The sequence below is a fragment of the Castanea sativa genome, chromosome 2 (genome assembly GCF_040712315.1).
Source record: "Castanea sativa cultivar Marrone di Chiusa Pesio chromosome 2, ASM4071231v1".
Lineage (NCBI taxonomy): Eukaryota > Viridiplantae > Streptophyta > Magnoliopsida > Fagales > Fagaceae > Castanea > Castanea sativa.
In genome coordinates this window covers 11,717,066-11,788,451 of record NC_134014.1, presented here as the reverse complement: position 1 = coordinate 11,788,451, position 71,386 = coordinate 11,717,066, and the positions used below count along the sequence as shown (strand labels likewise).

At 35.5% G+C, this 71,386-nt stretch overlaps 8 protein-coding genes across 8 annotated transcripts; 6 read left to right on the top strand and 2 right to left on the bottom strand.

The window, feature by feature from the left end:
- The first annotated feature begins 3,950 nt into the window (after nt 1-3,950).
- On the top strand, nt 3,951-5,022 carry LOC142624537 (major allergen Pru ar 1-like). Its single transcript, XM_075798132.1, has 2 exons — nt 3,951-4,254; nt 4,496-5,022. Exons 1-2 carry the CDS (start codon nt 4,071-4,073, stop codon nt 4,792-4,794), a joined length of 483 nt encoding a protein of 160 aa, XP_075654247.1. The 5' UTR covers nt 3,951-4,070; the 3' UTR covers nt 4,795-5,022.
- A 14,840-nt stretch (nt 5,023-19,862) lies between these two features.
- Nucleotides 19,863-20,853, top strand: LOC142624892 (uncharacterized). The gene is made up of 2 exons (XM_075798623.1): nt 19,863-19,943; nt 20,365-20,853. Exons 1-2 carry the CDS (start codon nt 19,863-19,865, stop codon nt 20,851-20,853), a joined length of 570 nt encoding a protein of 189 aa, XP_075654738.1.
- Nucleotides 20,854-32,480: 11,627 nt separating this feature from the next.
- Nucleotides 32,481-35,117, top strand: LOC142625796 (uncharacterized). Its single transcript, XM_075799519.1, has 3 exons — nt 32,481-32,623; nt 33,791-33,885; nt 34,753-35,117. The coding sequence occupies exons 2-3, from the start codon at nt 33,795-33,797 to the stop codon at nt 34,875-34,877; spliced, it is 216 nt and encodes a 71-aa protein (XP_075655634.1). The 5' UTR covers nt 32,481-32,623; nt 33,791-33,794; the 3' UTR covers nt 34,878-35,117.
- A 1,262-nt stretch (nt 35,118-36,379) lies between these two features.
- Nucleotides 36,380-37,509, bottom strand: LOC142624536 (major allergen Pru ar 1-like). The gene is made up of 2 exons (XM_075798131.1): nt 37,142-37,509; nt 36,380-36,899 (listed from the first exon to the last, which is right to left on the bottom strand). Exons 1-2 carry the CDS (start codon nt 37,323-37,325, stop codon nt 36,601-36,603), a joined length of 483 nt encoding a protein of 160 aa, XP_075654246.1. The 5' UTR covers nt 37,326-37,509; the 3' UTR covers nt 36,380-36,600.
- Nucleotides 37,510-42,392: 4,883 nt separating this feature from the next.
- Nucleotides 42,393-43,303, top strand: LOC142624538 (major allergen Pru ar 1-like). The gene is made up of 2 exons (XM_075798133.1): nt 42,393-42,667; nt 42,892-43,303. The coding sequence occupies exons 1-2, from the start codon at nt 42,484-42,486 to the stop codon at nt 43,188-43,190; spliced, it is 483 nt and encodes a 160-aa protein (XP_075654248.1). The 5' UTR covers nt 42,393-42,483; the 3' UTR covers nt 43,191-43,303.
- Nucleotides 43,304-52,493: 9,190 nt separating this feature from the next.
- On the bottom strand, nt 52,494-53,631 carry LOC142624535 (major allergen Pru ar 1-like). Its single transcript, XM_075798130.1, has 2 exons — nt 53,257-53,631; nt 52,494-53,016 (listed from the first exon to the last, which is right to left on the bottom strand). Exons 1-2 carry the CDS (start codon nt 53,438-53,440, stop codon nt 52,718-52,720), a joined length of 483 nt encoding a protein of 160 aa, XP_075654245.1. The 5' UTR covers nt 53,441-53,631; the 3' UTR covers nt 52,494-52,717.
- A 3,680-nt stretch (nt 53,632-57,311) lies between these two features.
- LOC142624534 (major allergen Pru ar 1-like) lies at nt 57,312-58,370 on the top strand. Its single transcript, XM_075798129.1, has 2 exons — nt 57,312-57,596; nt 57,860-58,370. Exons 1-2 carry the CDS (start codon nt 57,413-57,415, stop codon nt 58,156-58,158), a joined length of 483 nt encoding a protein of 160 aa, XP_075654244.1. The 5' UTR covers nt 57,312-57,412; the 3' UTR covers nt 58,159-58,370.
- Nucleotides 58,371-64,114: 5,744 nt separating this feature from the next.
- LOC142623266 (major allergen Pru ar 1-like) lies at nt 64,115-65,131 on the top strand. Its single transcript, XM_075796656.1, has 2 exons — nt 64,115-64,376; nt 64,577-65,131. The coding sequence occupies exons 1-2, from the start codon at nt 64,193-64,195 to the stop codon at nt 64,873-64,875; spliced, it is 483 nt and encodes a 160-aa protein (XP_075652771.1). The 5' UTR covers nt 64,115-64,192; the 3' UTR covers nt 64,876-65,131.
- Nucleotides 65,132-71,386: the final 6,255 nt, after the last annotated feature.

Here is a 71,386-nt window from a genome sequence, read left to right as displayed (position 1 = left end):
CTTGTTAAGGTGAAAAGTTTTTTTTTTTTGGCTTTTGTTTTATTTATATATATTTTTTAAAATCAAATGACAAATAACAATGCTTTGTGATTGAAGCAACAATATTTTTACATAGGTCCCTAAATCATGAAAACACTTTTGTAATGACATCAATAATAATGAGTCATGCCAAAAATTATGAAATATTTTGTGTCACTAGATATATGGTAAAAATTTTCTAGACAAATATAATTAAATATGTTATATGTTTATTGTGGGTTTAAATTAACTCAATTGGTAAGCTTTTTTGTCGTCATATAAAATCTATGAAAAGAGTATACTTTTTTAATCTAAAAAAAAGGTTACATGTTTTATTAATTTAAAATAAGTATCCTGCAAATATTCCGAAAGAAAAAAGTAATCCACAATTGAATTTTACTTCTCTCTGAAAATGACAAATTGATATAGTTTAACGTGAAAGCATAGTTTTCCTACTCACAATTAAAATATGCCTATGAAGAGAAAATAGAAGGTTTTATTTTATAGATAAATAAAAGATTTCTTTATACTTGGATATTTTAAGGCATTTAATGCAATTGGTTTCATTATTATATTGTCAACCAACACCTAACATAACGGCTAAAATTTTAGGAGGGTTTGGTATATGATTTTAAATAATAATTTTTAATTTTTAAAAAATATTATATATATATTTTTTATTTTTTTATTTATATATATTTTAAAATTTTTAAAAATTATTATTTAAATACACATATTAAATGGCCCAAGTTTTGATAAGGATAGCTAATGCTACATACGCCAGCCATTGTTGAAAGAAAGTCAAAGCTTCAAGTCGATCGTGGCAGTGCCCCACTTTGAAAAACCTCAATGCTGTGCATTCTACTCAAAGACTCAAACTTAAACTACAAGCCTATTAACTACCGTCAGTGTAGGTTAGTTAAGGGTTTAACCTCGTGTTAGGTTCATCATAATTCAGTATTTGTAGTTTTGTACTACACGTCTACACCTATATACTAAAGATACAGTCACTTTTCCTCCATGACGTAAGTCCCTCTTATGCTACTATTCAACATTCATGTACTCCTCAAATATGGATTTTCTTCCAAGTATTATAACAAATCTTGCAAGTTTTTTTGCGGTGATTACTGATATGTCAATTTATGTATCTGGCCAAATGTATTTCAATGATCTTACCTCGTGGCTTGTGCCATCTCTCTATCTAAAGTAACACTAAATGAATGATTTGTAATTTGATCATTAATCTGCAAATTATATGCCAGAAGGCAGAAAGAACTGATGAAGTTCTAAAAATCTAAATACTACTTAGGTTCCTTCACCTTTCTTTTTTTTTTAGACCAATTTGCAAATGTGCTTTCTTTGAGTAAATTACTAATGCTTTTCTTAGAAAATTATCATCCTTGTCACAATGAGGATATCCAAAAAAGAAAAAAAAGAAATTAAGAGAATTTTTTATCTTGAAGGGACACTTGCAGGGGCGGTGCTACATTGAAGTCAGGGGGTTCAAATGAACCCCCTGACCCGAAAAAAGAAATACATATATAATATTTTTGTAAAAATAAAATTGTTTTGAGCCCCCTAAAATAAAAATTTGTACTCCCTGAAAGCCCAGTTGAATTCAACTTTAAACTCTGTACATGCAAGTTAGATTTGAGCTTATTTATAAGAGAGAAATAAGTTATCTAACACATTTATATGAGAAAGCTCGAAAAGATGCAAGCTTTGACATGACACTCAAACAAGAAATAAAGAAACTGATGGTAGGACATGAAAAAGACGTGTAGACAAAAAGAAGAAGCTGATTATTAAAACAACACCAAATATACGTGAAAAACCCTAAGAAAGGGATAAAAAACCACGATTTGAGCAAGAACATAACATTCTTGCTTAGTTCAGCTTATATTATGTATTAGAAATAGATTAATTTACAATGAAGTTGCTTTTCCTTCCTACCAACTCTCCACTTTCATCTCAAAATATCTATTTGAGTTCTTGCCCTGGAAGTTCAACTCTGTTAGGTTCTAAAGATTTAGATTAAATGTTTAGAATCATGGTTGTAATGTGTTGGCAAACCGAGAGCAAAACTAGTCTAGTCTAAGTGTTTAGATTGTGCTTAGATAAGCATGTTTCAAGATTGCAAAGTCCAACTGATTGCAGAAAAGAGAATTCAAGTTTTGCCATTCTCGACTGATTGAGAAATAGACCCGACCGATCGAAAATCACAGATAAGGTTTGGGAGACAAGTTTTGGTCATCAAGAGGGAAATCAAGAATACTGTGATTGGTACAGGTGTCTCTAAGGTGACTCATTATGCATTCAACCAATAAAGGATGTCGTCATAGCCTTCAACTCTGAAAAGTCACTATGTCCCTTTTGGGTGATTGCTTAAGTACTGTGTCAGGTGTAAATCTCACTTTTTTTCCAAGACAGTCACGCCTTTAACACTGACCAAGACAAAATCTCTTGGCCATCACATACTCTCCCTTACATCACAGTTGCTCCACGTGTAGAGTCTAGATTCAACTATTCATGCATTCTCTTGTATCTTAGTGATGTCATGTAAAAACTCCAAAAAAGAAAAAAAAAGTCCAACAAAAAATTTTTGGTCTTTAATCTTAGAAAAAAAGCCCATAAATCAAATTTAAAAAATCATAAATAAAAAAAAGGGCCAAACCAAACTTTAAGAGAGAAATTTAGTCCTCTCCCTCTATCCCTCTTCACTCTCCAAATCTAAAGGAAAAAGGTAGTCATTTCACTCACAAACAATCTGCCACCATCTAACCTAGATCTGCCACCGCATCGTCGACACTTGAACTATCCTTGATTTGCCGCCACCACCGCTTGATCTGGTATTTTCATCTCTCGTTCTCTCTTTCTTTCATTGTGAGAGTGTGTTTAAAGTGTTTTGATAGACTTCTTTGTGTGTTTTTAGTATTTTGATAGACTTCTTGAGTTCTTTCACTGAATCACGGTATGTGTGTGTGGGGTTATAGTATTTTAATATATTATTTTTAAGTATTGAGTCTTTGACTAGTTGACCGTTTCCTTCTACGGGTCTATACTGTTAAGTTTTTGTTGTATTTGATATATAGCATTGAGTTATGAGTTTTGTCTTTTGCACTCTTGAGACTTTGATTGAAGTGAGTGGGAGTGGTTGTTGCAACGTGGGTGGGTTAGTTCCTTAAAAATAAAAGACAATAAAAATATGAAACATTTATTTAATGAATTGTAAACTTATAGATTAAAGAAATGCAAACTAATAAACAATTATTGTAAACATTTAATTGTTGGGATAGAAACTAACAAATTAAATTAAAGAGTTGAAAGAAAATATAAAAGAATTTATAAAAAAGTTTGGTGAATTCAATAAAAAATTTGTAAAAGAGTAAAAAAATAAACTAATAAATTAAAGTATTCTATAACAACGTTTTGTAAGTGATATTTTAAGGAGCCAATAGTGATGTTTTTAAGTATCTATAACATCGTTTTGTAACTCGAGCTCCAGTTGAGTTATAGGTAAAAAAAAAAAAAAAAAACTTGCATGTAACTCGATTTTATGGAAGTTGAGTTACAAAACGCCGTTATAGGTCTTTAAAACGTCACTATAGGCTCCTTACAAAGTTACTATAGAGCTCTAGAATTTTTTTTTTTGAAACTAAATTTAAAAAAAATCGAGTTTAAAAAGAGAGAAATTTCCTTAATTAATTTGGAAAAGGAAGCATTTGGCGAAATTGACATTTGCCCATTTTCGCCTATTATTGTGTTAGAAAAAAAATGTTAAATGAACTGATAGTATATACACCTCTCTCTCTCTCTCTCTCTCTCTCTCTCTCTCTCTCTATATATATATATATATTTTTTTTTTTAATAAAAATTTTATATAATTTATGTTTCTTAACTGGACACTTGCACGTACTTGTAAACATTCATTTAGGCTATAAATACCACGCTTTAGTACTCACTTCTTGCCATCTCAAAAACTCCCAAGTTCACTCAACTCTCCTTTCAATCCTCGTTGCATCACTTTCCAGTTTCAAACTCTACAGGCCATCATGGGTGTTTTCACTTACGAGAATGAGATCACCTCTGCTATCCCACCAGGGAGGCTATTCAAGGCTTTTGTCCTTGATGCTGACAATCTCATCCCAAAGCTTGCACCCCATGCCATTAAGAGTGCTGAAATCATTGAAGGAAATGGAGGCCCCGGAACCATCAAGAAGATCACCTTTGGCGAAGGTAATTTGCTTCTATTCTCATCTCCAACACATCATTTGTTTAGCAAATTAAAAAGTACTTGTATTTGTAATTTAGGAGTGGAAAAATGCAATTACTATCGTCTTTCATTCTTAAAAATAAAAAATCTATTCTTAAGAGTTTTGTGATTTAATGACATTGTTTGATTATCTTATAAATGGTAACCTAGATTTGAATCATAGAAGAGGTAAGTAACAAGCGTTTTTTCTATATTTTTTGTCAGGCAGCCAATTCAAGTATGTGAAGCATAGAATTGATGAGATTGACCAAGCAAACTTCACATATTGTTACAGTGTGATTGAGGGTGACGTTGTGAATGAATTACTCGAAAAAATCTCATACGAGATCAAGATTGTGGCAAGCCCTGATGGAGGATCCATCTTGAAGAACACCAGCAAATACCACACAAAGGGGGAGCAGGAGATCAAGGAAGAGAAAGTTATGGCTGGAAAAGAAAAGGCTGCAGGACTTTTCAAGGCTGTTGAGGCCTACCTCTTGGCACACCCAGATGCCTACAACTAAACCTTGTGTGTGTGTTTTATTTTTGCATTTGTGACTATAAGGAGTTAATGTTGTGGGTATCATTTAGTTTTATGGCTTGCCTAGACTGCCACAGGTTTGCTAATAAAGGACTTTTCTAGCTTGGGATCATCTTCTGCTTTCTTGAGATTTGGAAGAGTGAAACGTGGATGTTGTATTACTTTTGTAAACATACAAATAATGAAAAATCAGTTGGAAATCTTACTATTACTTGCAATTTGCAAATGATGGGTGCGTTCATTTCTTCTTTTTGGGTAAACTCTTTGTACAAATATTAGTATTGTCGATTGTTAGTAACGATGGGGCATCAAGAATTATTAAAACACTCTATAATAAGCTTACATGTCATGTCTCGTCCGATTTGGGCAAAGTTTATATCTCGTTTAACGCCAAAATTATCAATATGCATGAATGTAAAAGGTAATAATAGGAATAGAAATATTTTCACAACTTATTACAATCACGAACCAGAATTTGAACCTGCGGGGCAAGCATAACCAAGAAAAAGTTTTGCAAGTGTTGATTTTAGCCGACCAAAAAATGCATACACATCATAATATCATATTTGTGGATGTATTCTAATATTAACTTTTAGGAATTTATCCTAAGTAACGATTCAAATTATTTCTTGACTTGTAAAATCAGAATCTTTAACCTATATAAAAATTAATGTTTTTTTTATAAAATTTTTCTTTTTGATATTTATTTCTTTACTTTAGAATTTTAAATTTTTAAAAAAAACCCACAAGCCACAACAATATTATTATTAGTAATTTATTAACACAATAAAGTTACAACAAAATTAATGGATATAAGGTAGTATACTACTACATTCATTTTAAGATGACTTTATGAATATAAGGTAGTATATACTATATAATCAGACCAAAAAGAAAAAGAAAAAAAAAAAAAATTAAGTGCACGTGGCTTTGTGTTGGCCACAAGAACCGCAATGAATTGTGGCCATCTTTGCCACAATCTCCAAGGTGCCTTTGTCAATCATCATTTTGCAAAATAGAGAGAAGGCATGCACTGAAGTCTGAAGGTTGTGAAGTTAGAAAAAAATGTAGAAGAAGAAGAAAGCAACAAAGATGCAACCGGCTAGAGAAGAAGATGGTGGTGGTGGTGTTGCACTAAAGGATTGTTTTGCTAAGGATTTGTCATTGTACTTATCTTGTTGGTATTTTTTTTTTCTATACTGGATTTGTGATTGTCTAAAGGTTTTTCGAATTATCCAAGTTTATGAATTGTTTTGTTAGTTTGTTTAATGGATTTTCTTGATATTTTTGGGACAACGCAGCAAAGGGATGGTTTGATTAAAACAATTTGGGAAATTTCATGGGTCAATTTGTAAAAATATTTGGGGAGGGGGGCAAGTATATACAATTTAGGGTCAAAAGTTAGAATTTTTGTATATCCTATACATACTACTAGTTAATTTTTCAAAATTTGAGCCCCCCCTGGCCGAAGTGTAGTTCTCTCTTTGATTACAATGGAAAGTTAAAATTAAAATAACATCGCTTTTACGTATATTCGTCACTAATATTATTTTTTTCATGCATCAATTGCAACATATTATGTTCTCATGTTACCAATTGAGAAAAAAAAAGTAAAAAATTTGTTTCCTTATTGGACTATAAACGATCAACCATCATTTAGAGATCCTACGAAATGCTCAATAAATAATTACAAACTATTGATGTGATCTTTGTCATGGGAATGAACTTATTTTTTTGAGAGGCGTCAAGGGAGCGAACCTTTAAATATAGCTTTGTGAAGACAATCAAATTTACTTGTAACAGAAAGGTAACAATATTACATTTTGTAAAGTCTCTTGTCTTTTTTTTTTTTTTAGAAAGTCTCTTGTCAACTAGTAACAATATTACAAAAAAAAAAAAAAAAAAAAAATCCAAATGAGAGTAAATTCCTATGTAAGATAAAATTTAGAGTGCAGCGGAAACAAAATAAACATAAACATATCTCCAGTTATAGTTGTTTAAGTGTTTGGAGAAAAGAAGACTCACTATATGATGATAGTCTATATAAAAGGTGTCTTCTAGTCTTTGACCTTTACCTTACATATTTCCTTTTGATGGTAACAAACTATATATATAGGCTAGACTAAGGACCCTTTTAAATTAAGATTTGTTTCATAACTTCGTTCCATCAAGGAGTTTAAAACTTGTAACTTCAAGGTGTTTATTAACCAAAGGGGTTATACTAATTGAGAGTTACTTAGAAATTGTTATTCACCATAACGTCTTTCACAAGTAAAATCCTTAAGACATGAGTTTTCATTTATCATTTAAATGTGGGCCACATAAAATTTTCTTAAAATCTTACATTCTCCCACTTGGTCCACTTGACATTTGAACTACTTGATAATTGATACTAACTTTAACATGGCCATGATATTACTCATGTCAATTAGTTGTGAAATACTCCCACTCAAATAAAAAATCCAATACATGAATCATGACAGTAATACCCTCAATTATAATGAGTACTTTATTCCATGTATTATAATGTATGGTAATCCTTACATGAGTACTTTATGAGCCATTAATTCTTTATGAATGGACTACCTATTAGCCATTCGGGTCCTCTTTTATACATCCCCACGGATATATCATCCTTATATATCTCCATAGATATATCTAACTTAATTCATATACTTTATGTGCATAAAATAAAAATCAAATATTTTCTTCTCCAAAACTAACCAAATATGTGTCCAAAATATTGAATAATTAGAGAGAAATTAAACACCAAATGAGCTAACAAATTCTATATGTCTAAAAAACTTTTATACTGCTTTGCCGGCAAACCTTTAGTCATGAAATTTAACATATATTAGCTCAATAATTTTAACTCAATGGACACTTTTAGTTCCTTAAAATTCTCTCTTAGACTGAGTCACTTTCTGTCGATATGTTTATTTCGGCTTTCATAATCATTGTCCTTAGAGAAAAAAATTATAGCCGAGTTATCTCTAAAATCTTTAAGGGTTTGTTCGTTTGGGGTGAAAATAGGGAGGATGAAAAATAGAGAGAGGAAAATGGGGTAGAAAATATTATTTTTTACTGTTTGGTTGGGGAAGGAAAATAGGAAGGAGAGAAAACCCGGGAGAAAGTTTTTTCTTCAGGCCCACATTTTTTTTCCTCCTAAATCGGGAGGAAAATCTAGGGAGAAAAGTGATATAGTAGCACTTTTACAAAAATGCCCTCTTCCCACCTATTTTTTTTCAACGTTCTTCTTTTTTTTTTTCTTTTTTTTTTTCAATGTGACTTGGGATGTTTTTTTTCAACATTCTCTTCTCTCCTTTTTTTTTTCAACGTGACCTGGGATTTTTTTTCAACGTTCTCTCTCTCTCTCTCTTTTTCAACGTGACCTGATCTATAATAATATAAATTTATATATATGATGTGATAAATTTTATATTATGTAATGAGTACAAATAAATTTATTTCTTACATATTATGTAACAAGGGTATAATAGTTAATTTATATAAATTATATTTTCCATCATTCCCTTTTTCTCTCCAACCAAACAAAAGAGCTTTCTACCCCCCCCCCCACTTTTCCACTTCTCTAATTGAACGAATCCTAAAGGTCTCATCATAAAATAGACAATCTTAAGACCTATCCATAATGACTGTCTTATAGCTTCATAACATATAGGATATCTTACACGACAAAATCAAATCACTACTTACAAGTAGTATGTCATTCATATTTAGGCATAAAAACAATACATTTACTCCCATTGATCTTAAGGTATATACACCGAATAACAATGTGACTAGTAAAACCAATGGCACAACAAAGTTGGTGAACCTTTATATACTATTAATGGGATGCCTATATGCCTAACTTTCGCAAAGTATAACTTTTATCGGGAGTCAAACCTTAATGGATCTTGTAAACTAACATAAATAGCTTTCACAAAACCTTTACCTTAAAGGAATAAATTCCCAAGTTTTTACTCTTGAGAAATTAGATCACTCCCACCCTCCTACTTAATTTCTCATTTTAACATATTTTATTCAATAAGATGGGTAATTCATTCACATGAGTACCAAAACATAGATCCACAAACCCAAAGAAAATAAACTTTAATGCTATGAAACTTAAACTTTAATTCTAAACTAACCAATGTCAATTTAGTAGTAAATTCACCTTCCTATGGGCAGAGGTGCATCATGCAGGAATTTACTATAAAACTTTATTCATAAAACTAGTAAATATAAACACTAAGAATCAAATTTTACATACCTATGGGCCTAGGAAAAATCTCATCTTAATGCTACATTCACCATTTTATTCCAATTAAATCAAAAAAATAATAACCTTCCTATGGGGCCAAGTCATTATCTTCATGAATTAATTGCCACTTAGATGCCTTTATTCCTAATGAAGTCTCATAAAAATTATTGATGTGATTATCATCATGGCTTAGGATGCTATGGCTACTCCAATGTCATTTTGATATTCACTACTTCAAATAGCATCATAGAGATCAACTGATCCTAATATTGATCATGACAGTATGCACGTAAAAATGACATGAAATAATATTTCTATACATGATAAGTGCAAAGAAACCTGAAATGCACTTAAATAAATGACTCACTTGAATGATTCAAATCTCATACGTAACAATAAACTTTATGAAATAATTGCAAACTTACATGCAACACATTTATCCCCATAATTTATTGTAAAACCTTATGGTTTCCAAAATATAAGGATCATTTGTGTTATCATGCCAAATATATATGAATCCAAAAAAATAGTCTCTAAAGCAATTTACAATTGAAAATTGTACAAATTATGGAGGCATGTTTGTCATATGAGCCACCAGAATATGACAAATTATTTTTCAAATAATTAAGATTTTATATCCAAGAAACAAACTTAAATACTTGGATAAGCACTTGATGAATATCAAAATCAAAATCAAATTTATGAACACTTTTAGTGTCTTGGCATGTATTTTAGTTGAATTACCCACTGGTACACATTAACATTTTGTAAAATACAATACATGGACAATTTACGATTAGAGAAACAATGTCCTTGAGTCGCACATGTAATGAAAAAACAAATTGATACATCATATCTACCTTTAAACCTATGTAGATCTATATAGATAATAATCTTGTGGATTTCAAATTGATTCTTCCAATCTCAAAACTCAATGGTAATTCGTTACACAAATACCAATAAAGATGCAAAACAAAATTTGTTCTCTAGGATTTAAAGTATACATGCTCTATATTTGCATTCAGCACAACTTGAATTTCATCCCAAAATTAAATTAGTGCATACAAACTTTACCATAGATGGCACAAATTGTAAAGTTTTTAAACCCCTTAAATACAACCAGATTAACCCAGTTATTTAGCCAAGTAATTAACTTAGGTAAATTATGCAGATTTAGGTTAACACATATAAATCATATCATTGTAAAGTGCGAAAAATAAAGAACACAACAATATGATTACCGAGGAAAATCAAACCGGTAAAAAACCTGGGGAGGATTTAACCTAGCTATCCTCAAGGTAAAACTGAATCCACTATGAAAGAATTGAAGTTTACACAATAGCGACTTAGACCACTAACATCATATTGCTACCTCGAGTAGGAAACTTACTACCATGATCATGTGACAACTCCGAGTCCACGGACTACTTCTTTCTTGGATTTCCAGCAGGCACAAGCACTCCCGCTTGTATATCTTTAGGCTCTTGAATCCGCAACTAAATCGATCACCAAGCTCTTGACATCAATTTAGATCTTGATAACACTAAGTGTATGTGAAGGCAAACACCTTTAGATCTCACAAAAGATTCACACACACAGCATAAAGAGCATCCACAAAATGTGGCTAGAGTTTTTCCTTTTATACCTAGGACAAAACATAAAACCTACACGTAAAACGGGCTTGGACTGTGTTGGAAAATTCTGCAGAAAAACAATCTGCACGAGTTTCAATCGATCGAGTCTAATTTTTGATCGATTGAGCCAGACAGATTTACACCGTAAATCCTGCAGTGCACTCGATTCCAACTTTACACTTCAACATACTTTGAGCAAGTCTAAAATAAGACTAAACGTTTTGATCATGGTTTGCCAACATTACAAAATGAAGTTCTAATACATTTATACCCAAAGTCTTAGAACCCAACAAACTTCCCCTTTAGCAATCCGTGACAAAACACAAACTTAAACAAAATGTTCAAAGTTACAAACAAAACAGCGCTTTACAAAATCATAGCCCAACACAACAAATTCAACCTAATTACTATCCATCAGTTGCAAGCGTAGACAGCAGCACAACTGAATTAACCTGTATATCCTATAACACTTAACAAACACATAAACACATGTGTGGAAAATACAAGTAACACAAATATAACTTCTTGATTTCACATAACACACAATAAAGACATATATCATGAATAACCTCATAAATATAAATCAATAAACAATGTGAAACAACAAGAAACATATATAATCAAAGTATCTCTCCTTTATCATGGATAATCCATACACAAAACATCATGAACCAAAAAATGTAAATACAGAATGAAGCACCTAGATACAATCTAAAAACTCCATAGCTCCAAAGCATCAAAAACCCCCCCAACATCAAAAACTCCTCTCTACAACATATGTACTTCCTCTTTTTGTGACGAATTACCAAAGAGCACTCACTCATCATCAAAAAAAGGTGGCGGTCTAATACTCTTCAAATCCCACTCGCAAAGCACGAAGCTCATCAAGAATGTCCACCAAAAGCTGACCATGAGTCGCTTGAACAGTCATGACAGTCTCCAACATATGACGAATGTCTAAATCATCCGAAGTAGAAGGTGGACGAACATCAGCAGCAGCAGCAGTCGGATCGACAGACGCCTCAGCAGAAGTATCACTTGTAGAGGAGGGAGGAGGAGGTGCGACACCAGAAGACTCAACTCTAGGACGTTTAGAGCTTGCTCTCAACTGAGCAGCCCTTTGCCTAAGAAAGGTGGCACCTATAGAAGCAACTATATGGACAGGCTCAGACGCGGGAAATTTTTCTAAACCCAAATGCAAAAGAATCTGATGAATAAAAACAGGGAAGAAAAGAGCATGAGAAATAGTACTACTCCGATGAACCTCAATCAAAGAACGAATGAAAAGATGAGGAAAACTTATAGGAACATCGGTAACAAGGGCATACAAAAATGCACATCTCTCGATAGGAATGGTGTGCAAATGAGAGATAGGCCATAAAGAATGACAAAAAATCCTAAAGAAAAGATAATGAATCTCAGACAACTCAGTAGACGTGATCCGAGGATCAGAACCCCACTAGATAGAAGTACCAATGATGTATAACATAATGTCATCAAGAGGTGGAGACTCATCATATGGATAAACAGGATGCTGGACCAGTGACACCCCAAGAGCAGCAGCCACTACCGAAGGAGTAATGGTGTACTCGTCATCCCGTATCCAACTTCTCACAAGAGTGTTGGAATCATAGGAGTGGACAGAGAGATTCGAGTAGAACTCTCTGATCAAGGTAGCCGGAGGGGAATGAGAAATATCCAGCAACGGTAACTAACCCCTACGCTCAAAGTGTCTCCTAATCTCAGGATCAAGCTTATCTAAAACAACCTTTCTCCTAGCCCATATGTTCCTAAACAGGTTCAAGGTCTCATATGTTTCCTGGTTTTTCTCACTCAAAAATCTATCACTCTCAAAAGAAGGTACAGAAGAAGAGGAGACTTTCCTATTGGCTCTAGTCTTCCTCGGCATGGTGCTATGGATAGGACAAGACACACAGAAAGAACCAAGAGAAAAAGAAAAACCAAGGGCAGACTACAAGTTAACACAAAACAATATAAAAAAATAATAATCTATATGATGCATGAACAGTATAATCAGATGATGCATGATCTAATGCAATGATAATAAGTTCAACTTAACTTTAAAAACACAAAATTGGCTTGAGCATAGAGTTTATATCAAAAATCCCAAAATTTTGAAAAACCACTTGTACAATTTTCAATAAATTGACCAATTGATCATTAAAAAAGATAGATAATACATTATAATGATCAAATTAATCAATCCAACAAACCGATTTCATCAATTTAAACCAAATTGAACAAAATCCCCAAATCGGGTAATTTCAAGCCCTAGAGTTTTCAATTTTTCAACATTCATCAAATTGATCAAATTAATTCACCAAGAACAGTTGTAAATCATCCCACAACAAAAACCCACTGATCAATATCACAAGAAAAAGCTTGAATCAACACAAATCCCAAAATCCCTTAGGTTCGAATGTCTCCTCAAAATGCAAAAAAAAAAAAAAAAAAAAAGCAGGAAAGATGAAAATAAAAGAAAAAGAAGGGGCAAAATGGTCTTACCGGTCTTAGATGACAAAAACCTTGCAAAAATTTCGAGGGAAAACGACAAAAATCTTGCTTGGACCCTTAGACAGATCGAATAGAGAGAGAAAGAGTTTTGAAATTTTGAAATAGTAAATGAACACATGAGAAAACTCAGATTTGAAAAAACTCTCTATATGACTTTTGATTGATCAAAAAACAAATTCGATTGATTGAAAATGCCATCGATTGATCGAACATCAATCAAGCATTGATCGAAACACACAGAACCGAACTAAAATTTTAATCGCAATTTCAATTGGTCGAGAAACAGGTTTGATCGATTGAAATTTTGGAAAAACCAATTTTTTTAAAAAACAAAGTAATTTTATGCAGAGATTCCTCAAAGCATATTAATTTATGAATAAAATGCATGAGTATGAGATGAAATGCTTTTCAAAAACACATGTTTTGAACCTAGTTTTCAAAAAATTAAGATTTTCAATCAATTCACCTTAAATTCTCAAACTTCAAATATGTTTTGCATAAAATTCAAGGAATTTTTCAAACTTGGTTGGCCAAACCAAAAACACACAATAACATGTACACAGTTTACCAAAGAGTAACTTGTGTAGTGTGTGCAACTAGCAAGAGCTTGAGGTACATGTGAGGTGATATGTGAATAGAACTCAAGCACAATTTCTATAAAAAGTCCATCACATACATTTAAAAGAGACTATGCCTTAAAGAGTTACATCATATAACTCTCACATCTCCTAGAATAAAAGTTTGCAATTATGTAAGTTTCTTGAGTTGCCTCATAATGTACACACCAATTTTATTTGATTGATTTAATTATAGTCCAATAATGTACACACTAATTTTAACATTTAAACCGAGGCTACACCTTATGTTCTTTTTGTGCATGTGCTACACTTTTTCGAGCACACAATCTTACGATATGCACTAAGGTGTTTATGATTGGCTAGTAAACAGTGGTGAGATGGTTATTTATGCCTTTCTCATTCAGATTTAGTCCGACAATCAAAGGCATGTGACTCCAAGATCAAGACAAAGTGATCAAAACTATAAACATCTTCCCACACAACTTGCACTACAAATCTCAAACTAGTAAATTGCAATAAAATAAGTTCATCCAAGCTAAACAAGGTACATAAACATGTTATGTAAAAGTAAGATGAGGAACCTTGATTTCAAATTCAAGAAAAATAATGCAAAACACATTTTGCTTCCCTTTTCCTTTTTTGTTTTTGTTTTTTTTTTAATTATTATTTTTGATGAAAATAACAAAAAAAAAAAAACCTAGAATGAAATGCATGAATGTTATGCAATGCAAATCCTAGAAAGACAAGGAAAACAAAAACAATAAAGAAAAATGGTCACAAAGATAAGAGCGATGAAGTACAAGGACCATGACAGAAAGACTCAATTAGATCGAACCTTTTGCATCCAAAGCTTCTTAGATGCAACTCTAGCATTGGAGTTATTATTCACATTAGAATTCTGAGCAACTCTAGGATTGGTATAAAGGTTTAAAACGTTTACCAACTCACCAATAAGTACCATAGGATCTTGTGCTTGAGGCACATGTACTTTTGGTTTATTTGCTCACTTAGCAGCTTGCAGCTTGAAACAGTTTGGATGAATGTGCCCAGACTTTCCACAAAAATGACAAACCCATACAGGTCTATCATGCAACTTGCCCTTAGTAGGATTAGACGTTTTAGGTTTAGACTCTTGGAGATCAACCCTAATCTTCTTAAGAGGTGTAACTTCTACAAGTTTGACAACCTCACTCATAGGGGGCTCAGAAAAAGGAACAAAGTTTATGGAATGTGTTTCAGAAACAGAGATGCTTTCTACAAAACCTAAGCCAGTTTTTTCTGAAGGAGAACACTCAACATATGATCAAGTTTGGAATTAGTAGGCCTATTAGATTGTTCTCTAGCAACAGATAATTCATGTTCCAAATTCTTAACTTTATCAAGCAAAAATGTGTTCTCAGTCTTCACATTATTCAACAATTCATTAGCATCAATCAGTTTCACAAGCAAATTTTTCTTATCAAGTTCAAGAGATGCAATTTTCTTTAAACCTAGATCAACTCTCATAGCATCCTTTGCAGTAACTTTGCAAAACTTATTGTAGGCTTCTTGTAAATCTGCATCCTCAGAGAGTTCCCTATCAGAAGGGTTCTCCTCAACAACAACACTTTCATCAACTACAGCAGTAGCAGTGAAAGCAATGAAGTTTCCATCCTCATTACTACTAGACTCATTATCAAAAATGATGGTATTGACGAATATGGAACTGACGAAGATAAGTATAGACGAAGTTGCCTTCACGGACGAACATGACCAGTATCCACGTCATCAAAAAAGAATTAATGCCATTCAATGTTGCCAATAAAGCTCCAACCGTTACAAGACCAGCTGGACGAACTGATGGGAACGCATTAAAGTCCATAACTCCACCAGAGACGTTATCAGGGAGTCATTAACACTCCAACGGCTATAATCTCCAAGGATATATAAAACCCTCACAACACCAATACGAGGTACGGAAAAAAGACAGCATTACAACTTGAATCATTTTTATTGACATTTCGATAATCATCTTCTTTGGTACTGACTTTATCATCGGAGGTGTTGTGGCAGGCACTACATCGGTGACCACTTAGGTAAGTTCTTGCTCCCGCAGGGTCGTCAGAGTACACACAGGAGCCATCTGGACGAGTCCCAGCAAACCAACGAGGTACTGCTTCATCAGTTTGGCGCCGTCTGTGGGAAAGACTTTCTCATACAACAAGAACACGGTTCCTACCAGCTCCAGATGGAATCCAACCAGGACTCAGCGGCCTTGGCGCAGCAAGTCCGAAATCTCGTAGCCACCGTCGAAGAACTTACAAGGCAGAATCAAGAGATGAGACAGAGGTTACAGCAAGAAGAGAACCGGTCAAGAGCTGTTCAAGAGGACGAAGGGGATAGCCATGGAAGAAGTGACCGACGGAGAACGGTAACCCCAGAAGAGCAGCATTCTGACATCCTCCAAGAGATGAGGAAGGAGATGGATGAATTAAGAACCGCCATCAAAGAGAAGACTGATCGAAGCCTGGATAAAATGGTCAGAGCGACGGACTCCCCTTTTACCATGGCAGTCCTAGAACGACCGGTACCAGCGAAATTTCGGCTACCTCAGCTTGAGCCTTTTGACGGGCTCAAAGACCCCCAAGATCACCTTAACACCTTCAAGACAACCTTAGGCCTTCAACAGCCCCCTGACGAGATCATGTGCCGTTCATTCCCCACTACGCTGAAGGGAGATGGACGAGAATGGTTCACGAGATTGCCCACTTCATCCATCGACAACTTTGAGCAGTTAAGCAGTGCTTTCCTGCGCCATTTTGTCGGGGGGCAACGCCCCAAAAGACCAGCGCATCACCTACTCACTATTAAGCAAGGAGAGAGGGAGACCTTGCGATCGTATGTAAAACGCTTCACTCGGGAGACTCTAGAGGTGGACGATGCAGACGATAAGGTCCAGCTGACGACATTTAAGGCAGGGCTTAAGTCCAGAGAATTCGTCGTCTCATTAACAAAGAATCCGCCCCGGACGATGGCAGAGATGTTATTGAAAGCTCAAAAGTACATGAATGCTGAGGACGCACTGGCGGCCATCGTAGACGAGGGGAAGCTAAAGACAGAAGGAAGGAAGGAAGACGAACGCAGGGGACAAAAGAGGGAGCGTCCAAGCCACCGGGGAGGTGACACCGACAGACGAAAAGACGAGAAAGCTCCACGACCGGTAAAATTCACGCCTCTAATTATGCCTGTTGACAAAATTTTGACACAGATCCAAGATCAACACCACCTAAAGTGGCCAAGGCCCTTGCACTCGTCACCAAGTGTGCGGGACAAAAGCAAATACTGCCGATTCCACAAGGACCACGACCATTACACAGAAGATTGCCGAGATCTGAAGGGACAGATAGAAGAACTGATACAGAAAGGAAAACTTCAGAAGTACGTAAAGAAGGGGGACTCCAGCAGGTTCAGAGAAGGCGACACGAGCCAACGAGAGCCCTCGTCCAAAAACGAGAGTCGCCAATCTCAACCACAAGAAGTGATCGGGGAGATAAGCACGATAGCAGGAGGACCGTTCATGGGGGGATCATACAAGTCCCTCAAGAAAGCATACCAGAGACAAGTAAACAGTGTCCATATGGAACCCCCATTGAAACAAAGACGGACGAACCAAGATATATTCTTCAGCGAAGAGGACGCAAGGGGAGTCAAACAGCCCCATAACGACCCTCTGGTGATAGCACTCACAATTGAAGGGTTCAACACTAAAAGGATCCTCGTCGACAACGGTAGCTCTGCAGACATTATGTACCTATCGGCCTTCCAACAGTTGAAAGTAGGTCCTGGTAGATTGCGCCCGTTTGAGTCCCCCCTCGTCAGCTTTAGCGGTGACAGGGTATACCCCAAAGGCATTGTGACACTGAAAGTCACGATAGGCGCCTACCCGAAGCAGCAGACCCGTCATCTGGACTTCCTGGTTGTGGACTGCCCCTCTTCGTACAATGTGATCATTGGTAGGCCCACGCTCAACCAGTGGAAGGCAGCAACGTCCACCTACTGCTTAAAGATAAAATTTCCAACTGAAGATGGAGTCGGTGAGGTAAAAGGAGACCAAGTCTTGGCCAGAGAATGCTACCAGGCCGTGTTGGCTGCAGGAGAAAACCACACATGGACGATCGAGAGAGAAAAAGAAGACAGAATGGAAGCCCTGGAAACGGTGGAACTCGTTGAGGGGGAGAGCTCAAAGGTGACGAGGATAGGTACAACCATAAGCCCCGAGATGAGGAATGAACTCGTCCGTTTCCTTAAAGGAAATTTGGATGTATTTGCATGGAGTCACGAAGATATGCCGGGCATACCATGCCAGGTAATCCAGCATGAGTTGAAGACAGATCCCGAGAAAAAACCCGTCCAGCAGAAACGACGGGTCTTTGCCCCCGAACGAAACCAAGCAATCAAGGAAGAAGTTAACAGATTGTTGCAGGCAGACTTCATCCGAGAAGTTTACTATCCCGAATGGTTGGCCAACGTCGTGCTAGTGAAGAAAGCAAATGGAAAGTGGAGAATGTGTGTAGACTTCACGGACCTGAACAAGGCCTGCCCGAAAGATAGTTTTCCCCTGCCAAGGATAGATCAATTGGTAGACTCTACGGCTGGACATAAATTACTAACATTCATGGATGGATTTTCAAGTTACAACCAGATAAAGATGGCTGAGGAAGATCAGGAAAAAACTGCTTTCATCACAAGCCAAGGACTCTACTGCTATAAAGTAATGCCCTTCGGACTAAAAAACGCAGGAGCAACGTACCAAAGACTGGTAAACAAGATGTTCAGCAAGCAAATTGGGAGGAATATGGAGGTATATGTGGACGATATGCTTGTCAAGAGCAAAGAAGAGTTGACTCACCTGGACGACCTGGGAGAGACATTTAACACCCTCCGGAGGTACCAGATGAAGCTCAATCCTAGTAAGTGTGTGTTTGGAGTAGCTTCAGGAAAGTTCTTAGGGTTCGTGGTATCCCAGAGAGGAATAGAAGCAAACCCAGAGAAGGTGCAGGCAATACTCAACATGGCATCACCCAAGACCGTCAAGGATGTCCAAAAACTCACAGGAAGGATAGCTGCGCTCAATAGGTTCGTCTCTAAAGCGACGGATAAATGTCTCCCATTTTTCAAAACATTGAAGCAAGCCTTCGCCTGGACTGACGAATGTGAGGCAGCTTTTCAAGAGCTAAAGCATTACCTCGGTAGCTCGCCCATCTTGAGTCCCTCAAAAGCAGGGGAAAGCCTTTCTCTATACCTGGCGGCATCAGCCACGGCTGTCAGTGCGGCCTTAATTCGAGAAGAAGATAAGAAACAGCTACCAGTTTACTATGTCAGCCAAGCCTTCCAAGGAGCAGAGGCCCGGTATCCCAGGATTGAGAAGATTGCTTTCGCCCTAATAGTGGCTTCACGGAAGCTACGACCATACTTCGAAGCACACCCTATCCTTGTAATGACGGATCAACCCATCAGGAAATCCATGAACAAGCCTGAAGCAGCTGGGAGAATGGTCCAATGGGCAATCGAACTCAGCCAGTTCGACATCGAATACCATCCCAAAACGGCCATCAAGGCGCAAGCTCTGGCAGATTTCATAGCAGAGTTCACACTTCCAGACGATGACGACGACAAAAACGAGGTTGAACGTTGGACGATTCAGACTGACGGATCGTCAACCCAAAAGAGGGGTGGAGTAGGGGTCATTATAAACACCCCCGATGGAGAAAAACTCCAATATGGAGTCCAATTAAAATTCCCGGCAACCAACAACGAGGCTGAGTACGAAGGCATACTGACGGGATTGAGACTTGGCAAAGCCCTCGGGATTAAGAACTTGCTTATTCAGAGCGACTCGAAACTGGCAATAGGGCAGATCAGGGAAGAGTATGAGGCGAAGGAAGAGAGGATGCAGAAGTACCTCAAGCTGATTAAACATCTAGCTCGTGGGTTCGACAAGTTGGACTTTGTCCGGATCCCAAGGAACCAGAATGCAGCGGCAGACGAGGTCGCAAAAATGGCCTCGTCCGAAGAAGAACCGTCGAACGATGAGATTCTCATGGAGATTCAGAAGTACCCTAGCATCGAGGAAGTCCCGGTATTCCCTATCCAGAACATAGGTGGTTGGATGGCACCGATCATCTCATATCTTCAAGACGGGCATCTCCCTCATGATTCGATGGAGGCCAGGAAGATCAAAGCAAGGGCGGCCAGATTCACAATTTTGAATGATACCTTATACAAAAGAGGATTCTCCTTGCCTTATTTGAAGTGTATCGACGAGGAAGAAGCTAAGTACGTCCTCCACGAAATCCACGAGGGGATTTGCGGAGATCATGCCGGGCCCAGGTCCTTGGTAAGCAAAATTATTAGAACAGGATATTTTTGGCCAACTATGCAGGCAGACGCTACGGAGCTCGTCAAGAGGTGCGATAAGTGCCAGAGGTTCGGGAACGTCCAGAGGTTGCCAGCAGAAAAGATGACAACTGAATAAGTTCTCGTCACCCGGGCACCCATAGTCTAACGGACAGACGGAAGTAACTAATCGAACGCTGCTCAGGATCATCAAAGCACGACTAGACGAAGCTAAGGGCGCGTGGCCAGAAGAATTGCCCAACGTCTTGTGGGCCTACAGGACAACAGCAAGAACCCCCACGGGAGAGACGCCTTTCAGGCTCACTTATGGCACTGAAGCAGTAATCCCCGTCGAGGTGGGTATGGCTAGCACCAGGCGAGAAGTATTCCGCGAGGAGAACAACGACGACCAGCTTCGAATCAATCTGGATTGCTTAGATGAGGTAAGGGACAAAGCCTCGAACATGATGATGAAGTATCAGCATAAGATGACTGAATACTACAACAAAAGGGTCAGGCTTAGAAGACTAGAAATTGGTGACCTCGTCTTACGTAAGGTGACGACTGCAACTGGAAACTCGGCCCCACTTGGGAAGGACCATACAGAGTCGTGCACTACTCCCGACAAGGTAGCTATCACTTGGAGACCCTAGACGGACAGAAACTCCCACGACCTTGGAACATAGAACACTTGAAGAAATACCACCCACGGATGTAAATCGAGAATGTACCAATTCCTCAAAATTAATGAAATAATGGTTCAAATAAAGTGTTCGTGCAGGTACCAAGTCCCGGAGACCCAAAAAAAAAAAATGCCTAAGTAATAAGATTCCGCCTCGACGGATGTACATTACTGACGAAGGCAAAATAAAAAAAAAAGCCTAAGTAATAAGATTCCGCCTCGACGGATGTACATTACTGACGAAGGAAAAATAAAAAAAAAAGCCTAAGTAATAAGATTCCGCCTCGACGGATGTACATTACTGACGAAGGAAAAATCAAAAAAAAAAAAAGCCTAAGTAATAAGATTCCGCCTCGATGGATGTACATTACTGACGAAGGCAAAAAAAAAAAAAAAGCCTAAGTAATAAGATTCCGCCTCGACGGATGTACATTACTGACGAAGGCAAAATAAAAAAAGCCTAAGTAATAAGATTCCGCATCGACGGATGTACATTACTGACGAAGGCAAAATAAAAAAAAAAGCCTGAGTAATAAGATTCCGCCTCGACGGATGTACATTGCTGACGAAGGCAAAATAAAAAAAAATGCCTAAGTAATAAGATTCTGCCTCGACGGATGTACATTACTGACGAAGGCAAAAATAAAAAAAATATACGCCTAAGTACAGAGGAAAGCTTAAGCAATGACGAGCATACATTGATGGTGAACGCAAAATTGACACACAGGTGAACATGTCCAAGTAGATACGATATCATAAAAGCCTAAAACCAAAGGCCATTGTTCAAAAAAAAAAAACCCATAAACACTGGGCTAAAAATACACATAAAAATTTCTAGTTATCCAGGAAATTAAGCCTGAAAAACATGTCAGGCACCAAAAAAAAAAAAAGAAGAAGAAACAAACTTCTTAATAACAGGTTCAAACACCCGGATCGGCATCGTCTTCAGCTGGGGCATCGAGGGCAGGGGCATCGAATACGCTAGCATCAGGAACGTCCCCAGGAGCTTCGGCGGCGGCGGCTAGGGCGGCCTCATCAGCAGAGATCTCCTTATCGACCTCCTCCATATCCAGCGCCTCCAAATCTACCCCGGAGGGATGCTTGATGCAATACCTCCTCAAGAGCTCGAACCCCTTAAAGTACCAGCTGAAGAGTACGGAGTTGTACTCTTAGGTCTGCTGGAAGCCCTCGATGGCCCTAGTGGCGACGACCTTAATTTTCTCCTTCGCGGCTGCGAGCTGCTCGTCCTTTTCCAGAACCAGCTGCTGCTCAACCTTAAGATCGTCGCCCAGCTTTTTGACCTCGTCCTTGTATTGGTGAATGTCCTCCATCGCGGTTGTTAGATCCCTCTTCAGCCTCGAGTTCTCCATCTCCAGGATTTTGATCCGAGAAAGCGAAGACTCGACCTTGGCTTCCTGAGCTTGATACTCCACTGAAAAATGGACGGCTTCCCCCAACACCTAAAAAAAGAAAAGGGCATGCAAAAGAATAAGTGAGAAAGGGATGGGCATATATGTAAAGGCGTCATAAGAAACAAACAGGTTACCTGGACGAGTTTATGGATGTGACGACCCATCAACTCAACTGGAGTCGAACCTGAAAGCGCCTTCAGGTCCTCAGCATTCACGACCCCATGAGCCCGATCCGTCGCCAACCTCTCGTCATCCCAAATAGTGGACGAGCCGCCGGCCTTCTTTCCTTTATCCAATGTGCGAGGCCTCTTGGAAGCAGGTGTCGGGATCTCTTCTACCGAAGTGGTCGGAGAAGCCGTCCTCGTCGTCTCGGCACCCGATACCACGGGTGTGGTCGAGGCCGTAGGAGTAACCGAAGCAACTTTGCCTTTCACATGAACCACCTTCTTCCCGAGGTTCGACAAGGGTTCGTCTTTCTTGGACCTCATTTTTTCATACATACCCTTGTTGAATTTCGTCGTCATCTCTGCAAAAGGGAAAGATTTTGTAAGGGAAAGAGCAAATCAAACAAGTACAGCCTCAAGGTCGAGACCGACGAACTCAGAAGCTTACTCTTCTTTCCCTCGATATCAAGGCTCCGTAAGACGTAGGGGGACGGATCGGGGCCGAGGTTGTAGAAAGCGAGTGTCCTCGGGTCTACCAAGTCGTCCCAATTTTCAATGGACTGGGAATACGTGATGGCTACCTCGACGCGCTCGTTGTACCTACTTTTCAACTTCGGTCTTCGTTTAGCTGCACAAGAACGAAGGAAATTAGCAACAATCATCAAAAAAAATATATGTAAAAAAAAAAAAAAAAAAATCGAGAAGCAACCTGGGGATCTCACCCCAGTCCTGGCTAGAGGGAGTCTCAAAATTGTCCCCAGACACAAACACAAATCTGGACTTCCAGTACCTGAAGGACGAAGGTAAGCCCTTGACGATCTTGGTTCTTCTCTCCCAAGGTACTAGCTCGTAATACCCGTACTCTTTGGACTCTTTTAGACGGTATAAATAAACGAGCTCATTTACCTTAATCATATCCCCGTTAGCGGGCCAACCATATTTCCATACAGTTGACCACTATTCTCCACGAATTGGGCATAAGCTGCCCGGGGGCAATCCCCAGATATGCCAGGAGCTCCATCACAAACGGGTGGACAGGAAGCCTAAGTCCACAAGTGAAAGCGGCCTCGTAGAAGCACACTTCACCGGGGAAACGAGCAAGCCTGTCGTCGTCGGTAGGGCGACGAACACGGACCCGCTCCGGGAAACTCGAAACCTATCCCTAAACCGACTGACGGCGTCGGAATCTAACCCGCACGGCTCCATGAGGGCATGAAAATCCCTAACCTCTCTAAAAGTCGAGATAGCCGTATCTCCCTCCATAGGGTCGTCGCTAGACGACAACCCAGTATCGAGGTCACTAGACCTAACCTCAGACATCAACTGCAGCTTCTTCACCAAACCTTCAAACCAATCGACGGACTCTCGGAGCAATGGAAATAAATCACCCAAAGCAACACCTAAACTGCTACCCTCAGAAACAAAGCCCCTCAAATTGGGAAAAGCACCTAAAGACCCCCCTAAGCGAGCAAAGAGAAAAGAAATTGAAGGACAAGCTTCCCTAACCTCTAAATTACTGACCATGAACCCCCAGTCTAAAAAGAAGAATACTAAAATTCCCACAAAAAAGAAAGGAGAAACAAACAAAAACACAAAAAAAAAAAACCAGAAATCAGATACTTGCGAAGAAGGAAAAAAGAAGAAAGGAGAGGAAGAAGAAGCTTACCTCGAAAAAGCGAGAAGCCCAACAGCCAAGCAAATCACCAAAAAGAAGCAAAGAAATGTCCGAAGGGGGTGCTTAGAGGAGAAGAACTGGAGTTTGGAAGAAAATGAAAAGTAAAGTGCAGAGAAAGGAGTTTAAAAACCAAATAGAAGTGAAAACCGAAAATCGGCGGGAAACCCAAGGGTCAGTCCCTTTCCAACCACATCACGCCACGTGGCCACAACCCACGTAACGCCGCCATGCGCATTCAATGCGGCACGAAATCCCAAAGGACAAAAAAAAAAAAAAAACTGTTCGGCTTCCACGATCGTCACTGACGACCATGAAGCCCGGGGGCATCTGATGGTATTGACGAATATGGAACTGACGAAGATAAGTATAGACGAAGTTGCCTTCATGGACGAACATGACCAGTATCCACGTCATCAAAAAAGAATTAATGCCATTCAATGCTGCCAATAAAGCTCCAACCGTTACAAGACCAGCTGGACGAACCGATGGGAATGCATTAAAGTCCATAACTCCACCAGAGACGTTATCAGGGAGTCATTAACACTCCAACGGCTATAATCTCCAAGGATATATAAAACCCTCACAACACCAATACGAGGTACGGAAAAAAGACAGCATTACAACTTGAATCATTTTTATTGACATTTCGATAATCATCTTCTTTGGTACTGACTTTATCATCGGAGGTGTTGTGGCAGGCACCACACCGGTGACCACCTAGGTAAGTTCTTGCTCCCGCAGGGTTGTCAGAGTACACACAGGAGCCATCTGGACGAGTCCCAGCAAACCAACGAGGTATTGCTTCATCAAGAAACTTCATCATCATTAAGGGTTACAGCCATAGCCTTGCCCTTAGACCTCAAAAATGTTGGACATTTAGATTTCACATGATCATACCATTGACAGCCAAAACATTGTTGACCCATAGAATTATTAGAAGGTTGACCTACTTTTTCTTTAGGTTTCTCATTATTGTTCACCTTAGTGGGTTCATTCCTCCTAAAATTTCTAAGTTCAGCATTGTGTTTACCTCTTGCCATTTTATTGTTGTTCCTAAGAAAATTTCTAAAGTTATTGGCAAGATAGACAATTTCTGTAGCAGAGAGCTCATCATCGAATCCACTCACATCAACATCATCAATAGACTTAAGAGACATTGATTTGGATTTGCCAGTCTTCGGTAGGTCCAACTCATAGGACTGAAGAGATCCTACAAGTTTATCAACAGGGATGGAATCCACAACCTTGCTTTCACTGATGACAGTTACTTTGAGTCTAAAATCTTCAGTTAAAGATCTAAGTATCTTCCTAACAATTTTAGGTTGATTATAGATGTCACCCAAATTATAAGCAGAATTAACAATATCATTAAGCTTAGCATAGAATTCATCAAAAGTTTCATCACCAGACATCCTAATGCTTTCAAATCTAGTTGTTAACTGCTGCAGCTTATTGATCTTAACTGCCTTCATGCACAGTTTGGAGAATATTCCACACAGTGTGAGCAACCTCAACATTAGAGATTCTCTTAAATTCTTCCATAGAAACAACATTAAAAATAGCGTTCATAGCTTTGCTATTGAAAGCGGCTGCTTCTTTTTGAGAAGTTTGCCACTCATTCACTGGAGTAGTGGGCTTCTCCCATCCATATTCAACGGAGTTCCAAACTCTCTTATCAATAGATTTTAGGAATACTTTCGTCCTTACTTTCCAATAAGCATAATTATTCCTATTAAAGTGAGGTGAGATCACAAGAGAGTGACCGTATTCCATGATAATAGGGGTCAATGATTAACTCTTAGATCAAAGGATCTAAACACAAGAGCTAACTCGCTCTGATACCACTTGTACATTTTTAGACCCCTTAAATACAACTAGATTAACCTAGTTATTTAGACAAGTGATTAACTTAGGTAAATTATGCAGATCTAGGTTAACACATATAAATCATATCATTGTAAAGTGCGAAAAATAAAGAACACAACAATATGATAACCTAGGCAAACCAAATCGGTAAAAAACCTGGGGAGGATTTAACCTAAATATCCTTAAGGTAAAACTGAATCCACTATGAAAGAATTGAAGTTTACACAATAGTGACTTAGACCACTAACATCCTATTGCTACCTCGAGTAGGAAACTTACTACCACGATCACGTGACAGCTCTGAGTCCACGAACTACTTCTTTCTTGGATTCCCAACAAGTACAAGCACTCGCGCTTGTATATTTTTAAGCTCTTGAATTTGCAACTGAATTGATCACCAAGCTCTTGACATCAATTTAGATCTTGATAACCCTAAGTGTATGTGAAAACAAACACCTCTAGATCTCACAAAAGATTCACACACACAGCATAAAGAGCATCCATAAAATGTGACTAGGGTTTTCCATTTTATACCTAGGGAAAAACATAAAACCCTACACGTAAAACGAGCTTGGGCTGAGTTGAGAAATTCTGCAGAAAAACAATCTACACGAGTTTCGATCGATCGAGTCTAATTTTTGATCGATCGAGCTAGGCAGATTTACACAGTAAATCCTACAGTGCACTTGATTCCAACTTTACACTTCAACATATTTTGAGCAAGTCTAAAATAAGACTAAACGCTTTGATCATAGTTTGCCAACATTACAAAATGAAGTTCTAATACATTTAGACCCAAAGTCTTAGAACCCAACACAAATGTACTATGGTTGGAAATAATAGAAATTTCTCAAACTAAAATCACTAAACAACATAGCATGAAGGATGACTTTGATACCAAATATAAGATAAAATTTAGAGTGCAACGGAAACAAAACAAACATAAACATACCTCCAGTTATAGTTGCTTAAGTGCTTGGAGAAAAGAAGACTCACTATATGATGAATTGATGATAGTGAATATAAAAGGTGTCTTCTAGTCTTTGATCTTTACCTTACATATTTTCTTTTGATGGTGACAGGCTATATATATAGGTTAGATTAGGGACCCTTTTAAATTAAGATTTGTTCCATAACCTCCTTCCATCAAGGACTTTAAAACTTGTAACTTCAAGGTGTTTATTAACCAAAGGGGTTATACCAATTGAGAGTTACTTAGAAATTGTTATTCACCATAACGTCTTTCACAAATAAAATCCTTAAGACATGAGTTTTCATTTATAATTTAAATGTGGGCCACATAAAGTTTTCTTAAAATCTTACATTTCGTTAATTCAACTAGTCAAGTCTTTTGTCATTAAATATTTCTAAATGGGAGATAAAAGAGAAATAAATATAAAGGTGAACGTCAACATAATATTAATTGAAAAGAAAAGTTTTTTTTTTTTTTTTGAAAAGAAAAGTTGAATACATAGCATACGCACTGTAGCCAAAAAAAGTCTTTATATTTTGGTTAGTCAAATGCTATTAATTTAGGGGCATAATTGTCACTTTTGAAAATAAAATTCTTCTAAGTCATAGAAATGTGGATGCCTATTTTTTAAAAACGAAATTCATAAATTTCCAAATTGAGAATCCAATTGCCCATAGACGTATGGATTTTATTTACCTACAAAAATTGAAATGCTTAGAAATTTTAGAGGATTTACCTTAAATAGGATTAACAAGATAATATTTATTTCATTTTATTCCACTCTTCCAAAAAATGAAAGGAACACACCGTAAGCAAGGTTATAAATATCATGTCAAAGAGCAATGCGATTTGCGCAAGGAATAGAATGTTTTAGTATTCATTGATATCATGTACCTTTGGCATATTTGATAAAGCCCAAATATCATCTTTTTTATAAATCATTTTTAATTATTTTTTCTTGCACTAGTCAAAATATCAATATCAGCTCAAATATTGAAAAAATCCTCAATACTATCATATAATTTAGGGTTGTTCGGGGGCCTTTTTCGGTTGCTCGGCCACGTGTGGTCCTTGGAGGGGTGACCTTGCTAGGCCCGGGTTTTTTTGGAGAGTTGCATCCCGAAACTCAACATTGGGCCACGTGGTCCAATGGCTACCGGTGTACCTTTTAAGCTTACCAAACCATTAAAGCCAAAGTTTAAGAATCACGATAATGGTTGAATAAATATGTAACATGTGCTTGATATAATAGGTTTGATTGGTAGTTGTAACAACAGTTGAGATAAAGTAGTATTTATTTAGAGGTAAAGTAATCATGTACTCAATGGTTTAGATTTAAAGATATGGAAGCAATGTTACTTATCTTCGTATGATTTGGAGCCCAGCCGTGTAGCACTAGTGAGCTGATAGGATTCCAACAGAATGCCAACGGTAGAGGCTAGTTAAGCTTGCCCATCCTTTGTATGATTTGTAGCCCAGCAGTGTAACATCAGTGAGCTGATAGGATTATAGCATAATGCCAGCGGTAGAGGCTAGTTAAGCTTGACCCTCTTATCATGCAATTTAAATGAGTTTAAACCTTGGTTAATGGTTGTAATAGTAGTTGGAATAAAGTAAAATGTATTTAAATGTGAAGTATTCATGTGTTCAATAATGTAAATTTAAAGATAAGGAAGTGAAGTCACTTATCTTTGTATGGTTCGTAACCCAGCTGTACAGCTTCTGTGAGTTGATGATATCCTAGCAGAGTGACCCCAGCGGTAGAGAGGCAGTTTGCCATAATAACTTCAAGATTGAAGGGGAAAAATAGGTGTAACTGGAGGGAGAGAGAGTATGCCCAGCTGTGTGTAGGGGCTGGTTAAGCTTGCCCCTCTTATCATGCACTTAAATGAGTTTTCCCCTTGACAATGCTCTTTTAGTTGTTGTGAAATTATGAATAGTGTTGCCTTCCATGAGAAAGGCTTTTGTATAGAGTACTTGTGCCTTCTAAGAGAAGGGCTTTGTGTAAAATGGATTTGTGCCTTCCATGAGAAGGGCTTTGATATGAGATCTTGGTGCCTTCTAGGAGAAGGGTTTTAGTAAGAGAGATAGAGAAGAGAATTGATAGGTGTTTATGAGCAGCAAAACAATAGAAATTCAGAGTAAAAGAGTATGAGAGTGGAGTTTAGAAGAGTGTAGTGTGTTATATGTAATGTTGTAGTAAATATGTATGAGATTGTGTAAGAGAAGTGAAGAAAGAGATGTTTTGTGGGATGTAGTATTTGTAATATGTATGATATATGAAAGTATGAAAGATATGACAGTTGAAGATAGTAAAAATATGAGATTACAACTGTTGGAGAAGTTGTAGAGATTGCTTTCCAAAAGGAAGATTTTGTAGGAGAAGAGTATGAAGATATGTATAAGTATTTGGAGATGGGAGCAGTAAGATAGGTCTATTTTCTGAGTATGAAGAGTGAGAGAATCAATATATGAGGGGTAATAGTGCTGCAGTGTGTTTAGCAATGTTGCTGGAATTTACTGCTGGGCTTTTCTGCTGGTATGTATTGCTGAGATTTTCTGCTGGAGGATAGATGAGGGCTTATGAAGCGATTTATGAGCTAGAGGCTGAAGAGTTTAGTTCTTGATTTTGAAACTAAAAACTCAGAATTTCATTCAGAGCTTAGGGAGAGAGAATAGAGAGGTTTGTGAAAGAGTTCTTCTCCCTTGTTCCCCCCTTGAGGTGTTGATGAGGGGTCCTATTTAAAGCTGAGTTTGAGGGGGTATTTTAGCAAATAATATCAGCCAAAATCTGTCCCAACTTGTAATGAATTTTCAGAAAATCCATCTTAAGATTTGGGCAAAAAATGGTATGTTTAGGTTTAAGGTATACTTGCTATTTCGGGTAAGAGCTGCTGGGGGAAGAGCAGCAGAAAAGAAGGTATTTTGGCAAGAAAAAGATGGTTAGTTTAGCTGGTTTTGGTTTTAGCCAAATGAGGAATAAATAATAATGCTAAGGCTATTAGGTCAACTAGGTCAACTGTCAGCTGAAAAAGCTGTCCCAGCTGTCAAAAAAAGCTGTTACAGCTATCATGAGATAGCTCACTTTGGGCAGAAGCAAAAGAGGTCAGCATGGTGATTTCAGAGTGTTAGAGAGGTCATTCAGTATTTATTTTATGAATTTAGCTGAAAATGGTAAGGTTTCTTTCAAGGGTATCTTGCTATCTTTGGCATAGCAGCTGGCAGCTGGAATTTCAGCATTAAATGGTTGTTGATATCACTCCCAGCCAGGTGTCAAGTGCTGAATGCACTGCTGGGGTTCTGCTGGAAATGTTTCCCCTTTTGGGTGTTTGTGTTTTTGGTGCAAGGTTCCATTCCAAAACATTTCTAGCAAGTAATATAAGGATTGGTTGAAAGGTAATGAAGGTTTAGAGGTTTAGTCAAGGTCTCATTATGTTGTAACTTAATCTTGGTGAGCAAGAAGAGTATTTAATGCTTTGCTCTGGCAGCTGGTAGAGAAATATATGGTCTGATTGTGGTAGACAGTAGCTGGGTATGAGTGATATCATGAATATTGTGTATATAGTTGGAGATAAAAGATAACCAATCAAATTAGGCCATGTGTTTGAGTTGGATTTTAGCTGAAAGCAGTAATGTAGTTTATGTAGAATAATATAATGAAGTTTCTAAATTTGTATAGCAACAGCTAGAGATTGAATGAACAGTTATTTTCCTAGCAGTTAAATGGCTGGGGATATTGAGTATGTGTCATGTGATGAATATTAAGTTTTAGGAAAAGAGCAATGAGAAATTTTATCATTTTAAGTGCTATGTGATAAGAGATGCTTACCATATGTTACCCGCCACACACAGACTCGTCAGAGTTTAGGGAGTTGAAGAAGACACGCCAAGCAACATGTTTCTTTTATCAACTTTAAACCGCTGGAGCTTTACTGAACATACTTTTTGGCCCTCCAAACCACGACTCCCAAAGTTTCCCTAAAGAGACTTATGAGTAGGGGTGGCAATTCGAGTTCGCGTGTCGGGTTCGTGTCGTGTCATGAGTATTTGACTACATAGGTCAACACTAACCCGACATGTTTATTAAACGGGTCAAGATTCCTCAACCCTAACACGACCCATTTATTAAACGGGTCAGTCGTGTCGACCTGTTTATCAACTTTTATCAAAATGAAAAATAATAATTAATGAAAAAACAAACAAATAAATATTTTTAATATAAAATTCAGAACTAACGAGTAACTGCATCACAAAGAATCATTCAAAATTAAAACATATCACAATATCACAAATAATTAATCACAATATGTTAAAGAAAATAAATCACAACAACTAATAAGTTTATATACCAAGAGTTTGAAGGGTATATTCGCAAAATATCATTTAATTAAACGGGTCAGACGGGTCAAACGGGTTCTATGTGTTCAACACTAACCCAACCCATTTATTAAACGGGTTAGCCGTGTCAACCCGAATATGACACGAACCCGTTAAGCCTCAACCCATAACCTGCTAATTTCGTGTCGTGTCGTGTCGGGTTCACGGGTCGTGTCAAATTTTACCACCTCTACTTATGAGCTTGGGTCATAAGCCGAAGATGAGATGACATACCTCAGGTTTTGTTGTCATTTTGTGTGACTATGAGCTCTTGTTGAAGAAGCCGCTTGCCATGAGTGTGAGAGAGGTAATATGGGTCATGAGTTTTGATTCATTACTTAAGCCTGATCCATATGTTGATGTTGATGATGTTATGAGTTATGATCCCAATTGATGAAATGGAAATGTGGACCATGAATTCGCCTCTTGAAGTAAGGATCTTGTGGGCCATGTGAGCCCAATCCATGAGATATAAGCTTATTTTGAGCTTCATAGAGATTTACCCAAAAAATCAATAATGCGTTGATGTGGCATGAGTTGCCAATGAAGTGATGCCATGTGGGCCAAAAAAAGAGTCCTCAACAATTGTGAAAATGTTATGGATGTAACTCCTCTCTTTAAATTTATCTCACTCACGTTTGATATATATTTTTCTAAAAACTAGTACACACTAAACCCAATAGTTTATTTCATTTCAAATTTTAAATTTTAGTTTGTTAAAAATTCCTTCTTATATAACGTCACTAACAGTAGACAAATTTAAATTGAAAAATTACATTAAACTCAAAAAAAAAAAAAAAAGTCTCATCAACCATGCACGTGTGGAGTGCTTGTGATGAGACTAGTGTAGGGTATGTGTTTAATTTGTTATCTTTTAAAAAACTTAAGGTTTAATTTGTTACCTTCAAAACAATATGGTTTAATTTGTTCTTGTTTTAAATTTCAAAAGCTTAATTTATTTATTTTTTTTTGAGAATCAAAAGCTTAATTTATTACTTCTAAAATGGTAAGATTTTTTTTTTTTTTTTGGGGTGAATATTGTAAGATTTAATTTGTTAAATCCTTCTTCAACCAAAAAAAAAAAAAAATTGTTACACCTCTAAAATCTAAATTGTAAGGACAGCTGATTACTCTTCTTCTTTTTACTTTTTAGACAGTCACAGGCTCACAGTTACAGTGCACGACAAAGAGCAAAGTTGCCGGGGCTTAGTTTTCCTCACGCCGGTAGTTGCTGCTCCTTAATCGCCGATTGAAATTACTGCAAAAACCAGAAGGTACCCTTTCTCTTGTTTTTGTTTTATTTTTGGGTTTAGCCCATATTTTGTGATATATCTTATGGATGGTTGTGAAATTTTTGATGATTGATGATGGGCATGACTGTTTGTGTTTTGTTATACATAGCTCTTCTCCAAATTTTATAGAAATGCTTTAATGCAACAATTTTTTTGGTTTCTCTGGAACTTGCAAACCAAATTTGTGGTCTCTCTTGTCGTCAAATAAAGAAAACCTGGGATCCAATCCAGAAGCACAAAAAAGAAACCTATTGGTGTCTTGACCTCGTAAAGAGAAATCATGATAGAGCGGACACCAATCCTTGCAGAATGATTTTTAATGCTTCACTAAGTCAATGTCCTTAAACTCTTATAAACCTTAAATATTTAAACATGGCATTGGGTGTCTCTGTGAACTCCTCAATCATCTATACACTGTCAAGGTTTTTTTTTGATTGTTTGCAGTTACAAACTTTTGGTATAATCCCTTCAATAGATATATATATATATATATATATATATATATATATATATATAATTTTAATCTTTTTTTGTTGTTGTTTTTTTTGGGGTCAAACTCTGTATTCTTATAATCATATAGTGCCTGGTTTAACAGCAGGGAGTTTAGTTTAGTTGTATTTCTCTAGAAATATCATCTAGATTGCAATTTTGTGAGAAAAGTTGGGCCAATGTTTGTGTGGTTCCTCTGTTGTCTATAGACTACTAACTTCTATTTCCAGTGCAAAAAACAAGTGGTCTACCCATTTTAGTCCTCCTAGTTTCAAAATCCCTTGGTTTCCTCATTGAATATATATGATTAATTACAATTTCTCATTCTGTTAGTCCTCCTAGTGGATTCTAAAGCAAATAATAAGCTATTCAAATAACCCAATAACAACTGTCTTTTTCTTTAACAAACAATTATTGACCAATTGTGAGATATTATAATTCTCTCTTAATAACATTTTCTCTGTCCTCACCCCTCCAAAATGTCTTGTAGTACAGATATCACTTGCTAGCTACTACAAAGTACAAACTATAGAGCCTTGAAGCCAGCCTTCCTAAAAATCTTACCTCTATTTCCAAAAGTGCCCTTGAACTTCATAAAATTTGGTTTTTTGTTTATATATATATATATTTTAAAAAACCAAATTATGATCATGTATGCAGAGAAATGAAGTTTCTGGATTGGTACTTAAAGATTGCGTTAGTGTCAGCTGGTATTGGAGCTTCAATGGAGTTTTTTATGATCAAAACCGGCTTCTGTGTGAGAACCCTCCTTTCCGTTTAATTCTTTATGCACAATCTTATCCTTTTGTGTTCCTTTTTCATCTATGAACTTGATTGTATGATTTTAGCTAGAAAAATTCTTTAAGATGCAAATTTGGTTTATGATTGTGTGAAACTTGGCCGCATTGAGTATTATACAGTCTTGGAAACTTACTTTGATTGATAAAGCAATCTGCTTTATTTTCCAATTATGTTTGTACTGGTTTGCATCAAGTAATGAGAGACTTGTGGCTACAGAATTCCTGTTTCACTAATTAAAATGATCGTATTCAGTGCATAAAGCTTCCACTTTCATGGGGTCTAGGAGAGGTAATTTGTAGGAAGCCTTATCCCCATTTATATTTTGGCGCCTGTTTCAGTAATTACAATTTGAAAATTTCTAGAATCAGATTTTGAATATTTATATTGTCCAGATTATAGTTTGATTATAAATGACAAATCTTAATAATTATTAGTCGTATTGTCAAAGTGAAAACAGGTATTGTTTCCACTGAACCTCAGTCCTTGGAATTCACCTAGAACTAGGTGTATAACTTAAGTTAGGTGGCCTCATTGGCACATGGCATCACACTCGCATATTTTTTGTTACAGTATTCGATGATGGTTTGCTGGTTTCATGCTTGTGATGAAGCTTCATCTTTACCAATTGAATGAGTTTTCCACTCTACCCAACTGCCTTCTTATCAGAAAATTTAGCTATTGTTAGTGATATAGCTATTATTGTTATCAAATGTTATTTGTTATCATTAGTCTATTCCTTCAATGACCCATTCTGTAAAGATCATTTGTTACATTCTGTCAATACATTCTTATTCTAAAAATGTTATTATGTTATTGTGCAGATGACAAAGTGACTGTTCTAGAGTCAGAGAAGAGGGCTTGGGAGAATTCCCCAGAAGCTCAGGCAATCAGAGAAGCACTCGATCCTTGGAGAAATAATGATGCTCAAGCACGAAAAAATTCGTAGCTTTCTGCTGTTGCAGTATCCTTTCCTCAGGTTTATTTCTTTGATGGTTTAAAAGTATTTTAGGACCTTTCTTGCGGATACCGATGCATTTTCTCACAATAATTGAACAAAGCTAGTCTGTCTGAATTTCAATGTTTCAAGCATAATGGCCCAAATTGATATCTCCAGTGTAACCAAGTTGTCTGAGTTATGAGACTACTCCACAAAACAAAATAAAAATAAGTATCGTTCAATACGGAAGGCTGATTTTATCCTTTTTGTGGTGCTTTCTTTTTTAAATTCCTGTATACCTTAAGAACAAATTTGATCTTAGTGGTTTTCTCCCTTTCACCTAAAATTAAAGACACTGAGAAGTCCTTGCTACAAAATCACAACCTAGGAACTACAAATAACAACTACAACTAGGATACAGGTTACAGAACTTAGAGTGACTCTCTGCCTCAGTTACAAGCTAAGAACTAGCAGGGTAAAAAGGACTTGCAGAATAGAACCTTCAATCTCAATTCTCAACTCTTATATTAGCTATAGAACAGGGTTTACTACATTGACTGCTGATGTATTTATTATAGAAAATTTCCAAAGAGTAATGAGCAATGCTAGAGAATAGAAAAAAAAAATCTTTAACTTGCTGAGGTGGGTACATGTGACTTAAGACGAGCAATAGGGTGGTACTTTAGGATTAGGACTAGTTGATGCTAAAAAAATCAACTCAATTTGAAAAAAAGTAACCGTCTCTACCTTTGTTTTAATTGGTTGAACCTATGCAGAAGAGCCGAAATTGACCCCTCAAGATCGATGTAATTATCTGTAGATATCCAAATTAGATCTATAATTTTCTCTTTTTAATATATTTTAATCAAAATTTGGCATATGTTTAGCAAATCAATAATCAATGCTATCAATTTGTAATGTTTAAAGATGATAGAGAAAGATTTGTAATATTGTTACCTTTCTGTTACAATCTGTCAAGATTTGTGATAATCAATGACCTTTCTGTAATATTGTGGTGGTTATTTAAATTGATTGTCTTCACAAAGCTATTTTTAGAGGTCATTACCTAGACAAAAATCACATTAATAGTTGAAATTATTTATTGAGAATTTCATATGGATCTCCAAATGGTGGTTGATCATTTACAGTTTAATAAGGACACTAAATTTTTACATTTTTTTTTTTTTTTTTTAACAATTGGTAACATAATATGTTGCAATTGATGCCTAACAAAAGTGATGTTAGTGACGAGTATTTGTAAAAGCAATGTTACTCTCACAACTTGCCAGTGTAGTAAGTTGTGAAAAAGGGTTTTGAAAATAATTGTGTTCCTATCAATGCCTTCTACAGTCGTGCATATTGATAGATTTGGTGTTAAAGTTAAACGACATATTCTCTTTACAAATCGGGCAAGACATGACATGCAAGCTTATTGTTGAGTTCGTTAATGATACTCGATGCCACATCGTTATTACAGAGAAATGAATGCACCTATCATTTGCAAGTAATAGTAAGATTTCCAACTGATTTTTCATTATTTGTATGTATAAAAAAGTAATACAACATTCACGTTTCACTCTTCCAAATCTCAAGAAAGCAGATGATGATCCCAAACCACAAACTCCTTTATTTGCAAACATGAGGCAGTCTTGGCAAAGCCATAAAGCAAAATAAAACCTACAACCTTAATTCCTCATAGTCACGAATGCAAAACACACACACACACACAAGGTTAGTTGTAGGCATCAGGGTGTGCCAAGAGGTAGGCCTCAATAGCCTTGAAAAGTCCTGCAGCCTTTTCTTTTCCAGCCTTAACTTGCTCTTCCTTGATCTCGGGCTCTCCCTTTGTGTGGTACTTACTGGTGCTCTTCAAGACAGATCCTCCATCAGGGCTTGCCACAATCTTGATCTCGTATGATATTTTCTCGAGTACTTCACTCAAAGCATCACCCTCAATAACACTGTAACCATATGTGAAGTTTGCGTGGTCAACCTCATCAATTCTATGCTTCACATACTTGAATTGACTGCCTGAAAAAATATAGTAAAAACACTTGTTACTTATCGCTTCTCTGGGATTCAAATCCAGGTTATCATTTATAAGAGAATCGAATAAGTGAATCACAAAACTCTTGAAGAATATTTTTTATTTTTATTTTTAAGAATGAAAGATGATAGTAATGGCATTTTTTTTCGCCCTCTAAAAAACAAGATAGGTACTTTTAAATTGCTAAACAAATGATGTGTTGGAGATGAGAATAGAAACGAATTACCTTCGCCAAAGGTGATCTTCTTGATGGTTCCAGGGCCTCCATTTCCTTCAATGATTTCAGCACTCTTAATGGCATGAGGTGCAACCTTTGGGATGAGATTGTCAGCATCAAGGACAAAAGCCTTGAATAGCTTAGCTGGTGGGATAGCAGAGGTGGTCTCAGTCTCGTATGTGAAAACACCCATGATGATTTTGAGAGTTTGAAACTGGAAAGTGATGAAATGAAGATTGAAAGGAGGGTTGACTGAACTTGGGAGTGTTTGAGTTGGCAAGAAGTGAGTACTAGAGGGTGGAATTTATAGCCTAAATGAATTGAAGATCAAATAATTCTCTTAATTTCTTATCTTTTATTTTTTGGACGTCCTAATTATGACAAGGGTGATAATTTTCTAAGAAAAAGCATTTATAATTTAGTCAAAGAAAGCACATTTGCCAATTGGTCAAATAAAATACACCCCATTTGATTCCAAATGCCGTCTTGACCACGAATTATTTCCGAGTTATGAAACAAAAAGTCTCTAAAGACATGTGAAGAGAACAAACTTATGGATCTTGTGAGCTAACAAGATCCATAAGTTTTTAAAAACAAGATGAAGGAACCTAAAGCAGTATTTGGATTTTTAGAACTCCATAAGTTCCTTCTACCTTCTGGCATATAATTTATAGATTCATGATCAAATTACAAATCATTCATTTAGAGTTACTTTAGATAGATAGATAGATGACACAAGCTACAAGGTAAGATCATCGAAATACTTTTGGCCAGCTACATGTTGCAGCATATCTTTATTATTATTATTATTATTATTATTATTATTATTATTATTATTATTATTTATACATGATATTAATTTTACTCTAGCGTAATTTAAGTGTATACGTTGTGGGTTCCAGTTAGGTCAACTGATAAAGTCTTTGATGGTTGAATAAGAGATCTGAGGTTTAATCTCCGTTTACAACAAAAATTGATTGGTGTTTTGGTTTGATGATAACGAATTATCATCAAGAGTTGATGTCATAGGTTAAAACTCTAAAAAAAAGGTATATATGTGTGTGAAACCCCCTCTTGGAGACTTAACTCTCGACCCTTGCCCCACCCACCTCACAATAACTTTGTATTTGTAGAGTGACCATCACCGCAAGGATGTGCAGTGGTGATGTTGCAACATCTAAAAAAAAAGGTATATATATATATATATGTGTGAAACTTCTTTTTGGAAACTTAACTCTCAACCCTTGTCCCACCCACCCTCCAAGAAATTTAAACTTATGAAGTGACCATACTGCGAAGGATGTGCGGTAGTCATGTTGCAACATCTCAAACCAAGAGGGTCAAAGTAAATTGACATCTCAACAATCACGGAAAAAGTTTTGCAAGAATGATCAGACTTGAAAGAGAATCCATATACGAGGGTGTAGATGAATCGTGAATGTGTGTGTATATATATATATATATGGAGCTAAAATGAATGTACTCTCAAAGTAAAAATGAACTGAATTATATGTGTTGATATTGATAATGGTGAGAATTCATTTCATTATTAAGACTTTTTAATTTAACAATATATATATATTATTACTAGTACATCATTTAGAATTTTAATTGATGTGATTCTAAATACACTTTTAAATTTGTAACATTTAATCTGAACATTAAATTTATCTATTTAAATTGTAGAGTATCAATTTTTAAAAGTTAGTTAAATCTTAGTAATTAATTTAAAATAGGAAGAATATTTTTTTTTTAAAAGATGAATGTTGTGGCGGAAATGGTAAGCAATATACCGTAGAAAGTAAGCAATATCTAGAATGCCCATTATTGAGGTTTTCCAAAGTCTTGCGCTCCTAAGAACGACTTGAAGCTTGACTTTCATTCTGCAATATATGGCTGGCACCAGTCAGCATTGGCCATCCTTATCCTATTGTTTTCACAACAGTATTTTTTGACAATTGAAATTTTAGCCAATATAATAATTAAACCATTCCCATTAAATGGCTTAAATTGACCAAGTATTAAGAAATTTTCTATTTTCTCCATTGATAGACTTATTTTGATTTTAAAGGAAATGTTAATGGATGCCTTAATATGACAATTTTTTCCCGTCCCGCTTGACCCGCCCCTCCCCGCTTCGCCCCGTGCGGGTTTTCCCTGCCCCGCAAAGGTGATGGGGCGGGGATGGGGCGAGATTGTAGACCCGCATCACGGGGCGGGGCAGGGATGGGTTTACACTTTTTAGACCAACCCCGCCCCACCCCGCGTTAATAAGGATTAAGTTGTAATTTTTTCATACTCTAAAATCCTACTATTTAAATAAAAATATTATCAGCTTATTTTATTCTACATAACGTGGAAATACCTCTCTTTTCTCTCAAGCAAAGTTGGAAATAAGGTACCAATTTTAACTCTTTTTTTTGTCTTTTCATTCATGATTCATATGTCTTTCTCAACTTAATTTTCATCATTAACATTATATGAGATTATTGTGTCATACTATGAGATTTTTGTTGTGACATTGTCTTGTTAAACATTTAGATAATATTATTTAGTTTTTGCTAAAAATTAGTTTGATTTAATAGGATAAATTTATTTATAATTTCAAGTATATTTTTAATATTGAAACATGTCATTTTATTTGAAAAAATGGTAATAGTTATAGGGAAAATTAACAAGAAATAAAGCTTTACGGTGTAGGGCGGGGTTTCGCGGGTCTTCGCGGGGCCTTAAGGGGCGGGGATGGGGCAAGAAAAATCTATACGGGGCGGGGGCGAAGATCCCATCCTTCGGCCCCGCCCCGCTCCATTGCCATCCCTATGCCTTAAGGATATTAATTTAAGAATAATTTTTAGAAACATTTTATGGAAAAACAATAAAGTACGTAATTAGTTTTTCTGACAGCTTTTTATAATTCTCATGAAAGTGATATTAAAACTTTCTTAATATGATTTATTAACAATTATCTTAAAGGAAAAATTATTAAATATTCCGGGAGTACCCAATAATTACCCGTCTTAAAGGTACCTGTTAACATGACATTTATTTTAATTGTGAATTTAAGTAATTTTGTTTGGGACTTGAGAGTAACATAAAAGGATTGAAATAGAATCATTTTATAACATTATTACTATAATACTTTTTTTTCATTCATTTTTTAATTTTTAAATTTAAATAAATGGTTAATGTTAATGCAAGAAAAATCAATATGCCAATTGTCTGAATGTGGGTTCTAGAAGACCTACAAGAAAAATCGCTCATGGAGTGTATTAGTATGATGTTTGCCAAGGACCTTCCGATACTTAAGTTAGAACTTCAAAGAGATCTCTTACAACTTTGAACATGCAAGAGTTGAAATATTTCACTTGTACCTTTGAAATTGGTAGTGTGATTTCACCCATGTTCCTTATCGGAGGCATAGTGAGGGCATGTAGTAATTGGAAATGTGATCTTCGGAAATTATTTTTATATTCAAAAGATATGAGTTGGTGGAGGATCTTTAGGCGTGGTGCTCAAGTATCGCTCTGGTCATGTGATTGTAGGGTAGCAGTTCTTGATGCCTAGATGGTTGAGACATCCTTCGATAGCCTTCATGGACAAACAGGGCCTTTTAGACAAGGTATATGTTGAAATTTATTCCCTATCATCATTAAAATTAAATCCATTTGCTTATATTCCGCTCAATTTTGAAGTGAATGAAATTTTGAGGTTTTGATGAGGGAAAATGGAGGAATGGATGTTACCTTATATTATTTTCATTCTATTTTATTTAAACTCCCAAATAAGATCAAAACTCCTAAACAAGGGAATGAAAGAAATATTCCAAAATTATTTATTTACCTTCTCCCAAATGAAAGATAAGTTTTCTGTGATTAAATCTAGATTTTCGATATTTAAATATAGAAAATTTTAAATAGAGGTTATATATATATATATATATATATATATATATATATATATATATATTAAAATGAGAGTTTGAATAATGATTCACAAGTTATAAAAGGAGAAAATGGTAGTTTAAAGTATCAATGAAGCTTAAGTCATAAATTTGTTTTCCACTATGTAAGGGTTAATTACAATCATCCACTCTACACAATAGGAGTATATGCAATATGTACCATAAATTTCAAAATTTTGCATTCAACAACATAATTCGTATGTGTTATGTTGTAATGTCCATTCTAAGTTAACAACTAATGAGTGTAAAAATTTTCAATTTAGTGGATAACTATCTACCTCAAACTATGATAGATATGGCAGACAGTTTTCATAACACTTACAGAAGGTGTTACCCAAATAGTCAGCACTGAAAACCAAAGCGAATTCAAGAGAAATTTGGTAGGCTATGATAGTTGGTGGTTGCCATTATTGAATGAAAGGTTTTGAGATCTGAATGTAAGTTAATTTCGGGAAATTATTGTGTATTCCCGAAGTAACATAAATGCATACTTCCTCCTCTCACGTGAATGGTGAGTCCCACTAATTAAATTCATGGTAGGACCCACTATTCATGTGAGAGGAGGAATTACGCACTTATAATACTTTGAGAGTACCTAATAATTTTTCATTAATTTCTTAAGGCCTCGTTTGGGAGGAGGAAATAGAATGGAATGGAAAGGAATAAAAAGAATAATTTTAGAATATTCTTTCCTTCCCTTGTTTGGAAGTTTTAATGGAGGGAATACTCATTCCTCTCTATTTCCTTAAAACCTCAAATTTTCATTCCCCTTGAAATTGGGAGGAATGGGAGGGAATGAAATTAGATTTAATGATTTTTTTACTAAAACTCCAAAAATACCCCTATATATTCAACCCTTTATTTTAAAATAGAGATCTAATAGTAATATTGTCATAAAATGATTCCATTCTATTCTTTCCGTGTTACTCCCAAACAAGATTACTTATATTCCATTCATCTTCATTCCTTTCCATTCCTTTGTTTTAAAACATCTAATCATGGTCACTTAATTTTATTCCATTCCATTCTTTTCCCTTACTTAAATACATTCCATTCCATTTCATTCTATTCCCTCATGATCATTCCATTCCCTTCCTTTATGAACTCCCAAACGGAGCCCTAGAGGTTTTTTGTTTGACTAAATGACAAAATATATTCTCAGAAAATTTCGATTCTCTTTGGACGGTGGGAACATTCAAAAAGAAAAGCACGTTATCTACATTCTTTGATCAACGAGGTCACATTATTGCAAACGAAACCCTTTATTCTCAGTCTATAAATACCACCCTCAGATACTCAAGCTTGCAAACTGCGTAAAGTTCAATAAACTCATCTACTCCTTTCATTCTTCATTTGATCACTTTCATACTATATCTCTAAGGCAATCATCATGGGTGTTATCACTTATGAAACTGAGACCACCTCAATCATTGCACCCGCTAAACTATTCGAGGCTTTTGTCCTTGATGGTGACAACCTCATCCCAAAGGTTGCACCTCATGCCATTGAGAGCGCTGAAATCATTGAAGGAAATGGAGGTCCCGGAACCATAAAGAAGATCACCTTTGGTGAAGGTTAGTTTCTATATCCTAATCTCCAATGTGTTAATTTCCTCCTCCTCAATTACATAATCAAGGTACTAATTATTAATATGATATTTGGCTCTCAAAAATAAGAACTGTACCTCCAAAGTAATAAAAGGGATCGGATACAATTGCTATTTTATTTTTTTGGCTCTCATAGCAACATATGTAGATATTGTAAAGAAGTAACAAAATGTTTTCTCTAAAATTTTCAGGTAGCCAATTCAAGTATGTGAAGCACAGAATTGATGAGATTGACCACGTAAACTTCACATACTGCTACAGCGTGATTGAGGGTGATGCTTTGAGTGAAGTACTCGAGAAAATCTCATATGAGATCAAAATTGTGTCAAGCCCTGATGGAGGATCCATCTTGAAGAGCACCAGCAAGTACCACACAAAGGGTGAGCATGAGATCAAGGAAGAGCAAGTTAAGGCTGGCAAAGAAAAGGCTGCAGGACTTTTTAAGGCTATTGAGAGCTACCTCTTAGCACATCCTGATGCCTACAACTAAACCGTGTGTTATATATCTGTCCCCTCAATCATGAGCAAATCTTGTGGCTTTCATATTTTATTTTTAGCCAATACTGCTTTTGGGCTTGCTAATAAAAGAGTTTTTGGATGTGATTCTTGTGATATTCTGGCTGGAAAAGCTAGAAGTGAATGTTATATTACACTTTAAATACATAAAGGTAATTACATCATCTTTAAATTAAAGTACTACTTGCAGATGATGTGTGCATGACTCCCCCAACCCCACCAAAAGTGTATGAATGATGGATGCCTTAAAGACATTCGTTACTGAATTATTAAAAATGTTTATGAAATAAGAAAAAAAGTAATTGATCATTCTTTTGACAACTTTTTTAATTTTCTATAAAAGTGGTATAAAAAAATTTCTAAAATAGTTTATTAACAAATGAGTGCCCATTAACTGGACCCAAGTTATAATTAGGATTCTTCATAATCGTTACTGTGATCACGATTTACCTAGTAAATATTAAATGTGGGGCTTAGTACACTTGTGCACCATATACACTTATTTAATCCTATCCAATATTTAATCCATTTGGTTTACCAAGGTTAAGTCCATATTTTTATGAAAAAGTTATTTTGTAAAATTAAACAAAAAATAAATAAAATCTTTTTGAAAAACCACTATGCTTCACTCTCATTCAAAAAGAAGCTTTGGTTTAAAATTTTGCAAAACCCCTTTTTAGACCAAAAATACAAGTGCTTCAAAATCTTTTTATTTTTTGGGGGGTAAAGGCAGTTTTCTTTGTAACTTATTAATAATTTCTATACTCATGTAAGTGCTAACCATGCAGCTCATAAACTTATCATTATATTACAACAGTTACACAAAGGATTACCATCGTACTTGGTGAAAGAGTAGATTTTACTGCACCAATCATTAATTAACGCTTAAGCATATTGTGGATTTGGATGTGTTGAGTTTTTCTTGTTATTTTGGGCTTTAAGAATAGAGATGACAATTTTACCCCACCCTGCTTGACCCGCTCCTCCCCACTTTGCCTCGTACAGATTTTTCCGCTCCGCAAAGGTGATGAGGCGAGAATGATGCGGGATTTTAGGCTCGCACCACAAGGCGGGACGGGGATGAGTTTAGTCTTTTTAGACCCATCCTGCCCCGCCCCGCTCCATCCCCGCCCGTCTTACGTCGATAAGGGTCAAATTGTAAAATTTTCATATCCTAAAACCCTATTATTTAAACAAACAAATTATCAATTTACTTTATTCTACCCAACGTGGCTCTTTGCCTCTTAAGTAAGGTTGGAAATACGGTACCAATTTTACCTTTTTTTTTTTTTTTTTTTTTTTGTCTTTATTAGAAACAAATTTATATACTGTTGAATTTTTGATTTTGTATTATGAGATTTTTGTTTTTGTTTTTTTGGTGATATTGCCTTGTTAAACACTTGGATAATATTATTTAGTTTTTACTAAAAATTAGTTTGATTTGATAAGATAAATTTATTTGTAATTTTAAGTATATTTTTAATAATGAAATAAGTTTTATTAAAAAAATTGTTATAGTTGTGGGCAAATTAACAAGAAGTAGAGTTTTATGGGGTGGGGCGTGGCTTCGTGGGGCACCAAGGGGCGGGGATGAGGTAAGAAAACTTTTTCCCTCATGCGGGACGGGGATGAGGTAAGATAAAACCATGTGAAATGGGGGAAAAGATCCCATTGTTCAGCCTCGCCCCGCCCTATTGCCAACCCTATTTAGGAATGATACTATAGCTATTGAGCATGAACGTGTGAACTAAAGTCTCACATGAAAGAAAAATAAATTTTTTTAGAAGTTAATATAGCAGAATTGGCCCGTAATTTTAGTCAAGCTTTTCAACAAAAATGGGTATCTTCCCTAGAAAAAAGGCATCTAATTGTTTTATATGAGAAATGTATGCATTAGTGTACGTTTTTAGTCCCTTTAAAACACAAGTTGTTTAACCTAGTTATTTAGCCAAGTGAGTAACTCAGGTAAATTATTTAAATCTAAGTTAAAACAATAACAATCATATCATGTAAAGCAGTGCGGAAAAGATAAAGAACACACAATATGATAACCCAGGAAAACCAAACCGGTAAAAAACCTGGGAGGATTTAACTTAGTTAACCTCAAGGTAAAATAGATCCACTATGAAAGAATTGAAATTTTACAATAGCGACTTAGACCACTAACATCCTATTGCTACTTTGAGTAGAAAACTTACTATCACGACCACGTGATACCTCCAAGTCCACATACTACTTTTTTCTCAAATCCACAGCATCTACAAGTACACCACTTCTATTTCTTTAAGTTCTTTATGCAGTAATTGAAACGATTGCCAAGCTCTTGACATCATTCTCGATCTTGATAACCCTAAGTATGTATGAAAGCAAATACTCTAGATCTCACAAGAGATTCATACACACAACACAAACAAAAAGACTCTAGAGAGCTTTTGGGTACAAAACCCTAAATCTACAAAAGAGGCACAAGATGCACTCTAATCTGTCTAAAAAACTCTTAAAAACGTGCTTAGAGTTTCCTTTATATATTAGAAGAAGTAGATCTGAAATTCTAATCCTTAATGGGCTTGAATTGCTGTTTGGGCTTAATTAAAATTCTACAGATTACGACTTTCGATCAATCGAGCCTGTCTTTCGATCGGTCGAACCAGGCAGTTTCTAAAATCTTCTTTCTACAGCTTACTTGTTCTTGAATCTTCACTTGAATCACCTTGAGCATTGTCTAATACTACCTATAGACTCTAGGATCTATATCTAGACAAGTTTGTGTTCACGATTTGCCAATTGTTCTAAATATTTAGAAACTAACAATTTGTACTTTACATATAATTTTTTTTAGCTAAGTCATTATTACAAAGGGCGGTTTCACTTAAAGCATTAAACATTAAGCATAGAAAGTAGCACTCCTAAAGTTCGAGTAGAAAAAGTACTTATCGAAATGAGGGGCTCAACCGCTCATCATATGAAGGATGTTTAACTTTTGAATAAGATTTTTTTTTTTTTGTTGGAGAAAGTTTTGAATAAGAACTTAATCAAAATGGATGATGACTATTATTCTAACAGTCCCGACCATGTGCCCAGACTCCTCTTGATTAGGGGAATATTTGTTTAGAAATTTTAAAGTAATTTCTTATCCTTCTAGTATAGTTTTGGGTTGTTTTGAAGTTTTTGTTAAGTTCTCACAGGTCAGATCGTTTGAGTTTTCTTTTTTTTGTTACTTACATCCATTGTTGCAGCTTCAAGCCTTCAACTTCAACCACCCACCGTGAGACTATCAGACTTAAGGTCACACGCCATCTTCGTTCTTCTTCTGTCTCTGTCTCTGTCTCTGTCTCTGTCTCTGTCTCTCTCTCTCTCTCTCTCTCTGTAGTTTTGCAGATGCTGTGTATCTGCATTTTTGCCTCTGGAGTCTTTTTCTTCAGTTCTTTGAAGATGATGTACTGTCGTACTGCCTTGCTTTAATCTCAACCACAAAAGGCTTGCTTTATTGTTACCGACTTATGCTTGTTGTCAAGCACTTCTTAAATTTTATGGGAACATGATTTTTATTAAACCCATTTTTTATTGGCGGACAAACCAATGTTTGCCCACCTACTCTTGTATTTTTTTTTAATTCACAAATGGTTGACTATTCAAATTGGCATAAAAGAGAAAATATTAGATTGTATTATGCTTATAATTTAATATTTTTTATTTGCAAAATTATGTTTGCTTAGAATTTAATATTTTTATTTACATTATGAAACTTATGACATAAAAAAAATTATTTGAAATATAGTTCTTTATATTCATTTGGATTATTTTAGTTAAATTTTCATTTTTTACAAATTTAATATATTTATTTATTTTTTAAATAATTACTAAATTAATTATGACGTCATCACGGTTCGACTTTGGTTAAACTTCGGTCTGACTTTAAAAACCTTGAACCTCTCTCTTCTCCAGTTCTTTGAACGGTCTAAGTTTGAAAACCATATTCTTGTGTACATTGTTGTGTTTAATTAATTTTTCATTCATGAAAAAGTACTTATCTTAGTTTTGAGAAATAATTATGACCTTGCTAAATATTTTTAACACATTAGTTACAACTACTTATTATTATTACTTTCATATGGCATCATATAAAAAAAGTGACAAGTGCATTTCCATGCAGGCAGCCAATTTCACTATGTGAAGCAAAGGTTTGATATTGAGATTGACAATACAAACTTCACACATGGCTATAGCTTGATTGAAGGTGATGCTATGATTGACACACTCAAGAAAATATTGTATGAGATCAAGCTAGTGGCATTCCTTGATGGAGGATCCATCTTGAAGAGCACTTAAAGGAGTTGATTTTGTACTGGAGGCCATTTTGGTTTGGTTAAGGGAAAAAAATATTTCGCTACCAGTTGATACCGGTGATGCATTTCGTGATTACTACTATGTATATATTTCTATACATATATATGTTTGTATTTATTTATGTAAGTATGAATTTATTAATTTTTATATTTATCAACATAAAATTTAAAATCCACATATTTTATAACCAAAATATTAGTCTAAGTAAATTAACTAATATATTAGCTTCAATCAAAATCAAAATTTTAATATATTTTTTTATTGTACCATTTGAAACATCAATATTGGCCAAAACACCCGAAATATGCTAGGTATGACCTGATAATTTTTCGGTACATTTTAGAGGAGTACCGTATCGGATCAATGGCAAGCATGATATATATTTCTAGTACGGCCAATATCAGTACAATATTGACTTCCCTGAGAGCACTAGCAAGTACCACACCAAAGGTGACCATGAGATCAAGAAGGAGCAAATTAAGGCTGGTAAAGAAAATGCTACGAGACTTTTTAGAGTTGTTGAGGGCTACCTCTTAGCAAATTCTGATGCCTATACTAAAGCTTGTTTTTATTTCACCTTTTTTTTAAAAAAAATCTCTCAAAGGACAATTCCTTAAGCTTAATAGCCATTGCATTTGCCCTTTTCATTAAAAATTGTAACTCTTGAGGCTCTATAACATAAAATAATTTTGTATAAATACATATGTAAATTAATAAGTGGCATTAGTAACTTTCCATTAATGTTCATATCTAAAAAATGAAAAATATATTCTTAGTTATATTTTATATTAGAATCCCTATATATATATATATATATATATATAATATCATAACCCCCTCTTTTGTTAGTACACTACATACACTTTTTGTCTAAGCCAACATTGCCACCTTTAGTGTGCGTTTGTTTCCACTTTTTAAGCCCCTTTATGCGCGTTTGTAAAAAGTGTACACTGTTTACGTGTTTGGCAACTTGAAAAAGTTGGCTTTAATGAAAAAGCGCGTTTCTCTACACTGAACTAAACGCGCAAAAAATGTATGGGGAGCTTCGGACCATTTTGGAAAAGCGCAGTGGGCGTTATGAAGATAGCCGTTGGACCACAGATGATTTTACCAAATTGACCTTACTTTACCCTTTCTTTGCTTTACCCAAAACAGAACAAATACTCTTGATTTTATCTTGCCTCTCATCTCTTTGCTCTGCGACCCATATGCAAACACATACACACATCGGTAAACAAAGCAAATTGAGACCCATATGCAAACACACACACCCAAATGCAAAATAGGCAGATCGTCGAAGGATGACGGATGAACGGAGCTGGGCTTCGAAGATGGGTGAGGAAGATGATGAATAGGGTCGGCGGTGGTGCGTGGGTCGGCGACGATGCGTGAGCTTCGGTGCGATGGTGCGTGAGCTTCGGCAGCGGCGGTGAGGACGATGATGAATCGGTAAGGATGATGGTTGAATCGGTGAGAGTTTGAGGAGGATGAGAGCTTGATGATGAATCGGTGGAGAGTCTGTCTTCTTCTTCTTCTTCCATCTGGACTGCTGGAATGTTCTCAAAGAAAAAGAAAAAAAAAGAGGGGGGTAGAGATAGGATACCGTGTGTGGAGGAGAAAAAGAAGGAAAAAAGAAAAAAGAAAAAAGAAAAAGAAAAGTAGAGAAACAGAGCTGGAGAGCTGGAGAAAGAGAGACAAGAGAGTTCTGGAATGTGTAGAGAAAAAAAAAGGAGAGGATGGAGATAATGGGATACATGTGTGGTGGAGAAAATTCAAGAGAAGAAAAAGAAAAAGAAAAAAAGGAAACGTGTGGATGAAAGAAAGAAAGAAAGAAAGAAAGAAAGAAAGGAAAAATACAATTTAGAAATGTTACCGTAATATTTTCATAATATTTTTACAATAAATTTTAAGTTTTATATTGTTATTAGTTAATATTGGTGAGTAAAAATATAATTTCAACGGTGGGTTCAAATTAGAACTAATAACAACTTTTCACATAAATTTTGTTGTGAAAATATTACGAAAAATATTGTGAATATAACACTATTCATTGAAAAATATAATTGTTTAGAACGAATATAAGAAGAATAAATGATGATAAAAAAAAGAATAAAGTTTTTAAGTTAGTACTATTTTTCTTTAGAAAAAAAAATAGTACTATTGACAGAATATTTTTATAACAATTTTATTATAAAGTTTACATAGTAAGTTGTTATTAGTTCTCATCTAGACCTACTAATGATATTTTTTTTTCCTACCATTAACAACTTGTTATATAAACTTTATTGTTAAATTTTTGTGACAATATTGTTTCCATAACTTGCATTAAAAGAGGTAATTAAAATAAAGAATTCTCTTTATATAGACATTGTCCTTTTTAGTAATTTACCCCTCAAACTGCCACTTTTATAAGTGCTAGCCAAACACTCAGTTTTTTCAAAAAACAATTTTTCACAACTTTTACCAAACACTTAGATTTTTGAAAAAGCACTTCTTTAAACTGCACTTTTTGAAAACTCCACTTTTTCAAAAAGCCCAATTTCAAAAAGCTGAAACAAACTCACCCTTACTTTCATTGCTAACGCTGTCAAAGCCAACATTGCCACCTTTGTCTTCATTGCCAAAGTTAACATTTCCACCTTATTTGCTTCAGTTGCCAAAGCCAAAACTACGACCTTTGCCTTCATTGCCAAAACCCACATTTTCTTCTATCCCTAAGTTGTGAAAAGAGTTTTGAAAATAATTGTGTTCCTATCATTGCCTTCTACAGCCATGCATATTGATAGATTTGGTGTTAAAGTTAAACAACAAATTCTCGTTACACAAATCGGACAAGACATGACATGTAAGCTTATTGTTGAGTTAGTTAACACTACAAAAAACGCGCGCTATAGCCGCGTTTTTGAGCCGCGTTTATAAAAAACGCGGCTATACCTGACCTATAGCGTGTTTAAAAGAAATGCGGCTTCAGACCCAACCTATAGCGCTGTTTCCTAGAGACGCGGCTTCAGACCCAACCTATTGCTGCGTTTTGTTAAACGCGGCCATAGGTTAGGTCTAAAGCCGCGTTTCTAGTGTCATGAGCTGCGTTTTACGTCCGAACTATAGCCGCGTTTATCAAAACGCGGCTATTGGTCCAGACAAAAATATTTTTTTAAAAGGGTGCTACGTACAGTAGAACAAATTTTTTTTAAGGGAGGGTTATAGCCGCGTTTCACAAAAAAGCGGCTATAGGTCCAGTCAAATAATATATATATTTTAAAAAGATGACTTGTGTATCCAAATAATTTTTTTTTATTTTTATTTTTTTTTTAATATATAAGGGGGGGCTATAGCCGCGTTTTCAAAAACGCGGCTATAGGTCCATATATTTTTTTACCTTGATAACCTGGGCATCCGAATAAATTATTTTTTTTATATAAGGGCGGGGCTATAGCCGCATTTTCAAAAACGCGGCTATAGGTCCAGTGAAATAATATATATAGCTGACTATAGCTGGCTATAGGTCGTTGACTATAGCTGCGTTTTTAAAAAACGCGGCTATAGACATGAAGCCTATAGCCGTGGTTCAAAAACGCGGCTTCAGGTCTGGTCTGTAGTTGCGGTTTTAAAAACGCGGCTACAGACCCGCAGGGTCTGTTGCTGCGCCGCTTAGGCCGGGGTTGTAAATGCGGCCATAGAAAACGCAGCTTCAGGTCTATAGCTGCATTTTCGAGGTCTATAGCCGCGTTTTTGAAACGCGGCTATAGACCCCGTATTTTGTAGTGTAATGAGACTTGATGCCCCATCGTTATTAACAATTGTTAATACTAACATTTGTGTAAAGTTTAAATTTACGACTATATTTTATGTTGGCTTTATTCCATGACAAAAAATGTTATATTTGATTTAATTTTGTTCCTTGTATTTTATGCAATTTTATTGTATTGGGTTTAGTATTAAGTTGGTGAAGAATCGAGCATAAAATGAAGAATCAGTGAATTTCGCGAGTGTCACGCTAGAAGCTTACCTGCGAAAGAGTCATGTGAGAAGCACATGCTGAAAGCTGAAGAGTCGTACCAGCCTGGAGGATTTCACGAGTGTCTCGCGGGTAAGTCCTTCTTGCGAGATACCCATGAAACTTTCTACCTGGAAGATTTTTAAGTGCGACTTTCTTATCCTTCGCCCATACTATATATACCCTCATTACTCACAAAAGTATGAGAGGCCATTCAAAGAGAAAAAACCTTAGATAGGTTTTCAACAACAAACACACCCATCTTTTAGAGAGAGAACTACTCATCCTTAGTGATCCCATTGTCATACCTTGAGAGACGATTTGTACCCAAATACAACCCACACATTTTTAGAGTGTAGAAAGTGTTTTGGAGCTTGGGAAGTGTTAGGGATTTTTCAAAAGATGCCGTTGAGGCTTGGCGGATGCAATTGGGCGTATTGCGGGATCCGAAAAGCTAGACAAGACACGGTTTCGAGAAGCCTTGTTGAAGTAGGAGCTTGGAGGGCTTAGGTGCATTGGGTAGATTAGGCTTGGAGGGTTTCTTGCTATTCGTGTATTCCAACTTATTGTCTAATGGATCGATTTACTGCTTTGAGGGTGGCGGAGAGGTTTTTCACCAAGTTCTTCAGTTTCCTTTTTAATAACACATCGGCGTGTTATCTTGTGTTTCCTTTTTTCCTTACTCTTGTGCTTTACTTTTATTGTTTGTTGTTCATGTTTATGCATTAGTGTAGTTGTTGGTTTATTGCGCCTCATTTACTTTTGTTCCGCACTTAGATAAGTTATAAGTTAGAGTAAAAGCAATCGAGCAGTAATTTTTGATTTGGGGGTCTAAACAAGCTCTTGTGTTTTTAACACAAATCCGAGCTCACAATTTGTACCAAAAATTTACCTAAAAATAGAGAAATGAATGCACCCATCAGTTGCAAGTAATAGTAAGATTTCCAACGGATTTTTCACGATTTGTATGTATACAAAAGTAATACAACATTCATGTTTCACTCTTCCAAATCTCAAGAAAGCAGATGATGATCCCAAACCACAAACTCCTTCATTTGCAAACCTGAGGCAGTCTTGGCAAGCCATAAAACAAAATGGAACCCCACAATAACTCCTTATAGTCACGAATGCAAAACACACACACACATACACAAGGTTTAGTTGTAGGCATCAGGGTGTGCCACAAGGTAGGCCTCAATAGCCTTGAAAAGTCCAGCGGCCTTTTCTTTTCCAGCCTTAACTTGCTCTTCCTTGATCTCATGCTCTCCCTTTGTGTGGTACTTGCTGGTGCTCTTCAAGATGGATCCTCCATCAGGGCTTGCCACAATCTTGATCTCGTATGAGATTTTCTCGAGTACTTCACTCAAAGCATCACCCTCAATCACACTGTAACAATATGTGAAGTTTGCGTGGTCAACCTCATCAATTCTATGCTTCACATACTTGAATTGACTGCCTGAAAAAATATAGTAAAAACACTCGTTACTTACCTCTTTTCTGGGATTCAAATCCAGGTTATCATTTATAAGAGAATCAAATAATGCTATTGAATCACAAAACTCTTAAAAGAATAGAATTTTTATTTTTGAGAATGAAAGATGATAGTAATGGCATTTTTCCCCTTCTAAAAAACAAGATAGTACTTATAAATTGCTAAACAAATGATGTGTTGGAGATGAGAATAGAAACGAATTACCTTCGCCAAAGGTTATCTTCTTAATGGTACCGGGGCCTCCATTTCCTTCAATGATTTCAGCACTCTTAATGGCATGAGGTGCAACCTTTGGGATGAGATTGTCAGCATCAAGGACAAAAGCCTTGAATAGCTTAGCTGATGGGATAGCAGAGGTAGTCTCAGTCTCGTATGTGAAAACACCCATGATGACCTTGAGAGTTTGAAACTGGAAACTGTTGAAATGAAGATTGAAAGGAGGGTTGATTGAACTTGGGAGTTTTTGAGTTGGCAAGAAGTGAGTACTAGAGGGTGGAATTTATAGCCTAAATGAATTCAAGATCAAAGAATTCTCTTAATTTCTTATATTTTATTTATTTATTTATTTTTTGGACGTCCTCATTATGACAAGGGTGATAGTTTTCTAAGAAAAGCATTTATAATTTAGTCAAAGAAAGCACATTTGCAAATTGGTCTAATAAAATACACCCCACTACCCCATTTGATTCCAAATGCCGTCTTGACCACATTTTATTTCCGGGAAATGTAACAAAAAGTCTCTAAAGACATGTGAAGAGAACAAAGTTATGGATCTTGAGAGCTCACAGTAACAAGATAAAAAAAAACAAGGTGAAGGACCTAAGTAGCATTTGGATTTTTAGAACTTCATATTAGTTCTTTCTGCCTTCTGGAATATAATTTGTAGATTCATGATCAAATTACAAGTCATTCATTTAGTGTTACTTTAGATAGATAGATAGATGACACAAGCCACAAGGTAAGATCATCGAAACACTTTTGGCCAGCTACATGTTGCAGCATCTCCAAGCAGAGGAATGGTCATAGTAAATTGACATCTCAGTAATCACGGCAAAATTTTTGCAAGAATGATCAGACTTGGAAGAGAATCCATATATGAGGGTGTAGATGAATCATTATTCTTGAATCTATTTATATTTTTTATTTTTTGGAGCTAAAATGAATATACTCTTAAAATTAATGAGCTGAATTATATGTGTGATATTGGTTATGTTATTTAGAATTTTAATTGATTTGACTTTTTTTTTTTTAATTTTTTTTATACAAGATAGAATTTCTACTATAGCATAATTTAATTGTATATGTGTGTGAAGCTCCCTCCTGGAGACTTAAACTCCGGCCCTTACCTCCCACACCCCACTTGTGAAGTGACCATTGCACCAAGGATTTGACTCTAAATATTCTTCTAAATTTGTAAGATTTCATTTGAACATAAAATTTATCTATTTAAAAGTAGTGCATCAATTTTTAAAAGTTAATTAAATGCTAATAATTAAATTAAAATAGGATTTTTTTTGAGAAAGAGTTTTAACCTATGGCGTCTGTTCCGGATGATAGCTCTTTATTATCAAACCAAGACACTAGTCAATTTTTGGTATAGGCGGGAATTGAATCTTAAATCTCTTATATAACCATTAGAGATTTTACTAGTTGAGCTAATTAGAGCCATTAGGATGAATTAAAAATTTCTTTAAAAGATGAATGTTGCGTCGGAAATTGTAAACAATATACCTTACAAAGTAAGCAATATCTAGAATGCACAGCATTGAGATTTTTCAAAGTCAAGCCCTCCTAAGAGAACAACTTGAAGCTCGACTTTCATTCAGCAATATATGGCTGGCATCGGTCAGCATTGGCCATCCTTATCCTTTTGTTTTCACAATAGTATTTTTTGACAATTGAAATTTTAGCCAATATAATAATGAAACCATTCCCATTAAATGGCTTAAATTGACCAAGTATAAAGAAATCTTCTATTTTCTTTGTTGATAGACTTATTTTTGTGAATTTAAGTAACTTTGTTTGGGACTTCGGGGTAACATAAAATGATTGAAATAGAAATATTTTGACATTATTACAATTATACTTTTTTTTAAGAATTTATTTTTTATTTTTTTAGATTTAAATAAATGGTTAATGTTAATGCAAGAAAAATCAATAAGCTGATTGTCCAAATGTGGGTTTTGGAAGACCTAGAAGAAAAATTACTCATGGAGTGTACTTGTGTGGTGTCTGCTAATGACTTTCCAATACTTAAGTTAGAATTTCAAAGAGATCTTTTACAACTCTAAACATGTAAGAGTTAAAATATTTCACACGTACCTTAGAAATTGGTAGTTAGGAATGACAACAGGTTGGGTTCGGGGCGAGTTTCTTTATGCTCAAACCCGTCCCGTTTAATAAATGAGTTTAATTTTTTAACCCCTAAACCTGCCCTATTGGGCCCTGTGGTCCCCATCCTGTCATGCCCGGCCCAAAATTACAAACACAAACCCTAATACAAACACAAACATAGAAATCAAAAACACAAAAATTTCAGATTTATGATTTTCCCTTTTAAAATCACAAACACAAAGACAAACACAATAATTACAAACACAAAAATTTTAGATTTATGGTTTTCCCTTTCAAAATCAAATACAAAAATAGAAGTCACAAAAAAAAGAGAGAAGAACATATCATTGAGAAATAGGAATGGCAATGAACAAAAAAAAAAAAAATGGTGGGGAATGAATCCAAATCATTGAGAGTGAGTTACGGTGAGTCGGTGATAAAGGAGGAGTTGGTGTTAATGGTGAGTTGAAGACATAGGGAGGAGGGAGAGTGAGAGCAATTGAGGGGGGCAATAGTGAGGCGTTGTGGGTCGGTGAGAGTGATTGAGATCTGAGATTGAAAGAATGAGATAGGGTATTAGGGTTTAGAAGTATGAGATGTGTGTGTATATATATATATATATATGTGTGTATATGTGTATATTATATATATATATATATATATATATATATATATATATATAGGGTATTTAAGTAAACTTGCATATATGCGGGTTGGGTTTGGGGTAGGTATGCATAATACTCGAACCCAACCTAAACTTGCTACGGGTTGAATTATTAGAACTCAAACCCACCCCTATTGTCTAACAGGTCGGATAAACCTGCCCCGTTAGGGTCAGGTCGGGTTGGATACCCGCGGGTCGAGTACTTTTTGCCATCCCTGTTGGCAGTGTGATTTCACCCATTTCTGTTATGGGAGGTGTAGTGAGGGCATGCAATAATTGGTAGTGTGATCTTCGGGGATTATTTTTATATTTAGAAGATGTGGGTTAGTGGAGGATCTTCGGGCATGGTGCCCAAGTATCGCTTTGGTCACATGATTGTAGGGTAGTAGTTCTTGATGCCTAGATGGCTGAGACATCCTTGGACAGCTTTCCTGGACAAACAGGGCCTTTCAGACAAGGTATATGCTGTAATTTATTCCCTATCATCATTAAATCTAAATCCATTTGCTTAGATTCTTCCAAATTTTGAAGGGAATAAAAATTTGAGGTTTCGATGAGGGAAAATGGAGGAATGGATGTCACCTCATTCATTTCATTTAAAGCCCCAAATAGGATCAAAACTCCTAAACAAGGGAATGAAAGGAATATTCCAAAATTATTCATTTACCTCCTCCCAAACTAAAAGGTAAGTTCTCTGTGATTAAATCTAGATTTTTGTTCCTATATGTAAGCGTTAATTACAATCATCCACTCTACACAATAGGAGTATATGCAATATGTACCAAATTCAGAATTTTGCATTCAACAACATAATTAATATTAAGTTGTAATGTCCAATCTAAGTTAACAGCTAATGGGTGTACAAATTTTCAATTTAGCGGAAAACTCTCTGCCTCAAACTATGATAGATATGGCAGACAGTTTTCATAGCACTTTCAGAAGGTGTTACCCAAACAGTCTTGTAAGGCAACACTGAAAACCAAAGAGAATTCAAGAGAAATTTGGTAGGCTATGATAGTCGGTGGTTGCCATTATTGAATGAAAGTTTTGGTTTTGAGATCTGAATGTAAGTTAATTTCTTAAAGGTTCTTTGTTTGACTAAATGACAAAATATATTCTTTGAAAATTTCGATTCTCTTTGGACGGTGGGAACATTCAAAAAGAAAAGCACGTTATCTACATTCTTTGATCAACGAGGTCACATTATTACAAACGAAACCCTTTATTCTCAGTCTATAAATACCACCCTCTCATACTCAAGCTTGCAAACTACCTAAAGTAGTTCAATAAACTCATCTACAGATCTACTCCTTTCATTCTTCATTTGATCACTTTCATACTACTCTTATCTCTAAGGTCATTATGGGTGTTTTCACTTATGAAACTGAGACCACCTCAATCATTGCACCAGCTAAACTATTCAAGGCTTTTGTCCTTGATGGTGACAACCTCATCCCAAAGGTTGCACCTCATGCCATTAAGAGTGCTGAAATCGTTGAAGGAAATGGAGGTCCGGGAACCATCAAGAAGATCACCTTTGGTGAAGGTTAGTTTCTGCTTTCTATATCCTAATCTCCAATGTATCATATATTTAGTTTTCTAATCTCCAATGTGTTAATTTCCTCCTCCTCAATTACATAATTAAGGTACTAATTATTAGTATGATCTTTGGCTCTCAAAAATAAGAACTTTACCTCCAAAGTAATAAAAGGGATCAGATACGATTGCTATTTTATCTTTTGGCTCTCATAGCAACATATGTAGATATTGCATGTACAGAAGTAACAAAATGTTCTCTAAATTTTTCAGGCAGCCAATTCAAGTATGTGAAGCACAGAATTGATGAGATTGACCGCGTAAACTTCATATACTGCTACAGCGTGATTGAGGGTGATGCTTTGAGTGAAGTACTAGAGAAAATCTCATATGAGATCAAAATTGTGGCAAGCCCTGATGGAGGATCCATCTTGAAGAGCACCAGCAAGTACCACACAAAGGGTGAGCATGAGATCAAGGAAGAGCAAGTTAAGGCTGGCAAAGAAAAGGCTGCGGGACTTTTCAAGGCTATTGAGAGCTACCTCTCAGCACATCCTGATGCCTACAACTAAACCTTGTGTTGTGTATCTGTCCCCTCAAAACATGAGGAAATCTTGTGGCTTTCATTTTTTATTTTTAGCCAATACTGCTTTTGGGCTTGCTAATAAAGGAGTTTTTTGGGTTGTGATTCTTGTGATATTCTAGTTGGAAGGGCCAGAAGTGAATGTTATATTACACTTTAAATACACAAATGTAATGAAATCATTTTTAAATTCAAGTGCCACTTGCAAATGATGTGTGCACGACTCCCCCAACCCCACCAAAAGTGTGTGAATTTGAGAGTTTAGTGGGATTTGTATTATATAATGGCTAAATTCTTGTTGGAGTGCGAAACATTACAACTTGAGAAAGGACTAAACCACATTTATGTCATACTTTATAAGGATTAGTTAATTTACGAGAATTTTACTGACAGATGACCTAAGGACATTCGTTAATGAATCATTTTAGAAATATTTTTTATGGAAATTAAAAGAAAAAAGTAATTAATTTTTTGACAGCTTTTCCAATTTTCCATAAAAGTAGTATAAAAAAAATTTCTAAAATAGTTTATTAACAAATATCTTAGGGGCATCCATTAATTGGACCCAAGTTATAATTAGGATTCTTCATAATTGTTACTATGATCAAGATTTACCTAGTAGATATTTGATGTGGGGCTTAATACACCTGTGCAACATATGCATAGTATACGCTTATTTAATCCTATCCAATATCTAATCCATTTGGGGTAGGTTAAGTCCATATTTTTATGAAAAATTTATTTTGTAAAATTCAAACAAAAAATAAAATAAAATATTTTTGAAAAATCCTTATGCTTCACTCTTGTTCAGTAGCTTTGCCTTAAAATTTTACAAAACCCGCTTTTAGATCCAAAATACAAGTGCTTCAAAATCTCACTATCTCTCTCTCTCTCTCCTTTTTTTTTTTGGCGGGGGAGGGGAGGGGGGGTAAAGGCAGGTTTTTTTTTTTTGGGGTAACTCTTTAATAATTTCTAAACTCATATAAGTGCAAATCATGCAGCTCATAAGCTTATTATTATATTACAACACTTATACATAGATCGCCATGGGTACCAAGGTGAAAGAGTGGATTTAGGTTCACCAATCATTAGTTAATGCTTAAGCATATTGTGGATTTGGGTGTGTCTAGAGTTTTTCTTGTTGTTTTGGGCTTTAGGATTGAGACTACAGCTAATGAGTATGAATGTGTGAACTAAGTCTCTCATGAAAGAAAAATAAAATTTTTTAGAAGCTAATATAACAAAATTGGCCGTAATTTTAGTCAAGCTTTTCAAAAAATTGGGTATCTTCCCAAGAGAAAAAGGTATCTAATTGTTTTAAATGACAAACGTATGCATTAGTACTTTACAGTTTACATATAATGTTTTTTAGCTAAATCATTATTAGTACTTAAGTACTTACGCATGGACTTTTTTTTGAGAAGCCAGCTCACAAGGCTTTTTTTCAAATGTTTTGTTAGTCTCAGATATTTTATTTTGGTAATATATAGTGAAATAATGTATTTTATTTAATAATCTACAACATTTTTGTATCTTTCTATCTGGTTAGTTATTACTAATAGCCTTTACTCATATTATTTTATTTTATTTTATTTTTTAAAATACTAAAATAGTGGGTATGCTAAAAGACATGAAAAATAGAGAAAGATGTGGTGTAAGTTTAGGAAATTAATGAGATAACAGTAAAATAAGTAATGTGAATTTTTGGGTAATAGTAAAAAAAAACTTAATGAAAGAGGTAAAAAAAGGTTAAATGCAAAATTAGAGCGCTACTTGGAAGGACCTTATACACTCCCGCATGAGGTCTCTGCTTTTATATATATATATATATATATATATATTGATTTTCATGGCATCATATAAAAAAAAAGTAACAAGTGCTTTTCCATGCCGGCAGCCAATTTAACTATGTGAAGCAAAATGAGATTGACAATGCAAACTTCACACATGGCTATAGTTTGATTGAAGGTTATGCTTTGACTGACACACTCAGGAAAATATTGTATGAGATCAAGCTAATGGCATTCCCTGATGGAGGATCCATCTTGAAAAGCACTCAAGGAGTCAATTTTGTATTAAAGGCGGTTTTGGTTTGGTCAAGGAAACGGAATATTTCATTACCGATTGATACTGGTGACCCCCATTTCATGATTACAACTATTTATGTATTTCTACACATATAGATGTTTGTACTTATTTACGTAATTATGAGTTTATATATATTTAACAACATAAAATTTAAAATCCACATATTTTATAACCCAAATATATGTCTAAGTACATTAAGTAATATATTAGCTTAAATAAAAATAAAAATTTAACATTTTTTTATTGTACCGTCTAAAACGTCAATACTGGCTTTTATTGTACCATTTTTTTTAAAATTTATATTAGCTTTTATTGTACTTACTAGTGCTCTTGTGGTCACATTTGAACGGAACATTTGAAATAGGCTTGATACGACTTGATATTTTTCGGTACATTTTAAAGGAGTACCGGTATCGAGTCAATGGTAAGTATGATTTATTTTCCTGGTACGGTTAGTACTGGTACAGTTTTGACTTCCTTGAGAGCACTAGTAAGTACCACACCAAAGGTGGCCATGAGATCAGGGAGGAGCATATTAAGGCCAGTAAAGAAAAGGCTACGAGACTTTTTAAGGTTGTTGAGGGCTGCCTCTTGGCAAATCCTGATGCCTATAACTAAAGCTTGTTTTTGGTTCACCTTCTTTTTTTTTTTTCCAAAGGATGATTCCTTAAGCTTAATAGCCATTACATTAACCCTTTTCATTAAAAATTGTAACTCGAGGCACCATAAAATAACTTGTATAAATAAAATTTTAAATTAATAAGTGGCACCAGTAATTTTCCATTAATGTTCATATCTAATAAATGAAAAATATATTCTTAGTTATATTTTATATTATTTTTGAGCAAAAAGTTATATTTTATATTAGAATCCCTATATATATAACACTTGTCATTGTTATCCTCACACAAATCATAACCTCCTCTTTTGTTATTACACAACATACACTTTTCGTTTTAGTCTTGTAACACAAAGAAGTCCTCCAATGGTGATGACATCTTCCAAGTGCTTCATCATAGCTTTATCCATTGCAATGTCTATCTTGAGCATTGATGTTAGCTTTACAACTTGCCATATTTTACAATCTTCTCAATCCACTACTCAAACCTTGCCAATCATACCAACGTTGTCTAAGCCAACACTGCCACCTTTGCTCTCATTGCTAACGTTGCCAAGGTTAACATTGCCACCTTTACCTTCATTGCCAACAATGCCAAAGACAACATGTCAACCTTTGCCTCAGTTGCCAAATCCAATACTACCATCTTTGTCTTCGTTGCCAAAACCCAGATTTTCTTTTATCCCTACCATTCCAACTCTGTCAAAACCAACATTGCCAACCATTCCCTCAATCACGAAACCCCAAATACAAATGCTTAGTCTAAGTTCTTTAGGTAATTTCGATGAATTACAGAGTTTCCAACTCAAAAATAAAAGAAAAAGCTATTGCATTGAGTGGAGGTAGTACAAATGCATTACGAAATTGAGGGATATCTTGTTTCTACTATATAATATATATCTCAAATGTTATGCGAAGATTTAATTTATGATTGTTTGTTATTTTTTCGTGGTTTATTATGTATCATCTTAGAGTTTGATGCGAAGATTTAATTTATGATTGTTTGTTATTTTTTCGTGGTTTATTATGTATCATCTTAGAGTTTGATTTTACGTTATCATCCTTAATAATCAATTTCTGCAATACTTTTTTAAAGCTTACGATTACCATTTCTCCTAATGATATTAAGAAATGAGAATGATGCCTATCCATTAATATTGATATTGGTTGTTCAATGTTGACTTATCTTCTATTAGGATTAAAGCTTAAAGGCTCGAATAAGATCGAGACAATTAAGAAATGTATACAAGGTTCTCAAAAAAAAAAAAAAAAATGTATACAAAGTTACAAATTTAGACAATAACATATGAAGAGCCATCATGAGAACAAAAGAAATGGGCCAAAGGATAAAATATTTATATAAATTATTAGTCTCTAACCCACATGATGTGCAGCAAAATTTACCTAAAGATGATACATATAAGCATTATAATTCATAAAACATTTTTTTTTCATGATTAATGTTAGGGTAATATTTTATTGTAATTGACTAATCTTTTAACAAAATGCGCTTACTTGTAATTGGGTAGATCTAAGATGAGATTAGTACTTCAAGAAACATGTTGTTCAAGTCAAGTATTAAAGACATAAAAATTGGTTTAAGAAACAAGTGAGGAAAAGCTATTCAATAAGTCTTAACAGATGCCTGTTATTAAGACTTAATATGAAGCTCGATAGATAGTTCGACAGAAGCTCGATCTATCGAGAATTATGATTTCAAAATTTTCAAATTTGAAATTCGGTCCAGTCTTGTATATCTATTTGAGATTTCTTGTCTCACAATCCTAGACATATATAAGTCTTATTTTTAAGAGCCGTCATACACGAATATAGAGACCAAGAGACATATGATATGTACTCAAATTCCCACTTCTAAAATAGCTAAATATTAACCTAAATTAAAATTAATCAAACCTAAGTTGAGAGAGAGATTAATGTTATTTAGCCTTAAAAACTTATATCTAGAGCAGAAAACCCTTAATGTTTATATCTTTCTTTCCTATCAAACATTTTATATATTATAATTAACCCAAATAAAGGCTAAGGGTAGTTATAGTAGGCATAAACCTAAACTCATAATAAACAAATTATGGTTACAATGCTTGAACTACAAGTAGAGGATTAGTAAGGATTAAGGAATGAATGGGAAGATATTTCTATCAAGAATTAATAGAAAGACAAACTAGACTAATAATCTCCTCTTCCGTTGCTTCTTTTTTTGCACCATGGAAGCATCTTTTTTAGGTCTGAAGCTTATATTGAAGAAAATTATACTATATAGATCTTATTGTTGAATGAATAGAAAATTTATTGGTGCCCTTTGTTGGCTTGTGGTAGTCTGCAGCGAGCGAGCCAGCCATCCTTGAATATTAAAAGTCAATTTTCAAGTCTTGGAGAATTGCAAGTTGTTGCACACCGTGAAGCTTTTTGACAAAAATGGGTATCTAATTGTTTTACAAGCCAAAAATGTGCTTTGGTTTTACATATAAACACAGTTACTTATTACGTGATCACTCACTAAGGGTGGTTTCAACTTTCAAGTTAGGCATTAAGCATAAGCTAGGGTCCAAAATAAAGGACTAATATATAAAGTTGAAATAATCCGAGTAGAAAAATTTACATCACCTTATTTTTAATTTACCATTATGCTAATTATCCCTCATGATTCCTAATTATGTTCTCTTCACATGTTTATAAGAGCTTTTTTTTGTTATAGCTAGGAAATAATTTAGGATAGTACAGCATTCAGTTGGGTTATTTTATCGAACAATTTCCAAAGGTGCTTTCTTTGACTAACCACAAATGCTTTTCTTAAAAAATTATAATCCAAGTGTTATAGTGGGGACATCTGAAAAGGAGTATTTGAAAACTCCTAAAATTCTTCGATCTAGATGGTCATATACTCCCATACATGCGAGCAAACCTTCAGTCTATAAACACCGTCCTCTAGATCCCTCATTTTATAATTTACTTGTATGGGCAACGTTAACGACTGTACATCATTTGGAATCAACTGGGTTATTTAGTTATTTTATCAAACAATTTTAAAGGGTGCTTTATTTGACTAAACTACAAGTCCTTTTCCTAGATAATTTTATCCTGTTAGTCATAGTGGGAACATCCAAAAGAGTATTTGAAAACTCAAAAAATTCTTCAATCTAGAAGGGTAGACTCCCATACATGCAAGCTAACCTTGAGCCTCAGTCTATAAATACCATCCTCCAGTTCTTAACTTCTCACAACTAACAAGCTCAAACTAGTACAACTAATCCTCATTATTCTTCCTTTGTTAACTTCCAAACTCTTTTAGGTCATCATGGGTGTTTTCACTTACGAAGCCGAGACCACCACTGTTATTTCACCAGCTAGGCTATTCAAGTCCTTTGTTCTTGATGCTGACAACCTCATCCCAAAGATTGCACCACAGGCCATTAAGAGTGCTGAAATCATTGAGGGAAATGGAGGGCCAGGAACCATCAAGAAGATTACCTTTGGCGAAGGCTAGTTCCTATAATAATCTATTAAGATAATATCAATTTGTTTAGCATCTTACTAGTCTCATTGTTGAGAAAATTTTACTATGGAGTCGCTGTATGTAATTATATACTTTTCCAACTACCAACAACATAATACTTGTATATTTTTCGCTTTGATAGCATCATATGATAGTATAAGTAACACATTTTTATATAATTTGCAGGTAGTCAATTCAACTATGTGAAGCACAGGATTGATGAGATTGATCATGTTAACTTCACATATAGCTACAGCTTGATTGAAGGTGATGCTTTGACTGACATAATTGAGAAAATCTCATATGAGATCAAACTTGTGGCGTCACCTGATGGAGGATCCATCTTGAAGAGCACCAGCAAGTACCACACCAAAGGTGACCACGAGATCAAGGAAGAGCAAATCAAAGCTGGAAAAGAGAAGGCTGCAGGACTTTTCAAGGCTGTTGAGGGCTACCTCTTGGCAAATCCTGATGCCTATAACTAAAGCTTGTTTTCATTCTTGAGTGTCCCCTCTGTCATGACTTCATGAGTTAAAGTTCTCTTTATTTTTATTTCTTTTTTCTTTTTTTAAGATGTCCAGCCAATATGGTTTTGGGGTTGCTTTAAAAATAATACTGTTTTTGGAGTTCTAATCGTGTACTTGGAAGAGTGAAATGTCGATGCTGTATCTCTTTTTTTTTTTAGCTTAAGGTGCTGTATCACTTTGAATACATATAATGGAAATCATTGGAAAATCAAAATGGTGCTTGCAAAGAATTGGTGCATTTTGTTCAGATGCTGCTTCACCTCTTAGTTAGCGACTTGGGCAAGTTGGAAATTCTGGTTAAGTAGGTTAAGGGCATCTTGGGTGATAAGAGTGAACTCATATCTCTGTAAATATAAGTTTTTGAATGATAAATCAAGTCTTAATGCTTTGTATAAATTGGCTTTTGAAAGTTCTAAATTCTCGACTTAATTATATAGCTGATTTGGCTGCAATTTTTTTTTTTTCTGGTACCAAGAGAATATACTTTATTGTGTTCTGTCACAGAGTAGAACAGGTGCCCATAATGTTAGTTGGGCTTGGATGGGCTTTCTAAAATTTGATAGGTTTATTGTAAACTCAACAAACAAAAATATATTGGAATGACATGTTACATATATACTATATATATGCTTCTACATTATACTCTTCCTAAGTTTTTGTCTCACCGCAATTTCTTTAGCAGCTACTCTAGTGATGCCAAAAGAGTTGATAGGAGGCAGTACAAAATTAAACAAGTAATTGATGTGAAACTGTAAGAGTCCCCAGTGGGACCAAAAATGTAAACAACTCATCATCATAAGTGGGTAAAAGGGGAGGACCAAAGAACCCTAGTATATACTTACTGGATCATTGTATTTTGGCAATATAAGATTTGTTTGGGATTAAGTTGGAGAAAAAATATTGATAACCTCAAATGATTCAAACTTTAATACCAAACATATTAAAGAGAGGTTAAAACCAAGTTAAGATTTTAAGCCATTTTCTTTGTAGTGACTTCCAAGGTTTAGATTTTTTCCCATTAGGTTGCTATATTTTTGTAATCTTGAGTACAATGTATTATAGGACATTTAATAAACTCTTATAGATCAGCAGGTTTTATTGTAAGTAGGTATTTTAATATAAGTAAGATTTTGTATACTTATAAACTCTATTTCTTGTTAGTAGATTTTTGGGAGTGGTGACCTAAATATCACTTAGTGAGGTTTTGCCTATGAGGGTTTTCCCCATTGTGATCATATCTCTGTATTAAACTTATCTATTAGGATATATGTGATTGGTTGTTAGAAACATATGTTAACATTTTATGTAACTGGCTGATCCTTTGACAAAACGTACTTTACTCGTAATTGGGTAAATCTAGGATGTGTTTAATACTTTAAGGAACAAAAGTTCAAGTCCAAGTATTGAAGCCATGTAAGTCTGTCCAAGATTCTGATGGAAATATACATGTACACAGTGGAAAATTAACGGATCTACTTCATTTGCAATTGATAACATATGCTATGTAAATTTCAGAATTCTAGAACAAGAGAGCATACTTTGGTGCGGTGAAATTCAAAACCAAAAATTAAAGTACTCGGGAATACTTTTAATCTTCACTTCAATTCCACTTTACGCCCAATATGTGTAGTCTCTCAATCAGTTTTTGTTCAAGGGAGAATGAGAGAGTGTCCAACACTCACATACACATCATTTCACAACAATGTCTTTTTTTTTTTTTTATCTATTAAAAATCTGTATATTTATCTCCTTATAACTGATTATCTAATTGGGCTAGCCTTTTGGGCCTTTTCAATTGGGCTTTAGTGTGTGGCTTGGAGTGGGACCAAAAGGGACCAATAAGACACTAGCTTCAATGGGTCTTGGGCTTTTCTGTCAACTCTTGACAAGTCTAAAATTACCATTAACTATATTTAATACCATTATATAAATATAGTTGCACTCTAGGCCTTATTTATAAATTATATCCCAAGACTTTATTATACATGTAACTCCTTCATAAAATATTCGTAGTAATACAAAGTCATAAATGTAGATTGCCACTTTGTAAATTACTACATCTTATCATTGAGTACCCGGTTTAATCCTTTAAAGTTATTTATTATATATTTATGAAATTCAATTTCATAAATATATAATTTAGTAACCTCTTACCAAAGTGGTTAGGTCTAACTCTCTAAATAACTGAACCCATTAAACTTATCTCAAGGAAATAGTTTATATCTCCGTTAAGAGACTATAAATTCCATCTTGAGAATATATGTTCTATCAGCACTAAATGTGGCTGCCCAACATACTGAGGTTTTGACCGTAACTTTAGCCTTTAAAATAATCCTTATATATGTTTAGGGTTGTGAGAAAAGAAGGCCCAAACCTTATGACCGTAAACATAAGGATTATTTTAAGGGTTGTATCTGGTTACACTGCTGAAAGCACAATTGCACAAGAGCATAATTCCACAAGTGTGACCGAAAACCTAGTTTTGCCCTATTTCTTAAAGAAGGTGCTGTGTTTGTACACCGAAGGGTTTTGTGACCAAGCAACTTCACGATCTTCATCTGTTGAAGAGAAGAAGAACTTTGCAGCCAACATCTTCCTTAAGTTGGTGATTGAAGTCGCGTACTAGGATCCGCGTAATTGGTTAGTCACGTACTGAGAGCCATGCATCAAAATGAGAGATTGTCACTACAAAACAAGTCCAATTGGGTATTGGGGGTAAGGGTTCAATTGTAGGTTGGTATAAGGTACTGTGATATTTTTACTTATAACCACTTGTTTTAATAATAGTAGATTCTTGGGAGTGGTGACCTTAAAATCACCCGTTGGGGTTTCTGCCTTGGAAATTTTTTCCATTCGTAAACAAATCACCATGTCAAATTCATTTTCTGTTGCATTTAGTTTATTGGTGATTTGTTTGTGCTACCACGCGTTTGCATGTTAAATTGATTAATTAATTAAATGTGGCTAATTAAGCAATTAATCAATCACAAGGGGTCAATACATTTTTGGCCTATCAAATGGTATTAGAGCGGGCATACTCTGATTAGGGTTTAATCCTTGTTGTGAGATCCATTGACCCCTGTCTGTCATGGATAGAGGACAATCTCTTATTGTACCTCTTTTATTTGATGGAACTAACTATGCATACTAGAAAGTACGCATGAGAGCTTTCTTGCAGTCCTTAGATGAAAAAGTGTGGCAAGCTGTGGAGATAAGCTGGACTAAACCAAAGGAAGCGTCGGCTGATTGGGATGACGCAAAGATCAAGGCAGCAAACTTCAACAGCAGAGCATTGAATGCTCTATTTTGTGCGGTCACAAATGAGGAATTTAATAAGATTTCCTTTACTGAAGTAGCAAAGAAGGCGTGGACCATTCTCCAGACAACCTATGAAAGAACCAAGGCTGTCAAAGACTCGAAAATTTAGAGGCTCACTACTAGCTTCGAAGAAATTAAGATGGAAGAGGATGAGACGTTTGATGAGTTCTATACCAGGCTAAAGGACATAGTAAACTCAGCTTTCAATCTTGGAGAAACCATTCTCGAACCTAAGATTGTGAGAAAAATGCTTAGATCTTTGCTCAAAAGATTCCATGCCAAGATCACTGCAATTGAGGAATTAAAGGATATTGATAAAATTCCTTTGACAGAGTTGGTTGGAAATCTACAGACCTATGAGTTGGGTTTGTCGAGAATTAGAAAGTCTAGTAAGAGCAAGAGCATGACACTGAAGGCCAAGAGCAGTGAGACGGAAGAGTCATCAGACGATGAAGATTCTAAGATGAAGTTCTACATCACCAGGAAATTCAAAAAATTCATGAAGAATGCCAATGGGAAGGGCTTTGACAAGGATCGTAGGCAATTCAATTCTTCTCAGTTAAAGGGCCAAGACAAAGGGAAGAAGGATGCTAGGGATAATGGTCAGTACACTGTTCCTACAGGACCTAAGTGCTTTGGGTGTCAAGGTTTTGGACAAATGAAATAGGAGTGCCGTACATATCTCAAGACTATTGGGAAAAGCAAGGCACTTGCTGCTACATTGAGCACCACCGAGCCTGAAGATGATTCCAACAATGAGGATGACAGAATCTTGAATGCCTTCACTGCCACAGTCAATTCTATTGAGGGGATTGTTGAAGATGTGGACGAAGAAGAAGAATCGGTGGAGTCCAAGTTTGAGAAGATGAATGAATAAGATGACATCCACACAGCCTATGCAAAGTTGTACAAGATCTCAGAAAAGCATGAGAAGTTGTATAGGTTGACCACCAAGAAACTCAGTGATGTGGAGCTTGAGCGTGAAGAGTTTTCCATAAAGATTGACGAAGCCAATCAAACTACTGGAACACTGAGGTTTGAGAATAACTTCTTGGCTGAGAAAATCAAGAAGTTTGAGGCAGAACTGTTCCAAGTTAGAGCTCAGCTGGAAAGGACTTTAAGTGCCAAGCTCGATGAGATGCTCAGTCTTCAGAAATTTGCTTCCGATCGAACCGGTTTGAGGTATGATCTCTCTTCTTCTAATATTACCTTTTCTTCTGATATTACTTCTTCTAGTACTACTGTTTTTGTTTCTCCTAGCAATAATGTTGAAATTGAGAATATTAATATCAAATCTGAATTAGCTAGTGAGAACATAGACAAAAGTAAATTTATCTTAGGAGCACCCCCTAAGCAGGATAGGAAAGAAGTTAAAAAGCCTAGGGCTAAAAAGACTAACACTCAAAAGCCTAAATAGAAGAAGCAGCATCTTTGTCATCACTGTGGAGTAGTTGGTCATACTCGACCGAAGTGCTATAAGTGGTTAGCCACTCAAAATAGCAATAGCATGGTCGCATCGGGAAACCTGAATCAATTTCCATCCTCTTTTTCTCCTCTTGGTTATCTTCTCAAAGCCCTCATGTTTCTTTTAAATTTGAACGGTTTCAATTCTTCCCCCTCACTGCCGGTTCAAGGGTTTACGAAAGGAAAAGGTTCTTCCAAGGTGTGGAAGGAAAATAGCTCCAAGTGATTTAATCACTTTTTCTCTCTCCCTGTCTGTTTTTCTTTTGCATTACTTGTGTATTTTTGCTTTCTTGTTTTCAGTCAGTCTAGTTTTATGCTTAGCTTTGTTTTGTTTTACATGTTTTTGTTTGTTAGTTTTCAGTTTTATTTATTTTGTCTTTGATATAAAATAAAATAAAAATTGAAAAATTCAGAAAATGACAAAAACAGTGTGTGTATGTGTACATTGGTTCTTTTGAACCTTAAAATGGCCATTGAAACAGAGTTTTCTAAACTTTGTATCTTTTGTAGCTTAGATGAACATCTTTATGCACAACTAAGCAAGTGAGCTTTGTGACTCTTTGTTTGTGATGAGTAAGGTTAAGTGATCTCTTGTACTTAACACTTGTATTACTTTTTTTGACGGAAAGGACTAGAAAATCTTAAGAGAAAGGCATAAATAACCATCTCACCACTATTACCTACCAATCATGACATGACATCTGTATACTTCAGCATAGCAAAAGTGCAATGTCAATGACATCCGTATACTTCGGCATAGCAAAAGTGCAATGTCAAAAAAGTTTAACATAATTGTGTATTTTTTTTCTTTCTTTTATATACCCATGCATGATATGCTTAATAAAAATAAAAAAATATGCAAAGAAAATAAAAGCAAAAAGAACAAAATGCTTTAAAACATGATTGCAAGCGTGTATTCTAAGAGATGTGGGAGTTCTAGGATGTACCTCAAAGGTGATAGTCTCCATCAAACAGTTATAATTATTTGTGAGTTAAATTGGTTCACTCATACCCCAAATTGTCATAACATAGAGACACTTATGCAATCTTTTGATGTTTTCACACATAACACGTAAAACTCTTTGCTATTTTTGCTACATGTGTAGGTAAAATGTGATTTGGCCATCACAAGGCTGTGTTAATGTATACTTACTGAACTGTCTTGACTTGTTTTTGAAAGATAAAATCAATTAGACTTGTTTAGTGTGTGTGTGTGTGTGTTTTTGGGATCAATGTGCTTAAAATTGTTGTTGAGAGATGATTTCGAGATATTAAAATGTTGCTTGGATCCTTGGTTGAGTTGCATTCATATCGGTGTTTTTCTCTTCTTGAAAAATTGTTTTTAAGCAATCTTGACAGCTCCTCGACACCTCTCGATACTTGGCTTATCTATCGAGCTCTTCAATTGATTTTTATCGCAAACTCAATACCTCTCAAAAGCTAGGTGGATCTAACGAGAAATCCCCTGTCCCCTCTCGATAGCTCCTCGATACTTCCTCGATCCATCAAGCTTATGTTGTGGACACCTCTGGTCATCTCTCGATAGCTTTATCTGTCTAAGCTTTTAAAGCTCGACACCTCTCTTAACACTTCTCAACACCTCTATCTGTTGAGATTTACTAAACACCTATATATATAGGTTTCAGCGCGATCCGATCCTCACTTTCTTGATCTCTCTCAATCTGTC

Excerpts from the sequence above, each read along its gene's own strand:
- LOC142624537 (XM_075798132.1), top strand. The coding sequence starts at position 4,071 with ATGGGTGTTTTCACTTACGAGAATGAGATCACCTCTGCTATCCCACCA. Across the intron at positions 4,255-4,495 it reads GAAGATCACCTTTGGCGAAG|GCAGCCAATTCAAGTATGTG; the intron begins GTAATTTGCTTC and ends ATTTTTTGTCAG.
- LOC142624892 (XM_075798623.1), top strand. The coding sequence starts at position 19,863 with ATGGCCTCGTCCGAAGAAGAACCGTCGAACGATGAGATTCTCATGGAG. Across the intron at positions 19,944-20,364 it reads CTAGCATCGAGGAAGTCCCG|TCTAACGGACAGACGGAAGT; the intron begins GTATTCCCTATC and ends GGGCACCCATAG.
- LOC142625796 (XM_075799519.1), top strand. The coding sequence starts at position 33,795 with ATGAAGTTTCTGGATTGGTACTTAAAGATTGCGTTAGTGTCAGCTGGT. Across the intron at positions 33,886-34,752 it reads TATGATCAAAACCGGCTTCT|ATGACAAAGTGACTGTTCTA; the intron begins GTGTGAGAACCC and ends GTTATTGTGCAG.
- LOC142624536 (XM_075798131.1), bottom strand. The coding sequence starts at position 37,325 with ATGGGTGTTTTCACATACGAGACTGAGACCACCTCTGCTATCCCACCA. Across the intron at positions 36,900-37,141 it reads GAAGATCACCTTTGGCGAAG|GCAGTCAATTCAAGTATGTG; the intron begins GTAATTCGTTTC and ends ATATTTTTTCAG.
- LOC142624538 (XM_075798133.1), top strand. The coding sequence starts at position 42,484 with ATGGGTGTTATCACTTATGAAACTGAGACCACCTCAATCATTGCACCC. Across the intron at positions 42,668-42,891 it reads GAAGATCACCTTTGGTGAAG|GTAGCCAATTCAAGTATGTG; the intron begins GTTAGTTTCTAT and ends TAAAATTTTCAG.
- LOC142624535 (XM_075798130.1), bottom strand. The coding sequence starts at position 53,440 with ATGGGTGTTTTCACATACGAGACTGAGACTACCTCTGCTATCCCATCA. Across the intron at positions 53,017-53,256 it reads GAAGATAACCTTTGGCGAAG|GCAGTCAATTCAAGTATGTG; the intron begins GTAATTCGTTTC and ends ATATTTTTTCAG.
- LOC142624534 (XM_075798129.1), top strand. The coding sequence starts at position 57,413 with ATGGGTGTTTTCACTTATGAAACTGAGACCACCTCAATCATTGCACCA. Across the intron at positions 57,597-57,859 it reads GAAGATCACCTTTGGTGAAG|GCAGCCAATTCAAGTATGTG; the intron begins GTTAGTTTCTGC and ends TAAATTTTTCAG.
- LOC142623266 (XM_075796656.1), top strand. The coding sequence starts at position 64,193 with ATGGGTGTTTTCACTTACGAAGCCGAGACCACCACTGTTATTTCACCA. Across the intron at positions 64,377-64,576 it reads GAAGATTACCTTTGGCGAAG|GTAGTCAATTCAACTATGTG; the intron begins GCTAGTTCCTAT and ends TATAATTTGCAG.